Here is a 72,089-nt window from a genome sequence, read left to right on the forward strand (position 1 = left end):
CCTTTTATTGCAATTTCCTAAAAATGCTAATAGAAAATCCTAAAATACAACTAAACTTACCTAAGTACAGGAAATTAACCATGTCTAAAGACATAAAATATAACTCTTTTCAAGAGTTATCAATATACTATCCTGAGTATATATATGTTTGTGCCTCCCCACATAAACTACGATTTTGATAAGGGAAGGAGGCGGATGAACGCGAAAGAGGATCGTAAAGTTTGTTATGTCGTGGAATTGACTTAAGGATCTAGACGTTTTGACAAAAACTTGGACTTTAAAACAACCTGAAATGTAAAAGAATCCAAGTTAGATAAAAAAAATAAAGAGAACAATTACAAATAAATAATCAATATGAATAAAATAAAATAATGATATCAAATATTAGAATAATAAAGAATAAAATAAAAAAGATAGATGGAAAAGATCGAACGTGACGTATAAAAGTCTTAATAAGCCTTGGAAACAAGAAGAATCTACAATTGCCTTCAAGTGGCTCTAATTTCCGCTCCAAGAAAGAAAACTTGTAAAGAAAAAGTTTGAAGATGAATAATAGTCAATTGTTTGAATTGATTAACTCTTTTAAAAGAAAACTCAAGAAAAATTCTTGAAAGAAAAACTCAAAGAGAATTGATTAACTCGAAAGAGAAGTTGAATAATACTTAATTGTCTGAATTGTGTACAATGCAAAGGCCTATATATAGGCTAGCGAAATAAATCTAAATAATACTCTTAAGCATACAAGAACTCTAATTAATCTAAACAAGAAGTAGTTTTAAACTAAACTTTCTTGTTGACATAGAACTCCTAAATAACTTAAACTACTTAATAATTATAAAAAAACTGAAATAATAAAATAACAAGAGCTGATAAATACAATATTGGGCTCATATATAATAAAAATTAAGCCCAAAACTAGAACCCAATATAATTTAAACTCGAATTAAAAGCTCGAAACTCATAATTTCCGTCATAATTATGTCTAGAAATTTTGCTAGCGTAATTTTTATTAAAACGGTCATAAATTGAACTTCCAAACTCGAAATTAAGTTATTCAAAGTGCACTTTCGAAACTAAGAGATAGATCTTCGAATGCCATGAAGATATATCAACCCAAAAATGTCTGGATCCCATCCAAAAAGTTGTCGCAGGTCTGTTGATTTCTCAAACTTGAAAATTGGCAGCTTCAATGAATGGAATTTAATAAATTTCACCCCACCCATGCATGTATCAGGTTTCATTGAAGCCTTATAATGGGAGTGAATCTCTCGTCAACCGTTCAAGCTCTTCCTCTAATGTATAGATTTTCTTTAAGCGTTTCCTAGTGGTTCTTAACGGTAGATCCTTACTCGTGATCCACAAAAAATCCCCTTTCGTTTGCCTCTATACAGGATTGTATTGGCTCACCATTCCCTCAACTGATTTTGGTTGGGTTACCACCCTACGCCCTACCATCCTCATTTTTTACCACTTTGGTAGACTTTTCCCATTTCTATTACTATTGCCTTTTTCGATGGATTCTTCAATCCCACTAGCTAGCTTATACTTTCCAACTCCTGCATTTTCTTCAAATATTTTCCCCTCACTGCATGATTTTCCATGCTTGCCATCTTGGTGGCCACCCTTTGTTTAATGTCTTGGCAGACTACCCTATTTTTATTGTCCTAGCGGACTACCTCGCTTTTAATGTGTCGACGGATTCTCAATATTGCCATGGTTGAGCTATGGTTTTACACATCATTGTCTCATGTTTAATATCCTGCGAACTCTCTATATTGCCATAGTCGAGCTATGGTCTTACGCAATATACCCATTGCTTAACGTCCTGGTGGACTTCCCCATCTTACTATCCCGATAGACTCCATTGGTTGCGATAGTCGAGCTATGTTCTTACACCCTAAACTTGTTTGAGGTGTCTCCCTGAAAGACCTTACCGTCATCGCGATGTTTCTCTATGGAACCTATAAACCGTTGTCACGGTGTTGCACAAGATAGTCGATATTATTTCGGTTCACATTTAACCTTCATACTCGAACACCGTAGCGTCCCCTTTACAACGCTCGAAGCTTCACACATCATGGTTTGATCCTAGCAATACTGAATTGTGAAATCTAACTGAAATTTAATTTCCCTATCTATCCACCTATTCCTCCATTTTGTCATTTCTAACATTGATGCTCAAACACCGTAATGTCCCTCTACAAGGCCTGGAGCCTCGTACATCAGGGTTTGCACCCAAAAATTTTGGATAGTGGTATACAGAAACTCTTTTTCCCTAAACTATTCATCCCTTAAATAATTTTCCTCCATACTCCACAATTCATAAACACACAAGCACAAGCATTTTATCACAATTCAATAATTTTATCTCATTTCATCCTTATGAAGACATATCATTCAAAGCACATCCATATATGGAGTATAAAAGCTCACCTAATTCTTCTTTGCCTCATCAGTTTAGCCTTTTTGAAGTCGGAGCCTCCATTCTCCTAGCAGCTAAGCATGTCAACCAAAGTCATAAATTAAACTTAGCAATTTCAGCTTAAAAACTCAGTTTCCAGAAACATGCATAACCTCTCAAAAGTTCTAAAATTTTTTAGCTTCATTTCTTAAATCTACAAACATCGAATGACTTAGAACCCCTACTTTTCTGACTCAAACCCCATGATCACCGATCTATGTAGAGCTTCTCATACTTATCTCTTCTTCAAATCACACAAGAAAAAGATGGACAAAAAATAAAATAGAATTAAAAAGAAACCTCCCCCGGGCATTCCCTTCTCAGCTATTTATAGCCCTTTACACAAGGTTTTCAATCTTATAAAAATCATTCATTGATAATCATTTTGTCTCCCACTAAGGAACCAATTGGTTCTAGTCCAACCAAACCAGAATTGAAATTCAACTATGTCCAAATTAGCATCTAAATTTTCCTATTTTTTAGTATAAGCCGTCAACTTACAGTTTCTTTCAATTTCATCCCTAATTATTCCTATTTTTTGGACATGAAGAAAATTGAGTGTGACAATAGAAATAAGGTTTTTCTTGATTTGCTCAAAAGTATCAATACATTCCTTGCTAAACATGAAGGGTACGTCTTTCTACAAGAGTTGATTTAGTGGTTTTATAATTTGTACAAAATCTTTTATGAATCATCTATAATAACCAGCATGTCCTAAAACATTTCTTACTCTACAAATTGTAAAGGGAATTGGTAGATTTTTTATGACTTCGATCTTAGTTTTGTGTACCTTCAAGCCTTTCTTAAAGATTTGATGCCCTAGAACCATTCCTTCCTTAACCATGAAGTGACACTTTTCTCAATTAAGGATCAAGTTTGTTTCTTCACATCTCCTTAATACCTTTTCCGAATTCTCTAAAAATTTCGTAAATGAGTCTCCATATACTGAGAAATCATCCATGAACACATTGAAATCATCTTCTAGCATGTCTGCAAAGATGGCAATCATGCATCTCATAAAAGTTTTCGGAGCGTTGTATAACCTGAATGACGTGTGTTTGAAGGCATATGTACCAAAGTGGCATATAAATGTAGTTTTCTCTTAATCATCGAGGTGTATGGAGATCTGGTGGTATCCAGAATATCCATCAAAAAAGAATAGTATTCTCTTGGCTAACTGATAACTCTTGAAAAGAGTTATATCTCATGCCTTTAGATCTAGCTAATTGCCTGTACTTAGGTACATTTAGTTGAATTTTAATTACCTAAAAAAGAGGGACGAAAATCATGGGTTGTTGGATTTACCCTAGGGAAAATGATTATAAAAGCCAAAGGAAGAAACCCTAAAAGGGCAAAAAAAACAAACCAAAAAAAATAGAGGGTAGTAGCTGAGTAGAGACAGGAAGAGGAAGACGAATGTTGTCCCTCTCAGCCACTATAAGACACTTCACCGCTGGAGTGTGGGCTGGATAAGCGGAAGCTATCTTCCTGAAGTTCTTTCATTATTTTTTATTACTTTTTATGAATTGGTTTGATGGAAAGGATGTTGAATTATACTTTGGATTTGAATTTTACTTGCCAACCCATGAGCTAAATCTCATAGGGTTCGGATTACTTGATGGAACTCTTATTTTCTTTAATGACTGAAGCTTAGATCTGCTTTAATATATTGTTTTCATTCAATGTTTTTCTTAAATTGCATTTTTGCAAACTCTAAACATTGATGGATGTACAATATGTTCATTAAATTAATCTAATTCTGACAAGTTTAGGTTAATGAGATTGAAATTGAATGATATGAGAAAGTGTTTGACCAAATACTTGTAGCAGCCTCTAGACATAGAGCAACGTTTATACGAAAAGAAAATAAAATAGTGCAAGGTACCATGCTAAAGGCCTATAGACATATATCGCTTAAGGAAAGGTAACTTGAGGTCTTGTTCTCAAAAAAAGCAGACTATTTTAAGACTCTTCTGAGCAGTAGATTGAGTATGAGTTTGCCAAGACATTACTATCAGTAAAAGTAGATTCTTAGTAATCCCGACCTTCCAGATCAACATCGTAAACCCTCTATCATTTTCCGCAGTATCTTTGTCATAGCATTTTTATTTGTTCACTTGTTCGTTTACATATTATTCACGTAATTATTCTCGAATTTTCCATTGCATTATTATTCTTGTCTTGTCACAACATTTTTCATTATTTATCAGTTACACATATTGCACACATCATTATTCCTTCAAATTACCACTGCATTCTTAGCATTATTTTTGTCATAACATTAATCATACTTCATTATAATAACTTGACCAATTTATATCATTCTAATCCCTGTGGAGACACGACAAGTTTTTGGCGTCGTTGTCAGGGATTGGAAACTGGTGAAATTTGGTTTTGTTATTTTCTTTTGGTTTCTTAGTTTTAGCTAACTTGATTATATTTATTTACTGTAGGGTTACCATCAATGCATGAGTAGAAACATTCTTGTTAACGAAGAGTATTCTTTGAGATTGAGAAGGGAATTACGTAATATGAATAGGGAAGGGAATGTTCCTGATCTGAATGATCTATTGAATCCAAATGGTCGGTATTTTCATCTTCCTATTCATCGTGTGATAGATGATCGAGATAGACCAATTTGGGAACATGTTGTTCCAATTTTGGATGATTTGAATCTGGGGATAGTTAGACCACACATACAAGCTCAGCAATTTGAGCTGAAACCGGTAATGTTTCAAATGTTGCAAACAGTAGGAAAGTTTGTTGGATTACCCACTGAAGATCCAAGATTGCATTTAAGACTTTTTCAAGAAGTCTGTGACTCATTTAGACAATAGAGTGTTCCTAAATACGCTTTGTGCCTTAAACTATTTCCATATTCTTTGAGAGATCGCATAAGAGTGTGGCTTAATGCTTTATGTTGGTAACAGTGCCATCATGGAATGATCTTTGCTAGAGATTTTTCTTATGATATAATCCACCAAATATGAATGCCAAATTTAGAAATGATATCATATCTTTTCTGTTATCGGAGGATGAAACGCTATATGAAGCTTAGGAACGGTTTAAAGAATTACTTCAAAAACGTCTGATGCATGGATTCCAGCACTGGACGCAGATGGAGATGTTCTATAATGGGTTCAATGCACATATGAGGATGGTTGTTGATGCTTCTGCCAATGGTACCTTGTTGGATAAATCTTACAATGAAGCATATGAGATTTTGGAAAAAAATTACCAACAATGATTATTAATATCCTACCACGAGAGTTACGACGAGTAAGAAAGCTGATGGTACCATAGAGCTTGATGTAATCACTTCGCTGACAGCCCAAGTATATTCTTTAGCTAACATGATCAAAACCATGAAGAGGCCCACTACAGTCTAGGAGATGAAGTCAGTTGAACTATCATGTGTTTATTGCAGTGAAGACCATGAATTTGATAAATTCCCATCAAACCCATCATCTGTATATTACACGAGTAATTTTAACCGAAATAATAACCCTTATTCTAACACCTACAATCTAAGGTGGAAACAGCATCCGAACTTTAGTCGGAATAATCAAAGTGTGGGGAATTTAAACAATGTTGTGAGACAAAATGCTACTGGTGCACCGCCTAGTTATAATCATCCTATACCAAGGTAAAATGTTTAATAGGGTCAAGCATCATTTTCTATCTTCATTAAAGCCTTGTTGAAGGAATATATGGCTAAGAATGATGCTGTAATTCAGGCCTAGGTTGCGTCCCTTAGAGCTCTTGAGAATCAAATGGGACAAATAGCGAATGCTTTAAATTCGAAGCCACAAGGAGCATTGCCAAGGGATACCCAGAATTTGAGAACACAAGGGAAGGAACAGTGCAATGCCATCACTCTCAGAAGTGGGATACCATTGGATGATGTTGTTCAAGACACCATTGTAGAAGACGACAACTTTAGACTCAACCATAGAAATAATTTAGAACAATATAAAAAGCATACTGCACCTGAAAAGGGTAAACAGAATAATGTTGCAGCAGAATCAGATCATGTTGCCAACAAAACTGCCACAACAAAATAATATCAGCAACCTAAAGGACAACCACCTCTACCTTTTCCTTAGCGATTCCATAATTCTAAATAAGATGTTCAGTTCAAAAGATTTTTGGATGTTTTGAAGCAACTTCATATCAACATACCGCTAGTAGAAGCTTTGGAGTAAATGCCCAGTTATGTGAAATTCATGAAAGGTGCACAGCAATGTTGATAAATAAATTACCTCTAAAGTTGAAGGACCTAGGGAGTTTCACTATCCGTTCAATTGGAAATCATTATGCTGGTAAGGCATTATGTGATTTAGGAGCAAGCATAAATCTAATGCTTATGTCTATTTTCAGGAAGCTAGGAATTAGGAAAGTAATACCTACTACAGTTACATTGCAACTGGCTGATCGATCCTACGTACATCTGGAAGGTAAAATTGAAGACGTGCTGGTAAGAGTAGATAAATTTATTTTTCGTGCTGATTTTCTTATTTTAAAATGTGAAGCTGACCAGGATGTGTCAATTATTCTTGGAATACCTTTTCTTGCTACTTGCAGGACTCTAATTGATGTGCAAAAAGGTGAACTGATCGTGAGGGTAAATAATTAGTAGATTATTTTCAATGTATTTGATGCCTTAAATGTGCTGCCGAGAATGAACAATGTCATGCCATTGGGTTTATAGAAACAACATTAGAGGAACAGTTTGTAAAATTTTGCCACAACAATTCTGATAGTGATGAAGACTCATTTGAGCGGAGTGACGCAGTAATTTTTGAGGACATTGATGAACTTGTGAAAGCCAAACAGTTTATGGATAGACTAGAGAAGAAGTTTAAATCCTTGAATTTATCATATTGCTATTTTAATCCTCCTAAACCTTCTATAGAGGAATCTCCCACATTAGAGTTGAAGCCTTTGTCATAGCATTTAAAATATGCATATTTGGGAGACAACAACATTTTACCAGTAGTCATTCTATCGAAGTTGACACCCTAGCAAGAGGTCAAGTTGTTAGAAGTCATTTAGCAATCTAAGAAGGCATTAGGATGGACTCTTGTTGATGTAAAGGGAATTAACCATGCCCTCTACAAGCATAAAATTTAATTGGAGGATTGCCATAAAAATTCTATTGAATAGAAGAGAATACTGAATTAGATTATGAAAGAAGTTGTCAAGAAAGATAATATCAAGTAACTTGATGCTGGCATTATTTACCCGATTCCACAGCTCATTGGTGAGTCATGTATAATGTGTACCTAATAAAGGAGGTGTCACATTAGTGAGTAATGATAATAATGAGCTTATTCTCACTCGTACTATCACAGGATAGAGACTATGCATGTACTATCGCAAGCTTAACAAGGCAACTAGGAACAATCATTTTCCCCTACCATTTATTGATCAGATGTTAGACAGATTAGCTGGGAAAGCTTTCTACTATTTTTTGGATGGTTATTCAGGGTATAATCATATTTCCATAGCTCCTAATGACCAAGAGAAGACCACCTTCATGTGTCCACGTGGAACTTTTGATTTAAACGGATGTCATTCGGGTTATGTAATGCCCTGGCAACTTTTCAGTGTTATGTGATGGTCATATTCTCAGACATGGTGGAAATCTTCCTTAAAGTCTTCATGAATGATTTTCCTGTATTTGGCAATGGTTTTAAAGATTGTTTAAAAAATCTGGAATTGTTTTTCTGCCATTGTGAAGAAATAAATTTTGTTTTGTTCTGGGGCATAGGATATCACAACGAAGGATTGAAGTGGACAGAGCAAAAATATAAGTAATAGAAAAATTGCCACCTCCCACCAGTGTTAAGGGTATTAGAAGTTTTTTAGGTCATACGGGATTTTATAGAAAATTCATTAAGGATTTCTCAAAGATATCTAAACCCTTGTGCACCTTGCTGGAGCAGAATAGATCTTTCAATTTTGATAAATATTCTTGGTAGCTTTCGAGGAATTAAAGAAACAGTTGGTAGCAGCACCAATTATAATAGCTCCAGAATGGACATTGCCTTTTGAACTTAAGTGGGACACCAGCGATTATGTTGTGGGAGCAGTGTTAGGGCAAAGGAAAGACAGTACTATTTGCAATATATTATGCGAGTAGAACCCTGACGGATGCGCAGCTTCACTATACTACCACAGAAATGAAGTTATTAGTTATGGTGTTCGCATTCGATAAATTCCACTCTTATCTAGTAGGTACCAAGGTCACAGTCTACACGAATCACTCTGCTATTAAGTATTTGGTGAGCAAGAAAGATGCCAAGCCAAGATTGATTAGGTGGATACTCATGTTGCAGGAGTTCAACTTGGGAATTAGAGATCAAAAGGGGACTAAAAATCAAGTGGTTGATCACTTGTCAATGTTAGAATCTAGAAATGAATATGGCAATGACAAATTTATTAAAGACGACTTTCCAAATGAGCAACTATTAGTTGCCATGACATTACCTTGGTACGTCGATATAGTGAACTTTTTAGTAAGTGGGTTAATGCCACCTGATCTCAACAGCCAAAAACGACAAAAATTCCTTCATGATGCCAAGCAATATTATTGGGATGAACCCTTCCTATTTAAGCATTATGCTGATCAAATAATTAGGAAGTGTGTCCCTAATGACAAAATACATAACATTCTGCAGTATTGTCATTCAGCTCCTTACGGGGAACACTTTGGAGGAATGAGAACTATTGCCAAAGTACTTCAGCCAAGATTTTATTGGCAAAATCTGTTCAAGGATGATCATGAATTTTATCAATCGTGTGACCGATGTTAGAGGATAAGAAACCTATCTAGGAGACACAAAATGTCGATGCAAAATATTCTAGAGATTGAGTTATTTGATGTATAGGGAATAAACTTTATGGGTCTATTTCCACCGTTAGTAGGCAACCTGTACATACTATTGGAAATGGACTCTGTTTCTAAGTGGGTCAAAGACGTTGTGCTTCCTACTAATAATGCAAATTTAGTAATGAATTTATTGCCCAAGAACATTTTCACAAGATTCGGTAAGCCTAGAGCCATTATTAGTGATGAAGGATCTCGGTTTAACTGAAAGCTAGTGGATAATGCCTTGTATTGATATAGGGTGAAACATAAGATTGTCACGACATATTATCCCCAAACAAATGGACAAACTAAGATTTCTAATACAGAAATTAAAAAGATTCTAGAAAAAGTGGTGAACTAACTCATAAGGATTGGTCCTCCACACTGGATGAAGCTTTATGGGCCTATCGTACTACATTTAAAATACCGTTAGGGTTGTCACCTTTTAAGCTTGTTTATGGAAAGCCATGTCACCTACCTGTTAAGCTCGAGCACAAAGAATTTTGGGCTATTAAAAAGCTGAACATGGATTGGGTCACTGCTGGGCATAAAAGGTTGTTAGAACTGAATGAAATGGAAGAATTCAAGGCACAGGTATATGAAAATGCTAAACTGTACAAGGAGAAGACCAAACGTTGGCATGATAATAGAATTATGCCATGGAAATTTGAACTAGGGTGACAAATGTTGTTCAACTCTAGGCTCAAATTGTACATTGGTGAATTAGAATCTCGCTAGTCAAGTCCCTTTGAAGTAGCTCAAGTATACTCGCATGGAGTTGTTAGTATCAAATACCTGAAAACGGGAGTCACATTTAAAGTTAATGGACAATTCTTGAAGCACTTCTGGGGTGCTCATTTGGATCGTGACAAGCAATTCATTGACCTCTGAGTTAGCAGTTTTATTTTTATTTTTCCTTTCTTTAATTTCTTTACTTTCATTTCATTTTTATTATTTTTTATCACTAAATATTTAATGTTGTTTCATTTCTATTTTTATCTTTGATTAATTAGCAATTTTTCTATATTCTGGAGACAGAAAAAGAGTATGGGATTATCAGTTGTGATAATAAGAGGACTTTGTCGTGGTATCTTAAAAGGAAATTATGCTACGACAAACTGTGTGAATGAATGTCGAGGTACGAGGTAACATGGGTTGACCGGACAAAAAAGTCCAAGGGAGAGATTTTTGGATAGCTAGGCCCATTCTGTTACTTGGGTAGCCCAAGAAGGAGAAGCCAAAACTTTTATTTTAGGGTTAGGTCACCTCACATTTTCCCCAAAAAAATCCTCTTATTTTTTCGTCCTCCACCTCACCAACTTCCACGACTGCACAAAACCGTGAAATCGATCATCTTATTAATGAGCCCACGAAAACTGATAAGGAGGAGGATGAAATGAACCCCACGAAGAGGAAGCTGCGGTATAAAGTCAGTTCCCATAAATCCACTCGCAGGGCCGAATAAAGTAACTACACTTTAGTCCAAGCCAGGGAATTTTTTTTCTCTACCTCATGCATTTTATTTCTTTTGCCATGACATTCTATACATATCTATATTTTTATATTTTTGTTAAATATCTGTATGTGCATTGAGGATAATGCATCCCTTAAGTTTGGGGGTGTATTGTGCATTTAGGCTGCATTATATATCTAGTATGTATGCTCATTCTAGTCTCGTTAAATTTGCTTTTTCCATTGCCACGTAACTACTAAGTATTGTTTTGCCTATGCAGATTACAATCTTTACTTATGATATTCGATTATGAGCTTAAATTCTTCAATACACTTAGAACATGTGACGGGGGATTAGGCGAATTTAACTTAGCTTAGGTTGCTTGAAGATTACCTCCTAAAAATGAGATGTCCTAACCTAAATTATTTTTGGACTATAACAAGTATCTTTTAATGAACTTAAAGACTTTTGAAGCCAAACTCAGTCACATTGCCACATTATTACTTAAATAAAGGACATTAGACACTTCAATGCTTAGCATTGCCAAGTAAGTCAACACCACTTTGGTTGCTCCATCATGCTGTTGACTACAAAGGTGAGTCCAAGTAAGAGTGTGTAATAAAGAAAAGAAAATTAGGGGCACTCCATTGTAGTAACAGACTGGGTAACTAATGAGGTAGTTGTTTGCTCTATCCATCTTCTAAGTTAAAAGCCTTAGCTTCAAATGTGATTCTTATTAAAATTGTAACATGATTGAGTACTAGGTAATTTAGTGTATCCTCCATTGTGATTATCAAGTCAAAGAATTCTGTGACATGCTAAATCCCCTAATATACTTAAAAATGGGGGAAAGAAAAAAAAGAAAAAAAGAACAAAGAACAAATAATAAATAATAAATACAAACAAATATTTTGAGTAGGCTTAGAGCAAGGGTTACAAAGTAACTTGAGTTTAGGTAACAAATGAACTGAGTAAATTAGGAGATGTTTGCTATGGCCAGAAATCACACATAAGTACTTAGAATGTAACATCCCGATTTTGGGCCTAGTCAGAATAGTAGTTTCGGGACCACAAATTTGATTAGGAAAATTTTATTTTTACTATATTTTTATGGTCTACAATTTCACGAAATGATTTCGTGAAAATTTCGTGTAAAAATTTCGACGTTTGGGCACTCAATTTAGTCAAAAGGACTAAATTGTAAAAAGTGCAAAAGTTGAGTTCTACATGTTAGAGGTGTCCAATTGTTATAAAATTTTAAATTGGAGGTCTTTATATGGTAATTAGACCATTGGTTAAGTTATGGACAAAAATGGACATGAGATAAGTGAAATAGGAAATTTTTAAGTTAAGGGCATTTTGGTAATTCAGTAATTAAAATGAATTAAAAGGGAAAAAGATGGCAAGTTGTGCTCATCTTCTTCATTTGGAAGAAATTAACAAGGGGGGAAGTCATAGTTAGGGTTTTCAAACTTCCAAGCTCCATAATAAGTGATCTCAAGCCCCGTTCTTAATGTTCTTTACGTTTTTAGAGTCATAGTAACTTGATTTAGCTTATTCTAGCAATAATTTAACCTAGGGTTTATATTTGGAAAAATACTCATAGGTGAAATATGTTTATTTTGATGTCTTGTGATAGAATATGAAGCTAGAAATTATGTTAAACAACTTTTGCTAGTCGATTTTAAGGGAAAACAAGTAAATTGACATAATCGGTAAAATACCCAATGTTCATAAGTGTTAGAGTAAGAATTTGATGTTGTCATAGAAGGGAAAAATGTTTAGCATGTTATAAAACATAAGAATAAAAGATGAAATTTAATTTCCGAGCTTTGGGGAAAAAGTGTAATTATGTAAAAGTTTAGAGGTAAAATTGTAATTTTGCAAAAGTTAGAGTCGAGGGCTGTTTTGGTAAATGTGAGTATTAAATAAACTAAATTTGCTATTATAGATCAAGAAGAACGGAATCTGAGGTTAGACAAAGGAAAGAATAAGGTTGAAAACTAAGTGGGTGGATTTGGCTATATTTTTTATCGAGGTAAGTTTACAGTAAATAAATGCAATATTTCAATAATTATTATTAATGTTGTTATTTTCCAGCAATTATATATTTATTTCATAAATTTATTTGATGTTGACTCAAGTATTAGACGATAGAGAATTAGTATTAAAAAGTCCCGTTGAAACTTTTGGAATGTATCAAATACAAATGTCATGACATTTGGGTGATGAGATCCCATGTAAGACTATGTTTGGAACATGGCATTGGCATCATTGAGATTATGAGAGGTCTCATGTAAGACCATGTCTGGGACATGGCGTTGGCACCGAGATAAGAGGTCCCCTGTAAGACCATGTCTAGGACATGGCATGGGCACCGATATGAGAACTCCCATGTAAGACCATATCTGGGATATGACATTGGCAGTACAAGAAACATCCCATGTAATACCATGTCTGGGACATGGATTTGGCATGTTATTATCAGAAAGGAAACCCAATTATCCTTATTATTCTAATGTGGCTCAACGGGCTAGCAAACAAATTATGTTCCATGAAAGTTCAAGTAAAAGCATAAATAGCAAATTTAGGTGAGTTATAAGAGTTAAGAACATATTATGTTATCAATTGAGAATCAAAATTTCAACAAGAGAAGAGTAAGTTATAATCATGAGTTAGCTAAGTAAACAAGCAAGAGAACGAGTAAGAGATTAAGTAAAGAGGAAATTAGGGATCATGTTACTTGAGTATAATTATTTGTGTTAAGTGTCGTTATTTATTTACTTGTAACCTTACTAAGATTTATGCTTACTTCTTTTATTTTTCTTTCTTTTATAGTATTGCAAAGCTACTTCAGGGATCTTAAAGATGTCGGAGAGCGTCCACACTATCAACCACAACAACTCGGTATTTTATGATGATCAATGTTAAACTATGGCATGTATAGGGACTTAGTCATTTTGAATGTATGTCCTTATGATAATGCTAAAGGATGATGTGTAAATATGTAATAATGTTTAGCTATTAAAATGGCTAAGTAAGAATATGTTTGGTATTATGTATGCCTAGGTGATAGTTTATACCTAGAAATTGTGAAAAAGTAAAAATTTGCAATGAAACAGATTTCAGACAGCAGCAGTGACGTGACTTTGAAAAATCACCAAGGATAGTATAAAATAAATTATAGGGTGAATGATATATAGAATTAAATCTTATTGAGTATATTTTCATAGAAAAATAACGGTGTAGAAAAAGGAATTTTATATTCTGAGATATGTGGATTTTAATTAGATATGGTCAGAACTGTTTTGGAGTCCCCTGTTCTAACTTTAGAAAATCATTAAAAATTGTAAAAAAAATATTTATGAGTTGTAATTTATATTTCTAGATTATTTAATGAGTCTATTTTCTGTAGAAATAAGTGAAAACACCATATTAAAATCATACAATGAGAAAATTGAATTTTAGTGACGAGAGGTCAGGACAGTCGAATAGTGAAACAGGGAAGACTTTAACTAATAAACTGTACTAATTGGCTGAACTAAAAATTCTGAAAAATTTATGGTAAGAATATATATGAGTCTCATTTCAGGGAAAATTTACGGATCTAAATTTTGAGTTTCTTATCTCGAGTTATAATTAATTTAGTAACTGCTACGCGATTGGACAGCTTTGTTGTAAATAGTGAAATTAATTTTAAAAGAAAATTTTTATGCCCCAAACTAGTAAGTTAAGTCAAGTAACGCCTCGTGCTCAACTCCGGCAACGGTCTCGGGTAAGGGGTGTTACATAGGAAATTTTGCTTTTAGGGAGCAATTTTCGGCACTACCTTTGTTGAGCAAACATTTGAAACTCGAACAAGTTTTGAGAGATAAAAGATTGCTGATAACTAAAGTATATATTGTTCTTTGAATGGACTGGCAGTACAAGCTGGTTATGTGCGTAGGTAAAAATTGTTGCATTCATGCATTCATGTATATTTTGCTTGAGGACAAGCATTAACTCAAGTTTGGGGGTGTGATAACTTTTGAAAAGAGTTATATTTCATGCCTTTAGATCTAGCTAATTGTCTATACTTAGGTACATACTTAGGTACATTTAATTGCATTTTAGGACATTCCATTAGTAATTTTCTTGTTTTAACATTACATTAGAAGCTTGGACTGTACTTAAATGATGGTTATTTTTAATTGCTTGTGGAAGGATTGTGTGTAGTGGTAGATTGACAGGTGCAAGATGAGGAACAAAAAGTAAATGAGTGAAGGTTTGTCGGGGCAAAGGGTTGGACAATTTGGCAACACGAATGTCGTGGCAATGCTGGGAAGATGTTTAGCCAACACTTAAAGCGTACTGGTCTTAGGCCCAGTTGAACTTGTACCAGATATATCTAATGAAAAAAAGGGAAGAAAATTATGGGCGGTTGGATTTACCCTAGGGAAAATTATTATAAAAGCCAAAGGAGGAAACCCTAAAGGGGGTGAAAAAATAAACGAGAAAAAATAAAGGGTAGCGACTAAGCAGAGATGGGAAGAGAAAGAAAAAGGTAATCCCTCTCAGCCACCACAAGACACTGCATCGCTAGAGTGTGGGCTGGATAAGTGGAAGTTATCTTCTCAAAGTTCTTCCATTATTTCTTGATTACTCTTTGTGAATTGATTTGATGGAAACGATGTTGAATGATACTTTGGATTTGAATTTTAATTGCCAACCCATAAGCTAAATCTCATAGGGTTGGGATTACTTAATGTAACTCTTATTTTCTTTAATAACTGAAGCGTAAATCTGCTTTAATACATTTTTTTCATTCAATGGTTTTTTACAAAATTGCATGTTTGCAAACTCTAGACATAGATGGATGTATAGCATATTCATTAATTTAATCTGAAAATGTTAGGTTAATGAGATTGAAATTGAATGATATAAGCAAGTGTTCGACCAAATATTTGTAGCAGCCTCTAGACATAGAGCAGCATTCATACGGAAAGAAAATAAAACGGTGCAAGGTACAATGCTAAAGGCCTATAGACATATATCGCTTAAGGCAAGGTAACTTAAGGTCTTGTTCTCGAAAGAAGTAGACCATTTTAGAACTCTTCCGAGCAGTAGATTGAGTATGGTTTTCCCGAGGCATTACTGTCAGTAAAGGCAGATTCTTAATAATCCCGACATTCCAAATCAACATCGTAGACCCTCTATCCTTTGTTGTAGTATCTTCGCCATAGCATTTTTAGTTGTTCACTTGTTCGTTTGCATATTATTCACGTAATTATTCTCGAATGTTACATTCTTACTCTTGTCTTGTCACATCATTTTCCATTATTTATCGGTTACACATATTGCACACACCATTATTCCTTCAAATTACCACTGTATTCTTAGCATTATTTTATCGTAACATTAATCATACTTCATTATAATAACTCAACCAATTTATACCGTTCTAATCCTTATGGAGACGATCTCATTTATCAGTTTATTACTTGATTCGACGTGTATACTTGCACAATTTGCATATCACTTCACACCCGACACTAACCTATCGAGCATTTGATCAATAAATGGAAGAGGAAAATGATACTTCTTTGTCACATCATTCAATTTCTAATAGTCAATACATAGCCACCATCTAGTTACGATCCGAGTTGGGATTAATTCAATCATCTCATTTTTTACTATTGTCAATCCTCCTTTCTTTGATACACACTGCGTGGGGCTCACCCATTCACTATCGAAAATAGCATAAGCTATTCTTACATCTAACCATTTGATCATTTCTTTTTTACTACCTACGTGGTTGGATTTAATCATCTATGTGCATCCACGACTGGTTTTTTTCCTTCTTCCAACCTAATTTTATGTTGGCATAATATTGGATTGATTCCCTTGATATTTGCAATTGTCCATCCGGTTGTTTTCTTATGTATTTTTAGGACGCCCAATAATGTCTCTTCTTGCTCAGTAGACAAATGAGTTGTGATTATGACAGGCAATGTGTTCTGTTCTCCCAAGTACTCATATTTAAGATGGTTGGTGAGGGGTTTTAATTCCAGAACAGGTGGTTCAACAATGAAATGTATCATTTTCTTTGAGGATGAGCTCACCGGTTCTAAATGTTCCTTACAATGGTTCCACCAATCTAGTTGGAATACCATTTTGTCATTTTTTTAAGTCTGTGTCGATTCCCTTTTCTTCCTCATTTTCCTTTCCTAATTCTGCAATATTCTGATCAAGTTCATCCGACACCCCCTTTGACTTTTCTTGTTTGTTCGTCAAGTCCTCATGAGGTACTCTTTCCACTGTGTTCACAGTCTCCAATTGTCTACTTATTCCCCATGTATAATTATTGATGCTTACCTCTTCTAACAATATGACTATTTTTGGACCAATTTTAGACCAAATATTTCCTCTGTCTATGATATCAAATTATTTTTTGTTATCCTTATCAAGACTGTCATAAAAATGTTGTAATTATATGACTAAATAAATGCCTCCTTTTAATACCTTTCTGATAATTGTCTTGAATCTTTCCCATGCTTACCTCAACGTCTCTATAGCACCTTACTTGAATCCAAATAATTCTTCATATGTACTGAACACTGTGGTCATTGGTACCACTCTGCGTAAGAATAATTGTACAAATTTTGCCCAGGTAATGATAGTTTCTAGGGTTAGAGCATTCGGCCAGGCTTTCACTTGACCTTCTAAGGTAAACAGAATAAGCAGCAGTTTAATGGCTTTTGTTGGGATGCCTACATACACAATTGTGCTACATAACTGTTCAAATTGTCATAGGAATAATATTGGATCTCCATTTTCATGACTATTGAACTTGAGATTTAAAGATAACCATGTCAATAGTGCAAGATTAAGTTCAAACTGTGAATTCTCAATTACATGTCGAACAATGTTGGGTTTTAACCAACTCATATCAAAAGGTACTACTCCTAATACTTGCGTCATCCTACCAGTTTTCAGCAACAGTAAAATTATCAAAAGAAAATTGTAAGGGTATGATTAGAATGGAAATTAATTGTCACAATTAGCTTTGTAGACTTTTTTCGGGGCTTGTAAATGGCCTAACGAGAATATCCATACATCTACTCATATGCTAAAATCCACAAAAGAACAGGAATAAGTTAGAAAATTAGATAAGTTAAAAATTAGCAATCGTATCTATAATTCACAAAATTTTCTAGTTATCCTATTATGCGTAAAAATTAAAATTAAATTAATGGCAAAGCCTCCCCCAACAACGTCACCAACAACTTGATCGCCTCCCAGCGTATTACCGTCGGGAGTGAGAATGTTGCAACTAAAGATATGAAATAAGGCGGTGTCCACAAGTATACGGGTTAGGTTGTAATAGAGTTTGTACGACAAAGTACAGGAAGTACTCTAAGGATCGTACCCAAAGAAGTCTTGATTACACTAATATTAATTTATATGCTAACAAGTCTAGCTAGTACTCTAACCAAATTATATTACGATAATTCACAAAATTATGATAAAAAAGAAATTTAGAGAAAGAATAAAGACAGAAACAAATTGTAAATACTATCAGATCTAAAGGCAGAAGACTAGCTCGTTTTAGTGTTCATAGTTAACTCATATTGCAGGTTATCCAATCAGCTAGTCATTAACCTAGCAAGGTCTCTCGGCCTTCCACTAACCTATTGAGTCGACAAACACTACTTATCTCTCAATTTCACAAGTCAGACTAGGTCATGGTAAAGTTTTCATGGTAGACCATATTGATTTCGGATTCATATCTACCTATATGACTTCCTAGGGTTGTCGATCCCAGGGTTTAAGTTCTTCATTTGCCAATCAATTAATCCGCTAAGAAATCCTACATAGTCGTCAACTAATCCCACATCCACACATTAATATTCCTAAGGGATTAGTTACTCATGGATCTAACAAACATCATAGATTTGAATTGGAACTAAAACATTTGCAAAATCAAATAAAGAATTAGAAAGACCCTAAATATATATTGAAACTTGAAGCGTAATTCTTGACAAATTTTAATGAATCCACAACCCGGATCTCTCGAAGAACAAAACAAGAATAGAAATAAAAACAAAAAGTAAAAAACCTAAAAACTAAGAATGAAAATGAAACTAAAAGGGAGGCAAAAACCCCTTAAATAGTTCTGAACAATAATATTTATAGGCCTAGGTTAACAGCCTCTTCTTGACTTAAAATGATTGACTAATCTTCATTAAAGTATGTTGTACAAATGAAAACACCCTTGCTTCATTAAGTGGCCACGTCGCACCGGTGTCGCAACACCCTCAAGCCTATGTCATGACACTAATGGTAGATTGCTTCTTTGGGCGTGTCTTCAGGGTTGTGACACGACACCCTATGGTTTGTGTCACAACATCCTCAACAAATTTCTCTTTATGTATTCTGCTTGTTATGTTGCAACATCCCAGCTCCATGTTGCAACATCGGGAGTAGTCTACTATCTTTTTGCCCTAAAACGATGTCCTGCACGCTCACCTATCATATTAGTCTACCTTTAGGCCTACTTCAACCCACAATGTCATATAAAATGCCTAAATTGCTCATTTTATTACCTAAGTGCTAAAGATGAAAATTAAGTAAAAACATACTAAATTGCTTTCTAACGAGCTCATTAAGTACAAAAAGGGGTTTAATATGCTACAATGAATTGCAACAGATTAATAGGTCTCATTGAATTGGGTGTAATTGAAGCACCCTAATTACACTTTCCAATTCTTATGGGGTTGAAAATTGGAGTAATTATGTGGGTAATTACACCCAAATCCAATTACCCTGTGACTTTCTAAACACTCATAAGTGATTTAGCTTTTAGAAAGATTTTTTATACAATTTAAGTTATAAAATTTTATATTATAAGGATGAACACATATGAGCGTTTGGGATGGTTATGGAAAAAACTTTTAAAGTTATATTATAAATCCTAAAAGAATACATTATGAAAATAATTTATGTGTATTTTATAAAGTTATAACAAAAAATTATATTATTTAGATCCTAAAAAAATTCTAAAATTATGGTCAAAAAGTATATTATAAAAAACAATTTACATATTATAAAAGTGTTATAATATACTCATTTATAAAAAAATTATTGTCAAAAAATATAAATATAACTTATTTTTGTGCAAATGCTATGTATTATAAAAAATAATATCCTTATTTATAAAAAAATATTATATATTTTTTGTCATAACTTATTTATAAAAGAATAACTTTCTAAAATTATGAAAAATATATATTATTTATAAGGAGAGTAATGAAAGTTATTAGACACTTTATAAAACTTTTTTTTATGAAGGTTATATATTATAAAATTTTATATTATTTTAAACCTAATTTATGTGTTATAAAAAGGGTTATAACTTAGCATAAGTCTTTTTTTCCAAAATGAGTTTATATAAGTTTTTAATCAAGGTTATAGACTTTTTAAACCGTGAACCCAAATATTATGTAGTAGATGCTAATTATTCAAATGCAAAAAGTTTCTTGCACCATAAAATGCGGTATTATACCATTTAAGAGAATGAAGTCAAACACAATCACTATAGATAGCTCGCAAGCTCTTTAATTTGAGACATTCAATGTTTTGAAACGTAATTAAGAGAACATTTGTTGTTCTAAAAAAAAGATTTATCATATTAACAATATCACTTTGGTATAATAAATAAATAAGGTTAGATTGTATTAGCATGTTGCTTACTTTATAACTTTACTCGTAGGTAGGATTGCATGATCCATGCTTTGTGAAAGAATGAGATTTTGATAATCTTTACGATACAAATTCAAATGATGAACTTGGTTAAAAACCAATAAATAACGGTAAAGAGTATATGTTAAATGTTAAAGAGGAAATAACCTAACAAATATAAAATGGAATATGATGAAATCATATTATCTATTACTTTCTTAGACTAATATATTGTATATGATGGTTTGATTTTAATTTTTGTTACTTGTTTAGAAATTCTTTTATCGTATTAATAATTTTTTATAATAATCAATATTTTTTAAAATATAAATTATGTAACTATGTAGTACAATTTATACTACTAAATATGACATAGGAAATTACTATATAATTACATTTTATCAACCAAATACATCTAGAGAATTACAATTCTTTATAATTACTACTTTAGTAATTATATTTTCATCCAATTACTTTGTGCTATCCAAACAAACTCTCATAAGCTACTCTATTAAACGAAAAATGATATTTTTTAAACAACAAATGTTAACTCCGTCGAAAATTAACCTCATTTGATTCTATTTTTATTAATACAAGAATTAAATTGACAAATATAATATTAGAAAGATTAGTTTGATCTGACCCATATAATAAAACAACATTTCAAGTATATTCACCCTTAAATTATATAAAAAAATTTAATCTACCTTAATTTTCAAGAAATAAAGGTGATGAAAAAAAACACTTTTTGAAAAATAAAATTAAAAATCAATAAAAAAACTTTCTGCTGAAAATATTTTGTAAAACTGTAAAGGTAATTTTTTAAAAAATAATTTTTAAATATCAAATTTATAACCCTAATTAAAAAATATATAAATATTAGACTTCTTTTTTTTAACTTTATTTTAATTTTAACTAAACAAAAAACAATCATGTATTGCAATAAAAATACAGTTTAATCACAGCAAAAGTTGAAAACATATGTTACGTAGAGTTCGAAGAGTTGAAAACATATGAATGATTTGAACCTGACAAACGAGCTGATTTATGACAGGTGACAATTGATTCAGTGTTTACCAGACTTAGCTCCCAAGAAATGTCGAGTCGTATTCAAGAACGATACACTGTTAACGACTGAAACTCCTGCCATTAGACACCAAAGAACTAGGCTTACTTTTAAAAATGACCCAAAATATTTGATTAATTACGAAAATGATTTATTTACTAAATCCGTTTTGAACAATGAACTTCAATATCGTCATTGTCATTGATGGCACTATTCTTTATAATTGGCCGATCATTGGTTAGTCTAATAAAAACCTTTTTTTTTGGTGTTGATGTTGCTATTGGCGGCATCAGTATGTATATTTATACAGTCACTTAAAAATAGTGAAAAAAATAATATTTTAGTAGGTTTCGTTGTTGTCATTGCCGGCACTTATATTTTTTCTTTTATAAATTTGTGTTAGAAAATGCGACAGGGTAAGTAAAAAAATTTGGTGTTGCCTACACCCGTCTAAATTTTATTTTAAATAAAAAGGTGAAATTGAAATGAAAAAAGAGAGGGAATCTGAGCCTCAAAAGAAATAGGTTTTGCACCGGATGCAACGGCGACAAGACGAATCGTTGGTCGAGTAATAATTAATTAATATAAAAAATGGAAGTTGCTATCAGTTGACAATTAATTAAGGTGCATCCCTTGTTTTTACTTCTTTCCTCTTTACCTTTCCATTTTACTCCTTTCCCTATTGCATTCATCCTCGCTTTCTTCTCCCTTATTCAACAGTTTTCCCTTTTATTTTTTTTGGTTCCACGCTTTTTTCTTCACTTTTTTTTAATTGTTTAATGGATCCAGAGAAGTTGCAATATTCAACGTGCCTTTCACTCTAGGAACCTCCATTCTTCGTTCATTATTTCTGTTTCCTTTTACTCTTCTCTTCAACTTTGCTCTTTTCTTTTTAATTGAAGCTATATTGAATTTTTAAAGTTTTAAACAACTGTAAACGGTGTAGTTTTAAGTTTTAGATCTAAATTTTTTATTAAATTAACTGGTACCGCTAATGACAACTATAGTAACAAAAATCAAATTCTTTTAAATATATATATATATTTTTTTTGACTGGTGCCATGGCACCAAAAACACTATTTAAAAAAACAAACACTCGTCATTGGCAGCAGCACCTACTAAAAAAATTTTTTTTTCTTTTTTCCCCAAGGAAGACAGATATTTTAAACGGGTGGGTACATGTATTTATACTGATGCTGCCAATGTCAACAGTGGTCCTAGATTTACGGTTCAAAATAAGTCATTTACGTATATGATTTTCAAGGTAGGTTATTTTTGTAAATAATTAAAAATTTTAGGTCATTTTTATAAATAAAAAAAATCAAAGAACTAACCTATGGAATCGACAAACTCAACATGGCATTGTAACAAATAATCATATTTTCTTTAAATTAAGAATTATTTTTTTAATTTCATGTATTATTTATTTATTTTATTATTTTTCATATATGTCTTATTGAGTTAATTAAGTAATAAATTACATTTCATTAAAAATATTCCACAATTTCACATTATCCCTGTCATTTTTTAACGGTACTTTCATCAAATTTGTTAAAAAAGACTGTTTGAAAAAAGAAAACAGATGTTGACAGCCAAGAAAGATTCAAAAATACAACTAAAACTATTTTGACAAAAAAAATACAAACTCTAATGGCTAAACTTGTCATTAAGCCTTAATTATTTTTAAAAAATTATTTAAAAAACTTACAAATAATGTTAAAGCCATACAATAAAACTTTTTTTTCTCTAAATAAATCTAAAAATTCAAAACCCAAAATTATTATAAAAAAAAAACATAAATCCAATTAGTCAAAAAAAAACCCTAAAAGACTAACCCACATGTCTAAAAAAACTATTTTGTTTTTTTGTATCAAAACCACAACCATACACAAGTTCGAAAGACAAAAGTCAAATAAGTTCCAGGACAGATTCCACAACAATAGACGGTGGTGACTGTAATGTGATAAAATCTTTTATTTCATAGTTATAATAATTAATTTTACCGTCACCGTTATTTTTAACCTTACTGAAAGTAAACGCACCTTAATCCAAAGAAACCTTTTCCGTTTTAACTGTTTTTCAGCTATATTTTTAATCCTTGGTTCTTTGTCCCCAGTCAAGTAATTTGAATTTTCAGCTCTCAATTCCTCCACCACATTCCAACTGTTACCTTTTGATGCTTTCTTTCAAAGACATTGGAACCGCACACCCATGCTGCAACCAAAATAATTAAATAAAGAATTTCAATTTCAGCACTCATAAAAAGAAAAAAATTTTAATTCAATAAATAAATTTACAATCACATACCTCTTTGTAAAATTAGTTTATCACTGAGGTTTAAAAGTGTTTTTGAAAAGTTTGATAGTGTTTACCATTGTTGTCAGAAAGTACTTTTGAGAAGATAAAATATCAATTTTAAATATGATGTTGTAAAGTAAAAATTTAATGGAGAGATAAAAAGATAACTTCATTGAAAAATACTCCTCCAAAAGTTTCAAAAGCCAAAATTTTTAACTTTTGGCTTGGGTTAAAACCTTAGTTTAAAATCAAAGTTTGGTTTGAAAAACTGCTTGTTTACCAAATTCTTTTGTTTGAAATCAAGGTTTAGGCCTCAATGGTAAACATAATTGTATGATCACCGATAATTTTTTTCCGCTACTTGAAGAAGTATCGGAAATGCAAATTAGTACCCCCAATCCACAATAACCATGGATAACTCGAAGTATCGAGTGAATAACCTGAAAGTAAGAAGAGAACAAAATTTAACAACTAGGTTAAGGTTGAATGAGTAAGAACAAGAAGATTATATCAAAACAATACTATCCTAGATGAATTGGGGATCAACAGAGCACTCGATGAATTGTTCATGTATAGTTTGGTTTTTGTTTGTTTATTAAATTAAATAAATGAACATGAACAAGATTTTGAATAAACAGACCGAACACAAACAAAGCTTGTTTAGTTCATTTATGTTCATAAACAAGCTCGTTTAATAAATCATTTAAAGGTTATTGATTGTTCCATTAGAATATATTAATAAAATTATTAATATTTATATTTAACTATTTTATATTTAAAAAATAATATATATATGCATTATTTATTTGTTAGTTATTAATGAACATGATTCGTAAACATGCTTATTTAAAGTAAACAAATAAATTTAAACACATATAATTTTAAATAAATGAAAACAAACCGAATAAGGATAAACTTAAAAAATAAATAAACGAACATGAACAAGGTAGATTCTTTCAAACTAGATTGATTTACATCCCCATAAATCATTAAAATACCACATAGGTTCTGACATGAAAAAGAATGCCATGTGTTAGAGTCATAATTTGCCCCTGCTGCCATGTTAGTTTTTTTTTGTTTTTACCTAAACTGCTTTAGCTTTTGGAATCAAGTGTTTGAGGGAGCAAAAGAAAAAGTAATTCTTTTAATATATATATAAAACTACAGGACTAATTTTATATAAAAGTCATGTTTATTATTATGAAAATAGTAATTTGGGTAAGCCCAAATTATGTAAGACAAACTTTAGGTGGAATTTTAAACAGGTGTATTAAGAACATATTATTTTGAGAAATCTTTTCTATGATTTCAATCGAAGAAAGACCCCCAAAAACTCACTCAACTATAAGAACTACTTCAGTAGCTATTGCACAGATTAGTGCTAATATCTTTATTATACTTGAATCCAAATATCCCAAGGGATAAAGTCAATTTGGTCATAATTCATCTTCTATCATCTTAGCACACACTTAGCCAACGGTCAAACTATCCCTCCAATTGAGTTGGAACTCACACAAAAGCTCTGAAATTTTGAGCCGCTCTCCTGGCCCCAATTCCTATCTTATTATAAATATATTTTTTATTTTTATTTACTTATACAATAATTTTGTAAATAAATAATACTTGAATCAGGTAAGAAATTTAAGAAGGCCCAACTCATGGACAGCCAGACAGCAAAATCTGTCTTGATTCATATATTCCATTTTATTTTATTTACTCATTAATATATGTTCTGAAGAATTTATTTACTGATGAAACATTAATATACTGAGAATGCATCAAATAATGAAATATGAATAGAAAATGCAAGTAATTATTGTTAATTAGAGTTTTGACTGAAATAAATGACAAGTTTTACAGTGTTCAACAATAATATATGTTTTTAAATTGTCTATTAATAGTTGCTCTTTCCATGTTATGCTCATCTATTTAATGAGATTTATGGATATGTAAGCTTCAATTAGCTATGGTTTAATTTCACATTTGTCAACAATTAAAACAATATTGAGTAGATTGTTAGGTGTTTCTCTTCAAAAATAGCATCTAACTTTATATAATATTTATAAAAATTTAAAGAAAAAACTGACTATTGGATATTTCCAATGCATTTCAAATGGTTCATTTCTCTTAGTTTACTATCTCTTGAATCTATTTCAAATGCCCATATTTAAGTTAGCACTATAATTGAGAAAATTTTATAAAAAAAATGCAAGTAAATTATAGATTTATGGTTAAAACATGTTTGCCCAAATATTTGAAAAATGACTACTCAAATTTAAAAAAATAAAATAAAACTATGAGATAAATTAACTAGACCTATAGTAAAATAACTTTTATTGATAAAATAATACAAAATTAAATAATTGTGTTAATCAATTTTGACTATATTGGTGGGACCTTCTCTTTAAAAGAGAACAATTTTTTATTTTATTTTTGATTTAAATTTAATCCTTATAATATGAGTCTGGCTCATTAAATGAAAATTAAAATAATCAAAATAATCTTTTAATTAAATATAAAAAACGTGTTAGATCAATTATTGATTTTATTAATTTTTAAAAAATATAATTTAATCTAAATTATACGTGTAAAATAAAAATAATTTAATATTATCTTAAATATAATTTTAAAGAAAAACAAATATAAACAAAACCTATAAAGAGACCATCTTACATTACAGCAACATGAAATGAGAGAATATAGTACGTAACGTCATGCAGGCAAGCATTTAAAATAACTTTTATTATTATTATGGTTTTATTTTAATGTGGGCACCCCTTCTCTTTTTGTTTGTGGCAGTCCAGACTCCAGTAAGTAAAAAAAAAAAGACCGGCCGGTTCAGTTCAAAGCTAAATCACGTGTTTAGGTCATGTGGACCAAAACCACCACGTGTTCCTCTTAAAACAGTTGTCTTTTTGGCAAGTGACATATAAAGTAACTAAAACTACAATTTTTTTTTTAAATAAAAAATAGAGTTTTATTATTATAACTATCAACAAATATAAATCTATCAAGTCAGGCCTAAAATCCATGAAATTTCACTACCTGCCGTTTTCATATAGATTTGCTTCTAAAATCTATAATTCTAATTTAAACGTTTATAACCAATTTCTTTATTTTTAACACAAAAATAAAATAAAATTATATTTACATATTTGAATGAAAATTGTACGGGACCAACAAAACTACTGTTTTAGACCTGTCTAATTTACATAGATTATTATTATTTCCACAAGTAACATGTGTTTTTATTTATTTATAACGGTAACTTCTTTTACCTCCATTAAAATGGGTTAAATAATTTCCCAATTTTAACATTCAAAACAATTTTATTACAAAAACATGAAAACAGATCCATCATTTCCAATGCTATTTGTCTCATTCTAACTACATTCAAATCAAACATATTTTTCTCTTTTTCCTTATGGAACACAAAAAAGTAAAAAACTCAACACGGACCAGAGTTGCCTTGGATCAAGGAAAGCAAAGGTTTAGAATTTCATTGAAGTTAAAAATAAATAAATAAATCACCACAAAATTTTAGAAATCATTTACCTCATCAATAATTCTTATTTTTTGAAAATGCGAAATTAAAAATTCACCACTTAATTTTCAAGGAAAAAAAAAGTTAAAAGAACAACTAATATTCCTTTCTTCATTGCCAATATTTTTTTAAAAAGTAAGAAAAGCAAGAATACATGCTTTCAAAATATATTAAAATCATAAAAAAAAACATACACACACATGAAAACATGAGGTTGTTTTAATCTAACATCATATCAATTGAATCGGGGTTAAATTGGCTATCCTATGAACTACTTGGAACCAACCAATTGAATCGGACAAAAAAAAAGAACGAACCAAATTTTTCTTTATTTTATGAACTTTAAATAATTTATTTAATTAAACCGGACCAACGGAAATAAAGTAAGCATTAATACACTAATAAATAATTTAGGGGTGCCCAGTTTTGTAAAACACTGCGTGTAGTGCCCAAAGTGGTAGTTTTATATTTGATGAATTAAAGTTTTTCATTTTTTTCTCTCTCTTATTTTTTTCTCCTGGTTTTACCATAGAAACTGACTGGTTTTTTTCCGGCATTGACTATGCTCTGAAACCAAAGCTGACCCAGAACAACATAACGGTGAGATTACGCTAAGCATTATTATGTATTTTTTTTATATAAAATTTTGGACATTGATTTATGGTTTTAGCTTGGTTCATGTACATTGGCATAAACTCAATTCAGCTGTTATTTCTTTAATATCATCAACAAGAATCTTCGAAGATATTAGCAAATTCTATTAGTTAACAAATCCTGATTTAATTATGTGAGTAATACAATTTATTTTTGTTCACAGAAATTGAATTACATGACTTTTTTGCTTTTATCTAGTTTCCCATTTCGTTCATGCTTTCCATATTTTTCCAGGACAGAACTGGTATGTTAACTTTTTATTAGTTGTTGGGAATTAATTTGGAAATGGCTTTCTAAATCATTTATTTATATCTTAGATGCTGATTTGTTTTGCTAGTTTTCTACCTGAGACATTTCTTTTATAAATTATTTTCAGGTGTTTCTGGGTTTTTTTTATGTTGAGGATGTTAGGTGGAGATTGGGTGATTTGGGAGGAAAGGATAAAGCAATGGGGTGGGAATTTTTTCTTGAGAATATTGGAATTTTGGTGATTTTCCTGGAAATTTTTCAGGAATTGGACCTTTAGAATTTAAAGTATTTTTTTCCAAGAATAAAAAGTGGAAGAAAGAGCTGGTTCAAGGATTTTTGCATTACAATCCAAGATGAATTTTGGTGAAGATTTTTCAATTCCACAGGGAAAAGAATTCGAGTTTACGGGTTCTTGGATACCAGTAACCCCACAAAAGCCTATCCCAACAGGATCGAATCCGATCCAGGTGAGTGACCAAGGGAACCAGTTTGGAAAGGAAAATTGGCAGGAATTTGGTGGATTTCCTACGGGATATGTTCAAGATATCCTAAATAACAATGGAGTTGCTCACAGTTTCAACCAGGATCAATATTTTGGCAGCATAAATTTAGCAAAGAATAACAGGATGATCAATAACATTGCAGGTTCTTATAGACTTGTTCTTCAAAATGAAAGCTCGAGTTGGAATGATCATACCTGGGCAAATCTTCTGGCAACCAGAAATGCCGCAGATGGTTTTGCCTCTGCAAACAGAATCGCCAGCTTAGGCAGCGGTAATACACTGCCAATTCCGAATTTGCATTCTCAAGAAGATAACTGGAGACGTTGCAGCTCACACCAATCGTCAAGTTCACACTTCATGAGAAATACCGACGGCTTCCTCCAGATGCCGCAATGTAAGTGGTTAAACCTATTTAAAACAGAAAATTGTGCAAATTTTCATTTTACTTCCAAATACAAGTATATGGCAATTGATTTTTATGTTTCTTTTACTATAGTAGTTTAGAGTTCACATGTAACGGACTGTTTGCGCTTATCCTGCAGAACTTTGTAATTTTTCATTATTGCAGATTCTCTTTATTAAGCTAATAGAATTCAATAAACTTTATATGAAATTGTGCAAGTCCGTTACAATGCCATGGAAAACGCGTCACGACAACATTGGTTCAACCAAATGTGCTTGATTCTCATCATTAGTAAATCTGTTTATTGAATGTTACTTTTACAGATGGATTTCCAATACCTTCTATGCCAGTCTGCAATTTAAACTCACCGGCAAGGACAGAAGTCGGTGCACCCTCTCATTTCAACACCTCATTTCAATCCTTGCTAGCAACACCAGATCAAACAGAGAAGACAAGGAATCAAAATCCTGCAGCAGACGAAAACTCAGTTTCTGAAAAGGAGCAGGAAAGTTTAATTGTATGCAATAAAAAGCAATTTTCTCAACAGAACCGTGATCTCTTACAGAATATTGTCGATTCATCATCTGTGATCATTTCAGCACCAATGGAGGAAAAGGACTCTGAAAGGGGAAGTGTCCAAGGTATAGATCTGAATAAGACTCCCCAGCAAAAACCACCTAAACGAAGAAAACACAGGCCCAAGGTTATTGTGGAAGGCAAACCCAAAAGAACTCCAAAGCCGACCACTACAGCAAACGTCAACTCCAAGGACAACCCAAGTGGGAAGAGGAAGTATGTACGCAGGAAAGGTCTGACAGAACCAGCAACTCAACATGCAGATCCAACAAAGGCGTCTGACTCAACTGCTGGAACTCCAGTGAAGAGGAAGTATGTACACAAGAAAAGCCTGAAAGAACCAGCCGATGAACTGATAGATTCTGCAAACAAATCTGCTTGTGATGCTGGGATAACTATTAGGGTGAAATGCATGCACGAGACCAACCAGAAAGAACCAGCAACTCCGCAAGGAGATTGCATAAGGGACTCTGATCCTAGTCCCGTGTGTGCTCCAAGATCCTGCAGAAGAGCATTGAATTTTGACTTGGAAAACACTGGAAATGGAAGTCTGGCTGGTACACTTAATCACCAAGAGATGCTCAGTAGTAAGTCGTCTGAATCTCACTCCATGGGATTTTCCAGTGTAGGAAATGGTGGGTTTAAAACAAGATTCACTACACAGTCTAATCAACAGAGTGGATTGGCTGTGGAAAACCTACAACTACAAGCTGAATGTAGTCACTCCCCCTTCTTGAAGAAAATGATGCCAATTGATTACATGTCCCTGCCAGGTATCACAGCCGCTACAGCCTCCCGACTTCAAGCAAAGGAGCTGATGGAAAATGTAAATGTCATGGCAAGGAATGCAAACATGTACGACGTTGATTTGAACCAAAATAGCTACAGAAATGGGTACACTTCCGCACAGCAAGCTATCCAATTTGTTTCACAAAGAAGAAACTGGGAAAATATTGATGGAACCAAGGAATTCATGTTTGAAGGACACCCTCAGTCAGTAGCAACAGTTTTGACCAACTCTAATGAAGGTAGGGGATCCAAGAGAGATCACTATCATGCCATTGAGCAGGGACAATTCAGCACAGCAGGTACAATGAGTTCCTTGCTATCCCAAGCGATATTCCAAGCGGATGAAGGTTATAGAAATGGCTACAGTAATGAGGCAGCTTTTCCCCAGGCTTTGAAAAGAAGGGTAATTGAGGATGAATTCCATGCATATAAGTATGGAATGAAGTGTTCAGTGTCACGTGCTGCAGGACTACTTCAAACAAAAGGCACAAATGATGTTAATGCGGGACAATTTACATCACTGAGAGATTGTGGAACATCTGATCCCCAAGTTCGAAGTGATAACATAGACAGGAGAAAAGGTGGCGTGTTTAGCCAACTCACAGGGAACAGGTATGTAAACTCTACAGCTGGTGATCTGACTTCTTCAAAGCAAAATATTTTGTCCCAACTGCATTCAGGCATCGAAAAAGTAGGAAACATAAATGGGTTAGCTCTAGTCCATAACTTAGCCACAATTGAGAACCGCAATCTTCTTCTACCAACTACCCTGAGAAGGTCTCTACACCTCGAACTGGATTGGTTGGCCAAACATTCCATACCAATGTTTCAGAAAACAAGAAAAGAGAACCTGGTCTGCCCAGAAATGTTCCATCCAGAGTTGGAAAGATGGTGCAAGAAAAGAAACAAGTGTCTGAGAACCAGCAGTCCACCAAAGCAAGAGGTACTAACAACCTTTATCTTTCATCAACTGTAGTACCTTGAAACTCTTGTCTACAAATTTTTCCCAAAATGTTCTACTGACCACCACTTCATCAACTGTTCTTGGTAAAATATGCAGGGCCATCAGCAAAACATGTATCTCTCAATCCAGTCGAGGAGATGATTAATAGATTCAAGGGTCTCACTCTTGAAGAAAAGAACAACAAACCCAAGGCAGAACTGCAGAATGCACTTGTTCTATACAATGGAGCTGGAACAGTTGTCCCTTATGAGGGGTTTGAGTCTATCAAGAAAAAAGTACGACCTAGAGTAGACCTTGATCCAGAGACAAATAGGGTATGGAATTTGTTGATGGGAAAGGAGGGAGAAGACACTGAAGGAACAGATAAGGAAAAATGGTGGGAAGAAGAAAGGAGAGTTTTTCATGGCAGAGTTGATTCATTTATAGCAAGAATGCATCTTGTACAAGGTACAGCCTATTACATGTTTGGTCCCAATATTCTGTAGTACAAAGACTTCTGCATCTGCTCCCTAGATTAATGTCGTCCTGGACCTTTTGATACATGATAAAAACCATTAGGAGTGTGTTTTTTGTGCATTGGGGTATAAGAAACACCGGTATGCCTGCATAAACAACAAGATATTACAGCATGATAAAGAAATATTTCCAGCCATATTCATCACAAAATTGCCAAGCTAGCATAATATTCACAGCTCTAAAACTACTGGAACTTTTTTTTGGTAAAATAGCTTTATGGCATCTGAAAATTGAAGTTCACTCAAACAAGATAAGAACTTCAAATAATTGAACGACCATTATAGAAATTATATATTTATACAACAGCTTCCCACTAAATTTTTCTGGCCTATTTACCTAAGTTCCTGCATGAGAGAATTTGGAATTTTAGTGCCTTTTGTGTAGCCCACATGCAACAAATTGTATCGATCAAAATTACCTTAATATTCAGCATAAACACTTCCCTTGAGTCTTATAGATTGTAGCATGTATGCTGACCAGTGTCATAAAACCTTGCAGGAGATAGGCGCTTCTCAAAATGGAAGGGATCTGTGGTGGATTCTGTAATAGGAGTCTTCCTAACCCAAAATGTTTCCGACCACCTGTCAAGGTAAGTTATTGTTCATACTGGAAGTACATATAAACATGAAAAATTGGAAGCAAAAAAACATTTTCCCACTTTCCTACCGTGCAGCTCTGCCTTCATGTCTCTAGCAGCAAAGTTTCCTTTGAAGTCATCATGCAAAGGAGACTGCAATGCGGAGAGAACAACAATACTAATTGAAGAACCAGAAGTTTGTGAACTGAATTCAGTAGAAACCATCAAATGGCATGAAAAGCCATTCAGGCATCAACTTGACAGCCAAAGCTCCATGACTCCCAACAGGTCAACAGATTACCTGAGGAACAGTGAGTATTCAGGTATAGAGAGAACAAGCTTTATGGGAACATATAGTCAAAGCTTGGAGGAAGAAGTGCTATCATCGCAAGGTTCTTTTGATTCCTCAGTTATTCAAGCAAATGGAGGAATTAGAACCTACTCAGGCTCCTACTCAGAAACAGAAGATCCTACTATGAGCTGCAAATTCCTCAGCATTCATGGTTCAACTCTTGACCAGATAGAGAACAGTGCCTCAGTTGAGGAATTTTACCATTGTGCAAGTGGGAGCTCACAACTTCATGAAGGAATAAAATATAAACAGTCAGAAGTTACAGAAGAGGGGCAGACATCAAGGCTGGAAAGAACAGAGAATCTCAAATGGTCTTCCTCATTCAATCAAGGTAACAATTTTAGAAATCAACAATTTCGGGTACAAGCGTTTGGAGCGAGCAGCCATCCCCTACACATGACTTTGGAGTCTGAACCATGGGAAGGAGAAGGCCTTGAACCTTTCAGAGAAGAGTGCATGTCTTCCTGGGCTTCAACTGCTTCTGGACTCAACAAGCCAAAACAACCAGGTCAAAATGGAGGTAAAATCATGGTCCAACACAATGGACAATCAATAAGTCAAGATATGGCCACAACAACCTTGAATACCTTATCAGGTGAGCACATAATGCACCAAAAAGAAGTCCATACTAGAAGTAATCAACTTTGTAACAATCATCAAGAAAAGAGGAAGGATTTCCAATCAGAAAGCGCATCAGTCACAATGCCTCCAAGCACTGATGCAGTCACTAAGATGCAGAAAAGTACCTCATTATCTGCTGCAAATACCCACAAGCTCACAGAAAGACCTTCTGATATTGAAAGGATGACTGCATCAGCTAAGGACAAAGCTACAGAAAACAGAGAGGTTCAATCCAATGCAAAGGAACCAATGCATTCCTCTGAAAACCAGCTTGGAGAAAATAGCAGCTTAAAGCCCAAAAGAAGAAAGGCTCAGGAAGGGAAAAAAAATGCAACTGACTGGGACCAGTTGAGGAAACAGGTGCAGGCCAATGGTTTAAAAAAGGAAAGAAGCAAAGATACCATGGATTCCCTGGATTATGAAGCAATGAGAAATGCTAATGTTAATGAGATTTCTAACACCATCAAAGAGAGAGGGATGAACAACATGTTAGCAGAACGAATCAAGGCATGTGAAATGAATTCAATTTCTAAGTAACTAATATTAGCTAGGAGTAGCTCGAAGTATTTATTAAGCAACATTTACAACATATTTAAAAGTTCTTGAAAGTTTTTGCAGGATTTCTTGAACCGACTGGTTAGAGACCATGAAAGCATTGATCTGGAATGGTTAAGAGATGTCCCCCTGATAAAGCAAAGTAAGCCATCTCAAGTTTCACAGTTAATTCTTCAGTGTTACAGTTATTACCTTCATAAATAACAAAAGCCTTCATGGCTTCAACTAAATCAGAGTGAATAACAACTGATCTCCTGTATCTATGAAGTTTATGTTAATGGCATCATAAAATTGTTTATGTTGTAGGGATTATCTTTTAAGCATACGGGGATTGGGGCTGAAAAGCGTGGAGTGTGTACGGCTTTTAACTCTTCACCATCTTGCTTTTCCAGTAAGACTCAGAATAAAAATTTACTTACAATTCTAGTTTTGACAAGATCAACAACACTGCTCATCCAGTTTGTAACATTTACATTTTCTGAAGGTTGACACAAATGTTGGACGAATAGCAGTTAGGCTGGGATGGGTTCCTCTCCAACCACTGCCTGAGTCACTACAGTTGCACCTCCTAGAATTGTAAGTAATAGACATTTAACCACTTAACATCATTTTGTTCTCATTGTCTCATTGCTCACAGATGCTAATAAGTTCCTCTTAGGTACCCAATACTGGAGTCAATTCAAAAATATCTCTGGCCAAGATTATGCAAACTTGATCAATATACATTGTAACCTCATAACCCCTCTTTTAGATAATATGTGTATTCATAAAAGACTTTTACTTATCTATGCACTACTGGTACAGGTATGAACTACATTATCAAATGATTACATTCGGAAAGGTATTTCACTAGGTTCACTTTTACATCAATGCTTCATAAATTAGAATCATGTTTTGAAGTCAGGCCTTTAAAGAGCAGCAATATGCTCATGCACTAACATGTTATGTAGGTGTTCTGCACAAAGAGTAAACCAAATTGCAATGCATGTCCAATGAGAGGGGAATGCAGGCACTTTGCAAGTGCTTTTGCAAGGTTAGTGTCCAGCCTATTTCCAGCTTGCATTTATAATGTCACAATAATTCAGGCAGATAGAAATAAGCATTGCTCAATCAGCATACATCTAAATTTCAGGCATGAGCATCAATATCAGAATCTAAGTCTTTAAAGTGTTCTTTGCTCAGTTACTGATTAGTAATCATTTATTGATGTTTTACTTTTGTTATCTGCGTAATCATATCTAAGAAACATATATGAGAAACACAACAACCTTAAAACATGCCAAGCCACTAGCTTCAACTTCTATTGGCGTCCAACATTTCCCTAAGGCAGTAAAGGTCTTGAAGCATCCAAGAATAACTAGTATTCAATTTGGTATTCAGTCATTTCAATTGACAATTACCTGGATCTAAAATCACATAGATACTTAACATAGCTATGAATTAGTTGTGTGGTAGGCATCCTCATTGATGCGGAAACATTAATTGTGTCGTGTACGTAAAGGGGAGTCCAAGATATTCCACTATAAAACAAAAAGGACCTGTCTAAAACCTTTCAAATTCCCAATAGTGTAGATGATTCTTTCCACTATGTGAAGTTGGCACACACATCAGCCAAGGAATCCAAGTCTCCGAAAAACAAAAACAAACTAATATCCCAACAAACTTTAAAGTAATAAGATAAAAAAATAAATGCATATAGTGATAAAAATGCAATACATCCACCTTCAAGACCCAAAGAAGACAACTTAGGAGGATTAAATCAATGGTAAAAGTAAAAACAGAAAGGTCAGGAACTCTTAAAACCACCTACCTTTGCTTCCAAAAGTCTAAACTTTATGTTTCACATTTGTGCCGACTTTCCTTCATGCAGTGCCAGGTTCGCACTACCAGGACCTGAAGAGAGGAGTATAACAAGTTCAACTGCTCCAATGATCTCTGAGACAAACCCTACCAGGGCTGTGAATCAAATTCCATTACCTCCGCCAGTGCATAACTTGCTTAAAGTAGGGCCTAATGTTGGCAACAACGAACCTATCATTGAGGAGCCGGCAACACCAGAACCAGAGCATGCAGAAGGATCAGAGAGTGATATTGAAGATGCATGCTATGATGATCCTGATGAAATTCCCACAATAAAACTCAACATTGAAGAGTTCACAGCAAACCTACAGCATTACATGCAGGGCAATATGGAACCCCAAGAAGGGGACTTGTCAAAGGCTTTAGTAGCTTTGAATCCCAATGCTGCTTCTATCCCTACTCCAAAATTGAAGAATGTGAGCAGGCTACGAACAGAGCACTGTGTGTAAGTGGATATTTTCCCCATCATGTGACCAAAGTACCAAACACCAACCTATGATCATGGAAAACCCTGTTAATATAGTGGTCAGAAGGGGCTAAATTATAGAATTAAAATGGCTCATTAAAGTTCTATTAGCCCAGCAAATGTATCAGTAGAATACACTTGAGATAAAAATGTGCTCAACATACTTAACTTCCTGCTCCCAAATTTGGACTACAGTTATACTTGGAAATTGCTTTAAAAAGTAGACTTGCTGGTATAGAGGGAAAAAAAGTCTAGGTCAGAGAACTTTGATGTCAACTAATCAGTAGTTTATAATTGTGACCGTGTGCAATAAACTACATTATATTCTGATACTAGCTGCAATGATGCAGATATGAGCTTCCAGATAAACATCCTCTCTTGAAACAGGTAAGTTATTCTTGAGTTCTCCAAAATTCTGCAATTTCAATGCATAACATACTATTCTAACTTCTATCTTTCAATATTTATAGATGGAAAAGCGGGAACCTGATGATCCTAGCCCCTATCTTCTTGCAATATGGACACCAGGTAAAAGGAATACCTTTGAATGTCAAGCTATATAAAGCAGGCTAAGAGATAGGCACAACACAGCTCATGCCGTTTATGATATACTTCTGTAAATAGGATACAATGTTAAGATCACACCATAGATTGCCGTTGCGTTAATAGGATATGTCATGATAGTTAGAATTCAAACTACACATTGACAAGTGCTAGTCAAAAAGATGTTGTCTGCTTTACTACAAATTAATTAGATGAGCTTCTGTAAACATGTATTTAATAGGTGAAACTGCAAACTCAATTCAACCACCAGAACAAAGTTGTGGGTCCCAGGAACCAGGAAGACTGTGCAATGAGAAGACCTGCTTTGCTTGCAACAGTGTAAGAGAAGCTAACACTGAGACAGTCCGAGGAACCATCTTGGTGAGCAAGATTTACACATATATAAATGTTATGGAAGCACAATTCGCAAATACCTCCAAGATTCACTGACATTGGCATCACAATGTGTACAGATACCTTGTAGAACTGCAATGAGAGGAAGCTTTCCCCTAAATGGGACTTATTTTCAAGTTAATGAGGTAATCTTGTTCAGGCTATTGCCAACTCTAATTCTTAGAAGCCTCAGAAGTCAGAAGAAAGGGGTCAAGTGGGATCTGGGAAACCAGAAGGCAAAACCTTACAAATTATCTTTCAGTATTCAAGAACTAACATTTTGTTGATTCCTACACTCCCTAGCACGTATAATTTATTTCATTATTAGATGTTTATAAAATTAATTTGCTATTACCACACAGGTCTTTGCAGATCATGATTCAAGCCTCAATCCAGTCGACGTTCCAAGGGAATGGATTTGGAATTTACCAAGACGAACTGTATACTTTGGAACATCTGTATCATCAATATTCAAAGGTAAGAAATTACCCACCAAGCTTTTGAACATTAAAATTGTTGTCCTGGTTCAGTAGTAAAGGAGAATGGTTACTTACAAAACTAATCTTTGTCTACTAGGACTTTCAACCGAGGGAATTCAATACTGCTTTTGGAAAGGTATGAAATTATACGTCTAAGTACTTGAATATCATATCTGCATGCAACAAACACAAGCTTCTCATTAGGCACACAAAAGAATGGTTATTTAATACAATAAGTTCATACACTTACGAATAATTTCCTACTAGAAAACCAGGTTTTATCATTTTTTTCTTCTCTAACATTTTGAACACTCTAAAAAGGTTTTAAAAAGCGACCATGCATTTATTGAAGAATAACAGCTATTATAAGACATCCCTAGTTCAAAATCCTTCCAGAAGCATTGCAATTAATATGGAATGAAGTTCAGTCAAGCCAATTTCACTCTTTTGAGAACTAGCGATGAATGATGATCTTGCATGGATTGAAGCTTTAGCATGCTTTCACCCATGCACCTTTAACTGACTCAAATTATTTGCAGGATTTGTTTGCGTAAGGGGATTTGACCAAAAAACTCGAGCACCCCGGCCACTAATGGCCAGATTGCACTTTCCTGCCAGTAAGCTGGCCAAGATGAAGACTGAAAACAACAAATGAACCAGCTATAATACAAAGATGATTGTTACTGCAAGGTACCAACTAGTGTTGATCCGTAAAGGTAACTAAAATAGCAAACCAGTATCTGCCCTTACAGAGAACAAAAATTTGCAGCCGTAGCAGAGAAGAAATTTTTTTACTGACATTGTTGTACACAATTGTTCTTTGTCTAACATGAGATGCATTTACCCATGTTAGCACATCAGAACGAACTGTTTGTTAGTGAAATTTTGAACCCCATGGTAAGTGGACTAATGTAGTCTGTCAATTTAACAAAACTGTGATGTTATTTAAATTCATGCTCTAAAGAGAGCCATTTTTTCAATAATAGCCAGAAATATTTTTCCCTACTCATGCTCCAATCTGTAATACAGTCTAGACTTGGCAATTCGTGTATCTATGCCGTGTGTTGTGTTGGTATTATTTTTCATGTCATATCATGCTTAAGGTGTTATATGCTTTCAAAAGAGTTGACATGTTAGAATTATATAATTACATACATTTTGACAATCGTTTATTCATATCATGTTACTTTTTCATGTCATGTTTGCGTCAATACATACGCATTACATATGCAGATAGAAATAAAACAGTCACGATAATTGTTACACCCTGCAGTGGACTTCATCTCTGCAATGATCACAACTAAGGTGTAGTTGAGCTCCATTACCATCTGTACTCAGACCTTTTAGTGCTTCAACAACTATTGAACTTCAACATCTCATTGCTAATTTCAGGTTCATTTAGAGGACAGAGAGACATTTCTCACAAACCTTATTTACCTAACTCTTTCTACTAAAATAGAGAATGCTTTAACCTTTCAAATGGTAAAATATTTCAACAAGCTGTGAAAAGCCTTATGCTTATAACATGGTAAAAATAACATGAGGTGTAAAAAGCTTTCTTACCACTTAATTGCTTCATTGGCAAGAAGTCACCCTTCATTATATTAGACTAGGACCTGGTCCATTACTTTGTAACAAGCCCATGGTTAACATTCATAATTGTAGGACTGACATACTTCTAAACAACCACAGATAGACCTTCCCAATCTCAGCAAGCCTACATACATTCATGCAAAAACTCATTAACCGAATTTCAAAGCCAATAATGTAGTATTGAAAAATAAATTGCTCTTATTGAAATTGGGTTCTCAAACTTGGCCCAGATTTGGCATTTAGACTAAGATACTGCAGCAATTCATGGTGGCACATAAAGCAAAATATGCATAGTATATAATATAATTCCAAAAACAGTCAGGGGCTTGTACATATACATGATGAAGGGATAAATAGCTTTTTCCTTGGGTACGAATACACCGACAATAATAGAAAGTTGATAAAATGCGTCTCGAGTACACGTGTGCTTAAAACCTTTCGTAGTACGTGTATGCTTAAAGTCTTTCCCACTAAAGGGGAAATCTTTTATATGTATATTTCATAGCAATCATCCAATTATCGTGCAAGAAAACTATATATATCAAAATATGTATTTATTACAAAAATAAGTTAAAATTGTATGGAAGATTCATCATAAATAGCGATCCAAACAATTGTTTAACAAACAATTTACAAGCACTTCTAGAATATCATAAAAGTAGAAGAAATATTAGATTTAGCACTTTTACTTCATCTTCAAATTCTCACTATTTATCAAAAAAAATTGATTTAATTCATTGCAATATATTATACAGCAATATATAAATAAATAAATAAATAAATAAATAAAAGAAATCTTAGATATCAAACTCACAGAGCTACATTCTTCTCTCTTTTTAAAACTTTCTGAATATCAAAACATGTATTAAACTTATACATTTGAATTATCATAAATTTTTATTGAAAATAATAAAAATGAAGTAAAAATTAATCTTAGAATTTATATTCTTCGATTCACTTACTTCTATTTTCTTGTAAACCAAATAACAATTTTATTATATACAGTTTAAAAGATTATAGGAACAAAATGAACCATAGATTCTTCACTTTCTTCCATTTTCTCAACAAACAAACAAGGATGAACAATTTAAAAAAAAACAATATTTGATCGAGAACAAAACATATACCAAAAAGAATTTAAATCATTACAATAAAACATTAAAAGGAAAATGAATCTTAGATATTAAACTCATGGGATTTAACTTTCTTTTCTTTTCTTTGGGTTTTTTTTTCTTTTTAATTTTCTCAAAACCAAAACATGAATTAAACTTAAAGCAAAAGGAATACATTTGAAAGATCAAAAAATTTCATTGAGAAAAAAACAAAGAAAAAGAACAATGGAATCTTAGAATATATACTCTTCAATTTGCTTTCCATTTTTCAAAAAAGCAAACAACAATTTTATCATCATACACAATTTAAAAAGATCACAAATAAATCATAGATTTTTTACCTTCATTATCTCAACAAAACAAACAAACAAGGATGAACAAAGGGAAAAAGAAAAGATCTAAAACAAAATTTTAAAAGAACATAAATTAAACAATACCTTCGTTGAAATCATAAAAGAGATTATAAGAGTGAAAGAAACAAATGAAAGGGGAATCCAGCTAGGTATAGATGTGAGATAATAATAACACTTATCATCATTATTATTTATTTGTTATTAATATGGCATTTTTTGGGTTTTGATTTGTTTTAATTGATTTGCTGCCATTCGTTCTTCCCTCCTCTACTTGGTTTACTGTGATAATCCGAAGTAACGCATGAATTTTGTTAAAGCTTTATACAACTTTCCTATGTCATGGATACGTGTAACATCACTTGGCTCTAGTTTCAATAATTAGGCTTATGGAAAGTGGTTCATTCCCTCGTAATTATCGCGAATACGTTACATTACCTTATTTATTTTATTTAAGATTTTGTTGTTTGATTCGCAATACATAATATTATCTTAAAAAAGCAACATAATGCTACCAAAAAAGAAATAAACCTTATGTGGCACACTAATCTGATGACAATTATAATTAATAATTAATAAATTTCATTAAATAAATCTAACAAACATTTCTATATTAAAATAATCAAAGATTATAGTATTTTATTAAAACAAAAGGCTATGGGTTTATAAAACCTGTATAGTGTATTATTCAAAATTAAATACATATTATAATTACATTGTTTAAAGTAGAGTAACCATAAATATAATATTATAAAAAATTAAATTTAACAATTTTAACATTAAAATAAATTAATTTCATAATATATATAATAAATAACCTATTCAAAATTTATTAATAACATTATTTAAATTATAATAAATTAATATTAATATTCAAACCATGGTTTTTTAATATTAATATAAGTAATTCTAAATTCATTATATTTTTTAAAAAATTGAATTATTTTAACTTTTTTTATGAAATTCATTTACAATATTAAACAAAACTAATTCGTGCATCACACGTTGATACAAACTAATATGCTACTAATAATGGTTGAATCTGAAGTTGTGTACGATTATCGCTTTTGATACACTACTATATTACTAACAATGGTAGAAACTGAAGTTATGTCTAGTTATCGCTTTTATACTGAATTTATTTTATCAATTTAGTACTTAAAGTTTCAAATCGTTATACTTGTTATTCCAAAGCTCAATTCCACTAAAAAATTGATATGGTGCACTCCCACTAAGCCGTATTTGCTTTTTTGAATTGAACTAAAAATTTTTTTAAACAATCAAAATTATAAAAAAGTTTTATGAAAATTTATTTAAAAATTATAAAGTATACCTTTTTTTAGAATACATAAAAAAATATAAAATTCAGAAAATATAAAAAAATTCCAAAAAAAATTAAATTATTTTTAAAGGTTAACATGTTGTACAGTGCATTTTTTTATCTCACAACCAATCTTAAAAAAATTTCATGTGTCCTTTTTTTAAATAATTATTTTTAAATATTTTATTATACCTATATAAGACACTTGTCATCCCTTTGGCATTATTTGTGGAGTCTAAAAACTCCAATTAAATTACCAAAAAAAATGCTGAATTTTTTAAATTACCGGAATAGACTGATTTAGGGAAAACGCTTTAAAGGGAAATCCAAAAAAACACTTCCAGCTAGACATGTTCCCCCCCTCCAATGTATACTTTTCCAACGACTATTTTAAATAGCCGTTGCCCCCCCCCCCTTACTCACTCAAAATTCTCAAACCACTCTCAAAATTCTCTCTTAAATTTGTTACTTAAATTCTATTTCTATCTATAATATATTTTCTAGTATATTTTTTATTAACATTTTAAAAAAAAATTAATTCGTGTCTTCTTAGCAATGGCCGATTCTCAAAACCATCATGATGACAAGCACATTTCTGTCATTCAATTACAAATGGTAAGAATAATTTTTAATAAATTTCAATTTTGTTTAATTTTTTATTTCATTGTTATATATTAACTTAATATTTTGTATATTTTTTTACATAAATAGACGAAAGATCAAAATTTACAATGCCATATTTGTAATCTACCCAATCCTCCATCACCGTTGATTGAACCATACCTGAGGAAAGCCAATTTTTGGCATGTACCCGGTTGACATCTTTATTGTCTCCAAATAAGGCTCGAGACATGCTGGACGATCAATCCAAAAGATATAAGCCATCACACAATCTACCACTGCCAATCGTCTTTCCTGTCTAGAGGTCTTGAAAGACACAATGATTGAGAAAAAAATTCAAGTTTACAATTTAAGGCTTTAGTGATAGTACTAACAGATAAAAGGTTAACTAGGAATTTAGGAACATGAAGGACAAAGGATAAAGTGAGATTGGGAATACAAACAACAAAACTTGTTTCAGAGATGGAGGTAAGGGAGTCATTGGCTATTCACACACTATCTTTAGATGGACAAATAGTATAGTTAAATAAGTTTTTGTTTGACCCTATCATATGTCTATTCGCACCAGAATAAAAAATCCAAGATTCAGAAGTAGATGGAGCATTTAAAACAATACTTAATTTCACATTATTAAACTTAGCAATCGAGGTAGAGTCCAATTGAGACAAAAAGCATCAAAGATGTTGAATCTCGTCCGAGGTAAAACTCCCAGCAGAAGTAGACTTGTCCTCTGTTGTCATAGAGTCTGAAAAATTTGCTTGAGGCCGAGAATTGCCCCCTCGTTTTCCACCACGATCTCGAGTGGGGTGACAATGCAACTTCTAACACGAATCTTTAGTGTGCCAAGGCTTACCACAATAGTCACACGTCAAGTGATCATTGGCAAACTTACCATTCGATGGACCATTCTGGTTAGCAATGAGACCAGCTTTCTCAATAGGTGGATTATAAAGCATAACAACATGGTGACTCTTCTCCTATTGTACATAGGAGTATTCCTCATGGAGAGAAGGGAACGGAGTTTTGCCAAGAACTTGAACCTGAATCTGATCATACTCAATATTCAACCCAGCCAAGAAATAGAAACACGCTCCTTTCCACCATCTTTTGAAATTTTAATTATTGAGAAATTGTTAGCTCTCCCTGTTTTGTACCATGGACCTTACTACAAGTCTCAAAAATTTGTACATCATCCCCAACACGAGAGTAGGTGAGAGCAGCAACATTCCAAATTTTTTTGACAATATCAAGCAACAAATAAGTTTTGGAAATATTGGGTTGCGTAGAGTTGATAAGCCATGTCATAACAAGAGAGTTCGTTGATTCCGACTGACTAAAAGTTGAACCCGTGAGTTCAAGTTTCGACATTGTATCGGTGATGTATCCCTACAAGCCACGAGCCTTGATAAACAACAAGCATGACCTTGACCAAGCAAGGTAATTATGTCTATCAAGCTTCACAGGACTAATTTGCAACAAGGGATTATCGATTGAAATCACGAGCTTCTCATCCTTAGACATAATGCTAGAAAGAAACAACTAATACCCAAAAAAGCTACTTGGAAAATTAGGGAAAAAAAACACCCAAAAAGAACACAAAAGAGATCCTAAAAAAAAGATCCCAAAAAAACTTAGCAAAAAAAACACCACTTAGAAGAGAATGACCGGAAGGGAAGAGAGAGCACAGTGACGGTGTCGGAAAAAACATGGGGACAATAAGTGAAGGCCACGCGCGACGCGTGAAACAAAGATGCAGAAGCTTGCGACGGCGCATGAGGCCCACGCGCTGGTCTTTTGGTCACTGGATTATGGGGTTTTGTCAGTGAGTGGATGTCAACTCCAATGGTAGGGGTGGTGAGAGAAAAAAATAAAGCTAGGGTGGAAAGTAAAAATTTTGTATTTCTAAGGTTTTTTGGCATAAATTTTAAAATTATAAAAAAATCCCATAGAATCGGATAAAAACTGATACCATGATGAAATCAGAGATGAATACGGTAATATATTGAGAAAAAACTCTCTTAAAAGTATGTATTTCCTATAAATATGTACAACTATATATACATGAAGCATTGAATCAATTAAGGAAAGAATATCTCTAAATAAAATCCCTAAAAATCAACTATAATCCCTAAAGTTAATCAGTGTTATCAAATAATTAAAGATTCTCAACACAAATATATCATACATGTAACAAATAGATGATGTACATAAAAAAAAATGAAGGAAAAGGTTATGCTAGAGGGTGTGTAACTAGAATTGCTCAAACATAAAAAGGCAAAAACACCTCAATTCCTTATTTTCACAAGAGTCACTATCAACAATTATTGTCGCTTCCTTAGTGAAGTTTTGTCACACTATACAATCATATATTCAAACTTGTTTTAAATAGTTTATATGAACATCAGATAAAGAGAAAGGTATAAACATCGATTCACTTCAGTTGACATGTGTGAATATATCGATTGAAAAATAAAATCAAAACCAGCATGTAATCGCCAAGTGTAAATCCTACAATGATTGCAAATCACCCTACCAAACTTCAGCAGAACATTATCATCGAATACACCGACGATAACATAAAGTTGTTACAATGCATCTTGCATGTATGTTATTTCATAGCAATTATCCAGTAATCGTGCAAGAAAACTGTATAGCGAAACACACATTTATTACAAAAATAAGTTGAAGTCGTAAATGGATCCAAACACACAATTTACAATCACTTTGAGAATATCATAAAAGTACAAGGAATGCCATATTTAGCACTTTTACTTCATCTTCAAATTCCCACTATTTTATCAACCAACAATATAAAAGCAAAAGGAATCTTAGAACAAGAACTACTTTCTTCTCTTCTTCTTCTTCTTCTTTTTTTTTAAAAGAATTTCTTGAGCATCAAAATATGTAAAAGGAATACATTTAAAATATCATAAATTTTTATTGAAAATAATAATAAAAGTAAAAATGAATCTTAGAATTTATCTTCTACTTCTTTTCCTTCCATTTCCTTGTAAACCAAATAACAATTTTGTTAAATACTGTTTAAAAGATCATAGGAGCAAAATGAACCGTAGATTTTTTACTTCCCTCCATTTCTCAACAAATAAACAAGGATGAGTAATTTTTTAAAAAAAAAACAATATTGATCGAGACATATATAAAAAAGAATTTAATTCATTACAATAAATATTAAAAGAAAAAGGATTCTCACATATCAAACTTAAGATTTATACTATTCAATTCACTTTCTTCTAAAATTTTTTGTTCCATTTTTCTTATAAAAAGAAAACAATAATTTTCTCATCGTACACAGCACAAGAATCAAATTGAACCATAAATTTTTTGACCTTCCTCTATTATCTTTACAAACAAACAAGGATAAAGAAAACTCATCAATAACATAAATTACAGAATACCTTCATTGAAATCATCAAAGAGATTATAAAGGTGAATCCACTAATAATAACACTTATCATCATTCTTTATTGTTGTTAATATGGCATTTTGGGGTTTTGATTTTATTTAGTTCCATATTTTTCGGATGGTTTTCTTTTGTCATACTTTGTTCTTCCCTCTTTTCTCTGAAATTTAGGAATAAGCGTTCGATCGAATCGAATAATTTTTTTTTGAGTTAATCGAATTGATGAATCATATTTTTTCATCCTAATTCGAGTTGAAATTTTCTTGAATCGATTCGAGTGAGATGAAATTCGAATCGAATATATATGTTTGATTTAAATTAAAAAAAATAACATTGGATCCTTATAGTCACTACCACCCACCATAATCAAATTTGTTATTAATTTTCATCCCCTCATAATTTGTTTATTAATCTTTTATATACGGGTTAACTTCTTTGCTTGCTTAGTTGTTTCAATTATCGTTTGATTCTTGTCACCATGTATTTTGAAATTAAAAATTATATTAAATATAAAAATTGTGATTTTTTTAATAAAAGTTATTTTAAAGATAAAATGTGAAATTGATGCTAACAAAAAAATTTTAACATAAATATTTTATGTCATCATCAATAATTCAATTTTAACAGAAATTAATAAAGATTTAGCATGAAAAAACAATGCAATAATTTATTTATTAAAGATAAAAGGGTTTGATATTTGATTTTTTCGAATTCAAAAATTTAACTCAATTTAAAATCGAAATTCAAAAAAAATTGAGTTGATTCAATTAATTCGATTAATTCGATTCGAATAATTCGAAATTCAATTTTTTTTTATTTTTCGAGTCAAATCGAGTTTTGCCCACCCCTAATGAAAACCATCTTTTTTGTAGTAATGCATGAATTTTGTTAATACTTTATACAATTTTCTTATGTCATGGACACGTGTATTATCACTTGGCTCTAATTTTAAGTCTAATTAGGTTTATGGATGGTACGTAACATTACCTCGTGATTATCAAAATGTAAATTTACTTATATAGCATCTTATTGAAAATGTTATATTACCTTATTTATTTTATTTAGTTGGAATTTAAGATTTTATGGTTTGGTTGATAGTATATAAGATTTATATCTATAATCTATACATGGAAGATGCAATGACAAGGAAGATGGAAAATTTTTTGTTTTGGTTTGACACAATATCTATGTACAGGGATGTTGCCACCGTGAATGACTTTGAGTATAGGGTGATACATACACGGATGTGGTGAAATTTATTAAATTCCATTCACCAAAGGTGCCAATTTTTAAGTTCGGAAAATTAGTTGACTTGCGATGAGTTTTTGGATGGGATCCAGATTTTTTTGTTGAGATGTCTTATAGCGTTTGAAGATCTATATCTTATCTTCGAAACACACTTTGAATCACTTGATTTAAAGTTTAGGAGCTCAAGTTATGACCATTTTAGTGAAGACTGTGTAAACAAAATTTATGGACGGGATTATTACGGAAATTATAAGTTTCAGATTTTTAATTCGAGTTTAAATCATATTGGTTTATATTTTTAGGCTTAATTTTTATTATATATGATATTGATATTGTGCTTATTAGATTGTATTATTTTATAACTTATCTATTCCGAATTTTGGATTTTTTTTAAGTATTTTGAGTTATTTAAGAGTTTTATATTTTTTAGTCAAAAAGAAATTTTAGTTTAAAACTACTTCTTGTTTAGATTAATTAGAGTTTAAGTATACTTGAGAGTTTTATTTGGATGTACTTAGCTAGCCTATATAAAGGCATCTTCATTGCTCATTCAATATACAATTGTTTTCATGAATAAAGTTTTCAACTCTAGGAGTTAGTGCTTTTGTGCAAGATTTTTTTTTTGTGATTTTTAAAAGTAGTTTTTTTCTCGATTTTCTTGAAAGAATCGTGAGAATTTATTCTTCATCCTTCAATTTGTCAAGAAATTATTTCTTGAAGAGTTGATTAGAGTTATTAATTGAATTCATTGGGATTTATGTTTCAATTAGACACTTATCCATCTATCCATCATATCCAACGATTTACTTGTTCCATCTTCCACTTTGGTTTTTTTTAATTTTTGTTTCTTTATTTCTTTATATTTCAAATTTTTTTCTTTTAGTGTTTTTGTTTTCTTTATTTCTAAATTAGTTTATTTATTCTCTACGGGTCAAATTTAAATCCTTCTTTCTCGAGACAAACAATTTGAATGTGATCTTCTTCTTTTGCTCCCTCCTATCATTGGGTGTCTTGCAATCTTAATAAAGACATTTTTGTAAGGAATTTAGGTAGGAGGGTTGAAGGTTGAGGGTATTTAAGGGAGGAGAGAATTTAGGGTTTAGGGTTTTGTATGAAAAAAAAAAGTACATAGGGTGTGGAGGTGTAACCACTTTAATCAAATTCAGGTAGTTGGGCGTGTCGGAAAAAAGGGGAACTCGATTTCATAAACCAAAACCACCTTGATTGGTTAAGAATAATAAATTAACAATAATCTAGTAGTTTATATATTTTTATTGGAATTGGTTAGTTGAAGATGAGGATTTGAGATTTACTTCACACTGCCGCATTACTTCCATAAAACAACTATGAACCACTTATCTTAGATTTGGCTGGAAGGCCTTCAAAAGTGTCGCAACAAGTTCCCAATCTTCGCTTTCAACCATTCTATTTTTTCCACTCATACACTGCACAATATGTAGACAACAACACATGCAAACATTGAACAAAACTCTCTCTCCTCCTTATTTTCAGTCAACAGTAACTTAAGGACAGCTCATCGGAGAGGATTACTTCACTTGGAAGAATTATGAACAATGTCCATCCTTACTTGATCGACCACCCTGATCCTTGAGGGACTCTTTAATAGCCTCTTGCAAGCCCTAATGGATAACATGCTTATTTTGGGTCAACAGTAGAATTAATTTTAGTTTCTCCAATTCAAATTAATGTCTAACCCTATAATTAAAATCATAACAGCTTTAATGTATTAGAATTAATGTGTATCATTGTTTAATATATAATCATTTCATCCCAAATAACTGATGTCTTAATTTAGCTCCACTCTAAACTCATTATTTAACAAAAAATAAATTCACCTTATATCAAACTGATCATCAACTTGTGGAAACATATATACTATGATAAATAAATTGAGTGGTCTACTTCTCTTTGTCCAGTAATTTATGGTTTCAATTAAGTGAAATATAACTTGTCAACCGAATGGATATACATAAGTTGAGTTATAGTAACTTATGTAATTGAGTTCTAACTCTACATCTATCATTTACTCGAGTAGTGTAAAAGAGTGTTTGACATGAGATTCTTGAATCATTTGTGATTCAATCAAGATATACAAAAACAATGATGGTGATATGCAATTTTCAACTTGCAAATGCATTCGCAAAGAATCCCAAACACTATCCAAAAATCAAATATACCAAATATAATTATCTGAGAGATATGATTATACAAATCAATTTTCAGAGACCGCATAATAAGCATGTCAGATTTATAGAATTGTATAATATCTTATGGGCTTGCTAAAGTTGTTGTGACTCTCTGTTGTTGTGAGTGCAAGGTTTTTTGTCCAGCCGCTTTCTGTGTTTGGATTTTGTCTTGCCGTTAGTGCTTGGTGTTCATTTGTTTGTTTTGCATGATTGTTGTCTCGGCGTTACTGCTGAGTTTGTAATGGAGTCTGATTTTCAGGCATTGTCAATCCGTGAGAAAGAGGAAGAGGAGTTGGGAGATCAATCATTATCTTTATTTGGTAGGGAGATTCTTGGGTGATCGGAATATAAATTTCAATGCGATGGAAAGAACTCTCCTTAGTTTGTGGAAACCAATCCAATGGGAAAATAATAGGGTTTTGGGTGATTATCTATATCTTATTCAATTTTACCATAGGGCAGATCTGAAAAAGATTATGAATGGAGGGCCCTGGTCTTTCAACAACTGCATTCTCCTAGTTCATCAATTGGCTAAGGTATAGAATCTCGAGGACATTGATTTTCATTTAGCTGATTTTTGGGTTGAAGTGCACCATCTTCCGTCGAGTTTTTCTTCCGAGTCTCTAGCGAAAATTTTGGGAAATGTTTTGGGTTCTTTTCTTGATTATGATACTGAGGTGAACAGGAATCGATTGAGTAGTTATATGCGCATACGGGTCAGATTGGATATCCGTCAACCATTATTGCGCTGGAAAAAGATAAGGAAACAAGGCAAAGGTTGTTTGGATGCAAGTTTCAATAATGAACGTATCCCTACAATCTGTTATTTATGTGGCTTGATTTGTTATAGCGAATCAAATTGTAGAAAACTCATTGATATTGGTGAGGGGGAAGTGGTGCGTGCTTGGCTGGAAACTATCCGTGCGGAGGTTCGACAGGCGTAGAAACAACGTGCATTGCCATGGCGGAGGGAGGGTCAACTGTTTTCAAGGGCTAATCGAATCGCTACTTCTTAGGGTTCTTCGAGTTTTAATAAGCAGGAAAGGCGGACCTCTTGAATAGATAAGAGATATGCGTTCTATCCTAAGCAATTTTAGTTCAAAAGTTGGTATAGGGGTTGCTAATAAGGAGAATATTGTTGGTGATGATCTTGGGGATAATTCTGTAGGACCCGTTGATGAACTAGATGTCAATATAAAACATACTGAAGCTTCTGTTATAGAGACTGATGATCTGAAGAAAAGGCCATGGTCTACTGTGGATGATATTGTCGATGGGAAGCCTTTTGGTGGAGATGCTGTCTCTTCGATCAACACTTCTGTTTCCACTTCTTTTTTATCGGCTGGACTTGCAGACAACAATGATTTGCCTTAGTTGGAACTGCCAGGGACTGGGTAATCCCCGAGCAGTATGAGCTATTCAAGAGCTTACTTGTACTGAGGCAAGTGAAATAGAATTCTTAATTATTTTCATATTCTATTCTTGAGCTCTGGGTCTAATGATTTTTCGAAGTTTTCACATGTTCAATCTCGAGTTCTGATGAGGATAACAGGGCATTTTTAGCACCATTTAAAAAGATGGAGATAAAGACTGGTTCAGTATGCATCCAAATAAGGCTCCAGGCCCTGATGGTTTTAACCCGGCTTTCTTCCAAAAGTGTTGCCATTTGGTGGAGGTGGACGTAGTCCAGCATTGTCAACAATGGTTAAATTGTGGTGAGTTCCCTAATAATTTGAATGATACTATTTTGGTATTAATTCCCAAAACTAGCAATCCGATGGCTATGAAGTATTTGAGACCATAGCTCTTTACAACGTCATTTATAAGGTTGTCGTCAAGGTTCTTGCTAACAGATTGAAGGTGTTTCTGCCAAAAATCATCTCGCCTGTTCAGTCGGCATTCATTCCGAATCGCCTTATAATGGACAATGTTCTAGTTGCATTGGAGATAGTTCACTACATGAAAGGAAAACAGTGAGGTAAAGTGGGGGAGGCAACACTTAAAGTTGATATTAGTAAAGCATATGAAGGGGTGGATTGACATTTTCTTCATTTTATGCTTTCGAAACTGGGTTTTGCCAGTCATTGGATTGATTTGATTCTGTTAGGTGTGAGGACGGTCCAATACAATGTCTCGTTTAATGGTAGTTTGCTTGGTCCTTTTTGGCCCCAGTGTGGTTTAAGGGAAGACAATCCTCTTTTGCCTTGTTTGTTTATTATTTGTGCTGATGATCTTTCAAGTCTTCTTCGACAGGCGGAAGAGCATGGAGATTTCCATGTTATTGCTGTTTGTAAGGGTACTTCGCGAGTTTCTCATCTCTCTTTTGCTGACAATAGCTTTTTTGTTTTCAAGGCTACTGAGGAAGAAAGTTGTAAGATAGCCTAATATGAATAGTGTGACCACGGGTATTATTCAGTCTATTCTAGGTGTTGAGTCGCCTATTGACCATGAGTGCTATCGTGGCTTGCCTTCGCTTGTTGGTAAAAATAAAAAAGTGCTTTTGGTTTGTCAAAGAGAGACTTCAGCAGCGGCTTGACAGTTGGAAGAATAGATTTTTAAGCAAGGTGCTCATTATTAAAACTGTTGCACAAACATTGCCTACATATACTGTAAGTGGTTTTCTTCTTCCCAAGTATGTGTCACGAGTTGGAAATTATGATGAATTCTCATTGGTGGGGATCTAAGGGTAATGTTCGAAAAATCCATTGGGCGAGCTGGAATAAACTGTGTGCTTCTAAGAAGTTGGGAGGGATGGGTTTCTGCATCCTTCATTGTTTTAATCTTGCCATGGTTTGTAAGCAATGGTAGAGAATTATTTCTAATCCGGATTGGTTGCGAAGTAAATTGTTATGAGCTTGTTACAAATCCTAGGTTTTGTTTGTTGAGGCAAGCAAATTTGTTTTAAAGGGAGTGCGATGGCGAGTTGGTGATGATATAACCATTTGAATGTTTTATGACCCTTGGCTAAATGATGATTTGAATTGAAAGGACGACAATTAAAATAAATCATTAAGATAAAAAAGAATAAGGAGTCCAAATTAAATATTAGAAATAATTAAACAAGAACATAGTAGAATAACATAGAAATGAAACAAGATAGAAAGAGATAAAAGTGACCTGTAGAAATCCTAAGGAGTCTTAGATATTAGATGAATCCATAACCTCCTTCAAACAGTTCCGGTGAATAAAATTTAATAAATTTCACTTCATACGTCGTTGTTTGCTGCAATAGGTTGTTGTTGCTCCTCTACTATAGGCAGATGCGAGTAGTTAGGAAGCACCTGAGGACGGTTAGCTTAAATGTAATGTGGACACAACAACGTTTTCCACCAAGAACCAGACCAGTTTTGCTGGTGTTATTAGAGATGCTACAAGTAGGTTTATTCAGGCTTTGTCGAGGCATTTTCAAGGAGTCATGGACGCTCATGTGGCTGAAGCTATTATCATGCGCAAGGCTCTTTCATGGATCAAGGATTCAAACTGTGACCAAATCGTTATTGAACTCGATTGCATGGAAGTGTTCAATGCTTTGGGTCAAGCAAGTTCACGAGTGTCAGAGTTTGGTTTAGTTTTGAACGATTGCACTAAATTAAAAGATCGGTGTGGTAATATATCCTTTCAATGAATTTGACGAAATGCCAATAAAACCGCTTATTCTTTAGTGAGGGTAGCTTTATTATATGCAAGTCGTATTGTTTGGGATCTTATCCCCTCTTGTTTGAATTCTATTCTCTTTTTTGAGTTTCTTATTGCTAATGCTAGGATTAGGATGGACATTAGGAACGGGAGTAAGCCTATTGGCTTGGGATTAAGTTGGTCATCTTACTTAGTTTTTGTTTAAGTTTTGATTTTATTAAAGCTTTTTTATTTTGAAAAAAAAATATTTCTAAAAGATTTATGTTTAAATATTTACTTGCATTTAAAAAGATGAAAAATTCTAAAGATAAATAGCAAAAAATAGATTAATGCGGAGCAGAGTGAGACGGAGATGGATGATCCAATATATTTAGAGGTGATACTGGTTCTCAAAACTATACATCCATAGTAGAAGGGATGGGTGGTGAAGCTGAGTGTGTCTGTGGAGCAATTCATTTACTTAAATTTATACTTGAATAAATTGTTTTACTGAATTGGTGCTACGAGTCAAACTCGACACCAATTCGACTAGAAAATTATTTAAAAGCTCTCTTCAAATAAAGAATTTAATATTAATATAACAATGTTTTTGTCTTTTACTATTTTATTACGAAATGTTTCACTAAAACAACTAAAAATACAATATTTAAGGATTCAACCTAAACTTAGAAATTATTTAATTATAAACGCTTACCTCAATTTTTTAAAAATATAATTTTAATATTTTATTCTCCCTCCATTCACATGTCAAAAAATCTAATAGTAATTAAAAAATTTCATATATTAATACATTAAATAACCAAATATGGTTTTCTATTTCTAACTTAAATAAAGGGTTGTTTGATAAATTTAAAAATTAATGATTAAAAAAATAAGTGTTAAAAATAGAATATTAAAAATTTACATGTTAAATTTTATTTGATATATTATTTAAAATTAATTACGAGAGATAATTAATTGTTTGATACATATAGATTTTATTACGAGAGATAATTAAATTTGTTCTAATTTTAGATTATGTAAAAAATTAAATTATTATTTTCCACACTTTTTCCTTGGGATGTTGCGTTGAAGCTGGTCCAGGCACCCTCACACCGCGCAAATCATTCCTTCTATAAATTCAACCTTCGCCGATTAACGCTCAATCTTCTCCTTTTTCCTTAATTTTCATTTTAATTTCCAAACCCAAAGCAATGTCTCAGGTAAATTTCCCTTCTTCTTCTTTGCTTTTTCGTTTCCCAACTCCATTTCTTCATTATCATATTTCTTTGATTGGCTGAATCGTCAAAGATTTCTGCTTAATTATTTACATACATTTCATGAAATTTATTGGTTTTTTTGTTCTCGTCTGGGTATTTTTTGGTAGAATGCATTACATAAACAATTGACATATATAGATTTCCTTTTCGTGTTTTTTTGCACTTTTAGCCTAATAAAGGGGGGAAATGCGAGCTTTTGGGCTTAAATACATCTGAATTTTTCCATATATGTAGTTGAAAATTTCAGGGTATTTGATAATTTAGCATAATAATCATGTAGGACAGCAAATATATATACGGTTTTAGTATGTTGGTCCATGTTCAGAAATCTCTAATTAATGGTGATAATCTTAGATTATATGTACCCTTCCTACTTTTTTAATTGAGTATATATGGATGCATAAAGTTATGCCATTGATACTGAGTTGGGTTTTTTGATGCTTTAAGGAAAGGATTGAAATTGACCAAATTTCTATTTTGTTGTTGTCTTTCATGATTGTTTAATGTAGTTTTCTAGGTTGGTTTCTTCTTTTTTTTCCATGATAAAGTTTTAGACCTTTTTATTCATTTTGATTTGCTTGCAGACTGTTGTTCTCAAGGTTGGCATGTCATGCGAGGGATGTGTCGGAGCTGTGAAGAGAGTTTTAGGAAAAATGGAAGGTCGGTATTGTATATCGAGCTATGTCTTCGATACAAGCATATTTTGTTTCTTTTAAAAGGTTTTTTTTTTTAAATATTGGGCGGTCCTTGGAGGGTTATTCTATACTCGTATCTGAATATGTGTCAGACATGCATACTTTAGAAAAATAAAATAGCGGAGGGTTGGTGTATGAAAATAAAGTTTGCATTCATCATCTTCGTTTTTTCCTTTAGAATGATAATTCTAGATATTTCCCCTTGCTTCGCTAGTAAATCGGCGAAGGATTTGCTTCTTTTTTACATTTAAGTGGGGATTTTGTCATGATCGGGTTTTAGGATTCCTCTCTTGCGTCTCTCTACTTACCGAGATTTGGATGTTGCCCCTGCGTAAGCTTATGGGCATCCATTGATCCCGTCCTTGAGTGAGAAGTCCGTAGTTTGAATCAAACGAAGCACATTTGCAGGTAACAAATCCTTAATACCTTCGATTTAAGCGTGATGCGAGGGAAACATTCAAAAACCCGGTTATTTCAGATTGTCTGAGAATCTCTGTCTTTGCATTTCACCATGAGACATGTCATCATCCAAGTTCGGTTACTGTTGTTATATATTTTGTCATAAAAGGAGTGTTATTTCAGGTGTGGAATCATATGAAGTAGATTTAAAAGAGCAGAAAGTGACTGTGAAGGGACAAGTCCAGCCTGATGCGGTACTTCAGACCGTGTCGAAGACAGGAAAAAAGACTACCTTCTGGGATGCTTAATGTTCACTACAATTATGAGATATGGAAAAATGGTATGCTCTCCTTTTAACATGTACTATTTGGTGCTCTCTCATTTTTCTTTATTTTGACGTGTTTGTATTGTGCTGTAATGGAAAAAGATGACATTCTGGTGATATTTCCCTATTCATTTGCTGATTTAGTGGTAAATTTTGGAGCTTGAGATGAACTCGAGATTTAAAGCTCAATGATGGAGTTTCTTTTCCAGAGCTCAAAATAAATATTTAACAATTGAGTTATCAAAACATGAATATGAAATGTAATGCTTAATTAATTACAATATATATGATTTTAAAAATTTACAATATCTTCCCCAGTTATACTATATCCAACGGTCTGATTTTTTAATCACTGTTGACAGCATACAGCACCTCAATGTTCCAACATCCAAAACATCAAAGTTTTAAAGAAATTCACTATATATGTATGCAACGGTTTTACAAATGAACAGTTCCTATCATTCGTAGGAGTATTACAATACAATCAAGTACTACCTATTAACCTAAGTCAGAGGAACAATCTTTACATAAGTATTACGATATGCAAATCCAGTAGTTGTACCTATTTGAATAAATAAAAGGTAAATGATATTCATTTCAAACTTTAATAGCCAATTCCAAATTATGGCCATTAGAGATGATAAAATGTAACCATAAATCAGTTATGCACACGATTTAGTTACCTTACACGATGTATGTCTGTTTCGATCTCTTGGGACCACGTTTTCTTCTCGGGTTGGCACTGATCATGCAGGAGAAGGCATTGACAAGCTCAGTATCCTCTTCGGTTGTCAAAATTTTCGCTGCATTTGGATCTGCAAGTAGAAGTTTTGCCACGAGAAATCCTGCAATAGACCAGGTTTGGAACAGTCGCGATTGTTTTCCAATGAACCTTGCCTTTTTAGTATCATAGTACTCGGGCCATTTGTCCTTGGATATGCGTTTCTCAGCAACTGAAACAGCTTTTGCAGCAAGTTCCGGTCTATTCATCTTCATGCATGCGACAGTGAGCTGTATGACGGGATTCAAGTATCAGAGTTTCATACTTCATTTGCCAAGCTTACACTCAAAAGCAATCTCTTTCGATACGCAAAACATGAATATTTGTTATATACGTGTGAAACATTGATAAGCTAAAAGTTGGCCAGACCGGTATCTATAAGCTTCAAGCCACAATGGACCAAAATGTCCTTAGCATCTACATTTTTCCTCAATATAAATATAAATACAGACATACACATAATTTGGATAGTCATCTACAATTACTTAGGAAAGGCAATCGGATTAATAGGACCTTGAAATCAACAGAGGAATATAGAGCAAAACCCTCGAAATTTATAGACTTCGAATGCAAACTTGAACATTGGCTTAACAATGAAATTTGGAGAAACTAAATGAAGAATGCCACAGTTACTAACCTGCCAGAGTAGAGTCGGCCAGGAACCAGCATTGTGGTAAGACCAAGGCCTGCATTAGATATATATATACATTGAGAATAAAATACAGATATCGACCAAAAATAAGAACACTATTACATTTAACGGAGATAGATTACGTGTTCTTCGGATCACAGCCAGTGATGATCTGCCACTCCTGACCTTCAAGAGCCGGGTAACATATCTTAAATGGCATTTCTGCCACCAAATCTGCCCACTTAGCTTCAATGAGATCCAATATAGCATGAGACTGATCAATCGTTGCAAGACCACTCACAACGGCCCACAAATTTCCTAGAGAAAAGAATCGAAAATCCATATGTGCTGGTTGTAAATTCCCAATCAGGTAGCCTCCTTTATTAGGCATCCATTCCACCAACCAAGGAGAGATTTGATCGGGATAAATGTTGAACTTATTAACTGCATCATATGAATACTCTTCAGTCTTGTAACGGTAAATTTCATTAAGTTTTCTCATATCAATCCAATAATATTCCCGAATATGAAACGACAGAGCAACCAGACGGTTATTCAATGCTCGAATAAGATCAGCTGATCCATCCCCCGGAGTAAGCATTTCACGTGCACATAACAATGCTGAATAGAAAAGTGCCTACAAGAATGCAAAAATTATCTCAATATCAGATTTGATTTTCACTCAATATAAATTCCTCATGTATGCAAAGCATATAAACCTTATTATTTTAGAAAATGTTGCCATGCAAATAAAACTAAACATTGTATCAGTAAACTCAACCAACTTGCAGCATAAATCAAACAGAAGCAAATTTTGAACGACTTTTTCTCAAAATAACAGAAATGTAATTTTCTAATTAACTATAGTTTTTCTATTTTATCTTATGGGAAATTTTTATAAAGCAAAAATCAAGTGTCAAAAGGAATTCCAAAATTGTTCTTGGGATTATTTTTATTTACCTGAATTTCCAGAGGGTGTCCATGAATTCCCATGCGGCGATCTATCATACAAGAACCATCAGTAACCAATAATGTAGGAAACATATCGAAACCATCAGCAAGACATAGCCGCAGGATCATCTTGATTCCAGTTTGGACGTCAACTCTCTCCTGAACTGAAAGGTCATCTGAACATTTACCATATGCCCGTAATAATATAATCCACCATAATCCTGCAATTGGAAGAGGTTGTTATGAAGTATTTCAATAAATAAAATAGAAAACCCTTTCTAGATTCTTTTTTTACCAGAATCAACAGGAGCAACACGGCCAATAGCTGCCTCTCCAAAGTCGGGATCCAATACCTCCTCCGTTGCTGAATCATCACCATCGAGAGGAACTGTGCGCACTTTAAAACTAGCAGGCATCAATCCCTGACCAGGGCTATGACAGTCCATTGTTTTCTCCCAACTCTACAGTACAAGAAAGTAAATAATATATTAAATAAGAAAAAAAAAGGGGGGGGGGAGCACGAAATTCTTATAAAAGTTGGCATACATTCAAAAGAACACAGATCCAGATGCAGGATGAACTGCATGTGCACATATGTGGAAAGAACAATTTGCAAAAGATCTCATTCACAACCACTAAAAAGGAATAGTTCATTTTGCTACATTATCAAATTTTGCCATATAATTCTATTTAAAGACCATATCTAAAACAAGATCATTAGAGCCGAGTCCTTTAAGTATATTGATGATGCTATCAGTTAAAAGATTACATGATCATAATGTTGGCATGTTTAAACCCAAGGTTATAATCTTATGCCCATTTTAGCTATTTGGATAGCCTCCATTGCTATCTAATACTAGCTAAATTTAGGTAGACAAGAGGCGAACTACCTTAACTGTAGAAGTAACAATTGAAATGTTTATGCAACCAGACATTTCTTTATCTATCAGAACACAAGAGTTCATCACTAAATCTATTTCACCAAGTAGTGCTGATTAGAAAAGTATATGCTTTCTACTATGCATGTAACCAGCAAGGTAATGAAGCATTAGGAATATGTAAACCACTTGTAGATATATACTAGCAATAACTAGGCAATTAGAAAGGAAAGTGAAATATCACTGAATTAATCATCACCAACTTTATTAGTGAAGTATACTTTAAGTTAACAAACAAAACATAAAATCACCATTGGTATTGGATATGATATTACCTGTAACTGAAGAGTATGAAGTATGAAGTTCCGGACAATGTCATACTCTCCTTTTAACAGGAAAGCAATGCCAGAAGGTATGAAATCACGAATAAAGACCTGATCGTAATTCAATACATTGGAACTTGTGGGATCATTGGCAGCAATTGTTCCAACAGGACTTCCACAATAGTAAACCATAGAAGCCCGGAGTAACTCCCATGCTTCATCCTCAACAGAATCTACACCACCCGTGAAAATGGTGTTTGTGCCTGTTCCCACTTTACCATTCGACATTGAGACTTCATTTTCCCTCTTCAATTGCTCAACAGTCTTGAACTCCAGAATGTCTTCCGAGTTCATCGAACCATTAAGATTCAATTTCTTTGCATTATCCACAAACCACGCCCCATTTCCTTCGCCTGTATCTACTCCACTTGCACTTTCAGCTTGCTGGCATTTGCATCTAAGAAGTGTCAATCTGTCAATTGCCGTATTCCCATGCAAACCACCACCTAGTCGCTTACACCTATAGCTTCCTATTTGACATCCCGACATACTAGAACACTTCAAGGACGGCAAACGCCTTGACCCTTTTTTCTTCACAGACTTAATGTGGCATTTAGAATAGAAAACTAAATCCGAATTGCTAGAACACATATCACTACTTAAAAACTGAGGGACAGCCCCCGATAAAACGTGCAGAACAGCCTCCGAAGTTCCCATTGACACGATGCTAATCAAATTAAAGGCACCTAATTAAAATTGAGCTCCTTCTAATCAAACAAATCCAAAAGCTTCACTTTACTTCAAGATACTGAAACCTTAAACCAAAAACAAAAGAATCAAAGGATACAATCAACATATTAATTCAAAAAGAGTTCACATAATACCAATAAGAAAAATAAATAGACTAACAGGAAAAAAATTGAAACTAATATAAACCATAGCAAAGTTGATTAATTGATCCAATAGAAATTAAAACCAAAAAAAGAAAATCAAACTTCTGTACAAAAGCGCAGGAGCAAAATTCAAATAAAATCATGAATAGTAAATATGCGAAAAAAAAGTACCATAAATTTAGATTCTTCAAATCATTTTTTAAAAAAAAATCCAAAAATGCTGGAATAACATATAAACTGACTGATCGGATAGAAATTAAAAGAAAAATCATATAATCAAATTACTTTGCATTCTATAAAAGCCCATGAGCAGGATTAAAGTAAATTATAAATATCCAGTGCAAAAAAAGTAAGAAAATTTTATATTCTTCGAAGCATTTTTAGTTAATCCAAATCAAATGCAAACCCCTTCATGGAAACAACAAAACCCCAATAGGATTATAAAGAATTACAGAGAAATAAGAAAGAAATTAGCTAACCTTAGTGGGTCTGTTACACTGTTTCATAAACGAGACGAAAGATATCCGAGACAGTTAGTTTTGAAATAAAACGAAAATAAGTAAACAATACAAATAAAATAAAAATGGGGAAATGTTTCTTTCTATTATTTTGTGTGGTACCAAAAGCAATCACATAATCATTTCATTTTTTTGGGTAAAAATGTCTCTCCAGTCACTCTCAATTTTAATATTGAGCAAATTGGTCCCTTCTAAAAAACTGAAGCAATTTAATTCTTGTCAATTTCGAAAGTGAGTCAATTTTGATTGATATAATAATAAATTCAACTCTCAAAACTTACATATTTTGTCAATTTGATTTTTATTTAACAAGTTTAACTCACAATATTTTTGTAAATGTTGAGCTAAATTCATCGACTATTTTTAGAATTAAGGTCAAATTAACAAAATATGTAAATGTCAACAGCTAAATTTATTATAATGCCAATTAAAATTATATATGATTAGTACAAAACATTAACATACTTTAAAAATTATTTCGATTTTTAAAGAGATTAACCGAAAGGGACTGCACAGGTCTTTTTACCTTTTCCTTTTCGAAGCAATCACGCAATCATTTCGACTGTGCAATGGATAGAAATTTGACATGGCCAAGCTTCCACGTCTCTTTTGCGTTTTCCTTCTTTCAACCAGTAAATATCAAAGAAAAACATGTTAAATTATTTATATTTTAAATTGGTTTAAATTAATATAAAAAAATTGGTGAATTAGTTAATTATAATGATAGGGCAAAGTTCGAACAACAAACACGATTAGTGCGACTCAGATTCAAGGCAATGAACATCATGGATCATCAGGCCATCTCATAGGGTTTATTATTAAATTGATTCTTAAGTATTAATATCATATCAGTTAAGTCTTTCAGTCGATTTTAGATATTACATGCCAAATGATAAATTTTGATATGATGTATTAAAAGAATATCCTTCTTAAATTTTAAGGATATTATCTTCTTTCTTTTAACACAATAAATTTAAGTTGTTGATATATAAATACATATGTGTGTATAAGTATATTTAAAAATGCCCCACATAATTTCAAACTAACATTTAATAATGGAGACATTAATCATTTAATTAAAATATTTTAAAACCAATTTAAACTTTAGGTGATAACTTGATAAATTAAATTTTGATAAAAATTAAGTAAAATTCCTTAGATAAAGTTTTGAGAGCTCATGCTCGTGACTAGTACCGTACACTCAATATATTTATGTATACGGTAAATTACGTTAGCAGTCCTTAAACTTTATTTAAAATTATATATCAATTGTTTTACTTTTAAAAGTTACGTAATAGTCATTAACATTATCGAATTAATACATTCTGATCACTTGTCCGTTAATTTTTTGTAAGAAATGATGTGGCACGTTAATTTAAATAATTAATAGCTAATTTGACCTCTGGAATATTGTTTTGATTCTTTTAAAAATATTTGAACAAAAATCTTAAAAATATATAAAATTTAATTTATAATAGAAAAATAGGAAAATTATAAACAATTTCCAAAAATAATAAAATCATTATCAAACAATCCACTTCACAGAAATAATAATTTCATCTTCACCTCAACGTCATTAAAAAAATTTATTATTTTGAATACCTTAATGTTAGAGTATATGAGAAAATGATTCCCCCACGTTGTTAAAGTGAGCCTTATACAACTCAAACCAAATGGGTTTTAGGTTTTCTTTTTTGGAGTTTGGTATATTTAACACAACTAATAGATATAATAATATTAATTTTGATATAACAAATTTAACTCTAAATTCTTTTAATCAAATTTGCATAAATTATAACCATCACATTCAAATATATTTTCAATTTTTACAAACTCAAAAATAAAATTTATAAATGACTTACACTTTCGACAAAAGTTTTTTAAGATCTCCAAATTTTTTTCATCTTTTTCAGTATTGTCTCGAGACAATTGGAGTCTTGTCTCGAGACATAGGCTATTTTGTCTTAAGACAAAAGCCCATTTATCTCGAGACATTACAAAATTGAAGCTAAATATTGCTTCAGGGGTGCCCTATCTGGAGACTTGTCTCGAGATAAAAGCTCATTTGCCTCAAGACAAGCTAACATCAAAAGCTAAGGTTTGCTTCAGGGGAGTCGTGTCTCAAGACGGTCGATTATTTGTCTCGAGACATATGCCAAATTGTCTAGAGATTGACCTATTGTGTATTGAGACCACAGGCTCAAGTAATTATATTTATGTTCTTCTTGTCTCGAGATAAGGGCATTATGTCTCAAGACGCACTGATGTAGGTTGCATTAAATGTGCGAAATAAATACTCTCAACGACTAGAAAAACTCTCTCAAACGTCAAAAACTCTCTCAAACATCTCCAAACATCCATAAATTAATGAAAAAAATATAAATATCATTCAAAGACACTCAAATGGAGACAAGAAACAAATTTACAAAGATCAAGACCTAAAACCCAATCAATTCTCGTTGTTGTCCTTATTTACAAAGACAACATCCCACTTTTTGTAAAATGATTTAAAACCAAGTGGGATATTCAATTTCTAGTATAAGAAGTGATCATGGAAAAGAATTTGAAATTTTGACTTTGACAATTTTTGTAATGAACATGATATTAACTACAACTTTTCAGCACCTAGAACTTTGTTGGAAAATTCCAATTTAGAAAACTGAGCCAGTTTGTGATATTTATAGCAATAAATTTTATCTGAAAAAGTACTTTTGCTTTGTGCGAGATTTATCCTAAACGTACCTAGCCTTCAATCGGATGGCCTTCTATACTATTATCGTACCAATAATTGCTTCGAGTATGGGCTTAAACAATCACGTGCCAAACACAAAATCAGAAATGGTTTTTTACTTTTAGTAGGAAAGTAATTATCTCTCAAAAAAAATCGGTAGAATTATAATTTCCAAAAAATAAAATTTATTCTTAGAAAACAAATTCTTACTATTTTCTGGCAGAAAAACAATATATCAAACTTATATAAAACTTATGTGTTAATAGCTCTACTAATGCCATCTATTTATATGGAGAGATAGGAGATTCTTGGTTGAATTAGTAAAACACAGATAATATTTATTTAATAGAAAAATATTCTACTATAAGTAGAATGGGGTGGGCGGCACACCCTAGTAAATAAAACTAGAGCTGTTGCCCTTCGCTCCTATGATGAAGGGATTTAGGCCTCTTCTATATTTGGTCAATTTATATGTGCTACCTAGACTTTTAACCCATCACTTTTAATTTGATCCAACCCAGTACATGTTTTCTATTCCCAGAATAAATATTAATTAATTTGATTTTTAGATAATTTAATTTTTCAATTAAATAATTTTCTCAATTCAATTCTAATTCTATTAAAGTCATGACAACTTTAACGTAATAGAATCTATGAGGAAATATATTTAATTTTCATATTCAACAGATTCACAATTACTAATTAATTTAAATCTATTTTTGAACTTCAAGTATTTAACTAAATAAAAAATAATTTAAAAATCTTAAATTAATTTTCAATTCATTTCTATACTCAATGAGAAACACAAATTTATTTGTGAACATGACTCATTTCTCTTACTTCATCATTTTCATCCATCTATGTTCATTTGGTTCCACAAGCAATTCATTTCTAGTTTCAACGAGCTAGCGGAGGGACCAATTTAATTAGGTCTCAAATAATTTATAATTAAGTTCTAGTTTTTCGCATATTAATTATAAACTTTGTAACATCTCGATTTTGGGCCTAGTCGGAACAGTGGTTTCGGGACCACAAATCTGATGAGAAAAATTTTATTTTTTATTATATTTTTATGGTCTACGATTTCACAAAATTATTTTGTGAAAATTTCGTTCGAAAATTTTGACGTTTGGGCACTCAATTTAGTCAAAAGGACTAAATTGTAAAAAGTGTAAAAGTTGATTTCTACATGTTAGATGTGTCCAATTGTTATGAAACTTTAAATTGGAGGTCCTTATATGGTAATTAGACCATTGGTTAAGTTGGTAGACAAAAATGGACATGAGATAAGTGAAATAGAAAATTTTTAAGTTTGGGACAATTTGGTAATTTAGTAATAAAAAGAATTAAAAAGGGAAAAAGATGGCAAAATGTGCTCATCTTCTCCATGGTGAACGAAAATAGCAAGGGGAAAGCCATAGTTAGGGTTTTCAAGCTTCCAAGCTCCATAGTAAGTGATTCCAAGCCCCGTTTTTAATATTCTTTACATTTTCGGAGTCCCGGTAACTTGATTTAGCTTATTTTAGCAATAATTTAACCTAGGGTTTATATTTGGAAAAATACCCATAGGTGAAATATGTTTATTTTGATATTTTATGATAGAATATGAAGCTAGAAATTATGTTAAACAACTTTTGTTAGTCAATTTTAAGTGAAAACGAGTAAATTGACATAATCGGTAAAATACCTAATGTTCATAAGTAAGTGTTAGAGTAAGAATTTAATATTCTCATAGAAGGGAAAAATGTTCAGCATATTATAAAACATAAGAATAAGATATGAAGTTTAATTTTCAAGCTTTGGGGAAAAAGTGTAATTATGTAAAAGTTTAGGGGCAAAATCATAATTTTTTCAAAGTTAGAGTCGAGGGCTATTTTGGTAAATGTGAGTATTAAATAAACTAAATTTGCTATTATAGATCAAGAAGAATGGAATCCGAGGTTAGACAAAGGAAAGAATAAGGTTGAAGACTAAGTGGGTGGATTTGGTCAAATTTTGTATCGAAGTAAGTTTACGGTAAATAAATGCAATATTTTAATAATTATTATTAATGTTTTTATTTTCCAGCAATTATATATTTATTTCATGAATTTATTTGATGTTGACTCAAGTATGAGACGATAGAGAATTAGTATTAAAAAGTCCCGTTGAAACTTTTGAAATGTATCGGATACAAATGTCATGACATTTGGGTGATGAGATCTCATGTAAGACCATGTTTGGAACATGGCTTTGGCATCATTGAAATTATGAGAGGCCCCATGTAAGACCATGTCTGGGACATGGCATTGGCACCTAGATGAGAGGTCCCCCGTAAGACCATGTCTGGGACATGGCATGGGCACCGATATGAGAACTCCCATGTAAGACCATATCTGGGATATAGCATTGGCAGTACAGGAAACATCCCATGTAAGACCATGTCTGGGACATGGCTTTGCCATGTTATTATCAGATATGAGACCCAAGTATCATTATTATTCCAATGTAGCTTAACGGGCTAGAAAACAGATTATGTTCTATGGAAGTTCAAGTAAAAGTATAATTAGCAACTTCAGGTGAGTTATAAGAGTTAAGAATATGTTATGATATTAGTGAGAACCAATATTTCAACAAGAGAAGAGTAAGTTGTAATCTTAAGTTATCTAAATAGGTAAGTAAATAAACAAGTAAATGAGAGTAAGTAAACAGGAAACTTAAGAACATGATACTTGCATATCATTATTTGTGTTAAATGTTGTTATTTATTTACTTGTAAACTTACTAAGCTTTATGCTTACTTCTTTTACTTCTTTTTCTTTCATATAGAATTATCAAGCATAGTAGGGATCTTGAAGACGTCGGAGAGCATTCACACTATCAACTACCACAACTCGGTATTTTAAGACGATAAATGTTTCGAGCTATGGCATGTATAGGGACTTAGTCATTTCGATTGTATATTCTTAAATTATGACCAAAAGATGATATGTAAATATTTGATGATGAATAGTTATTAAAATTGTAATGACCCAAAAATTCACAGGCATCGGAAAAGTACATTATCGGGCCTCCGTCTTAGTAAATTGAGTTTGAAAATAATTATTAGAAATATTTATTAAACTAGTTGTGTGTTTAATTAGGTTTTAGATAGGTGAATTTAGCTTAATTAAGAGTAATTAGTAAAAAGGATTAAATTACAATAGAAGTGAAAGTTTAATTATAGATTAAAATAAAATAAGAGGGACTAAATAGGTAAATAAGCCAATGGCTTAAGATTAGGCGGCAATACATGGAAAAATCTTATATTTTTTCTTGATTTATATTATAAAAATATTATTAAATTAAAATATTATAAATTATATTAATTAAAATTAAAATAATATATTATAGGAAACAAATAATATAAAGACAATTGTGTGGTGATAAATAATACATGTGTAAAATATATAAAAACACACTTGTAATAAAATAAAACATTTTCTTATAATTTAAGTAAAAGATATTTGTGAATAAAAAATTATTATATGATTATAATAATATATTATTATTATTGACACCATTTTTTGGATGAAAACAGGGTCGACTTGGATTTTGAAAATGAAAACGAAAACGGGAGTCTCCACCAATCCTTTTTGATAAGGTGTGATCGGGTCACCTTGAAAAGTGATTGTTTTTAATAAACGATTTGATTTTATTAAAACAACGGTTTGGTCCACGAAATTCAGAAAAACATGTTTGGGAGTTAGTTACGTACGAGGAAGGATTAGGACCCTCGTAACGCCCAAAATTGGTACCTAGTTGATTAGTTAATGTCTTAGTGTTGAAAATTGAAAACTTTGAAGAGATTTAAAGTACGATCCTTAAAAAAAATTCGAATGACATGGATTGAGATTTAAGAGGATATTTGGCTATTTGGTCAAACGAGAAATCGAAACCCAGCACATTAGGGCACGTTTCCTCGAATTTCCAAACGCAAAATATTGTCTTACTTCGAAATTTTAAAAGGATATTTGGCTATTTGGTCGAACGAGAAAAATCGACACCCAGCACATTAGGGCGCGTTTTCTCGAATTTCCAAACGCAAAACATTGCCTTTATTATTTTTTAGAAAAATCTTCATCTCGGAAAAACAACGTGTCATATCCAATGCGTTAAGACACAACATATTGAATTCCCGATAATGAGCCTTTTATCATTTTTTTAAAAAAAGGTAATGTCGATTATTTAGATTCAACGAAGAGAATCGGAACCCAATACGTTAGGGCTCGATTCTCTCAAAGATCCCAAACACCGAGTATTACTTATATATATTTTAATTTCTTTTTTGAAATCTAAGTAAAAATGGGTGTAATGGAATAACAATGATAATGATGTAAGTAAAAATAATACAAGCAAAAACAAAAGATAAATAAATAAGAAGTCACATGTATATAAATAAAATCAATCACATATGTACAATAACGAGCAATGAACAAATAAAAATTCTAAAGCATAATAAATAATAATAACGGACATACAAATAAATAAATAAATGAAGAAAATAAATAAAAGATATGTATATGGATTATAAAAAATAAAAGCATAAATATTTACATATATAGGTATGTAGATTATAAAATAAAAAAATTATATATAATATAAGTATATACGTTATAAAAAAAAGTGTGTATGTACATAAATTTATAAAAATATGAAAAATATAAGTATATATGTATTTCAAAATTATTAAATATAAAAGTTTATGTAAGTATGTATATACACGTATATGTATATAAAAATGTATATAAAAATTATAAAATATATATAAGTATGTATCTATATAAATAACTAAATTACAAAAATATGTACGTATAATATAAAAAAATGTACGCATGCACATGTATATATATAGCAAAATTGGAAATTGAAAATATATGTGTATATATATAAATGAGGAAATAATGATAATAATAATAATATAATATTAAGAAAATAAACAAAATAACAAAAGAACTAAGTTAAAAATTTAAAACGAAATTCGGGGTTAAATCACAAATAAATAAAAGGGGAGGGACTATTCTGAACACGCGCGAGACATGGAGGGACTAAAAAGGCAATTTGTCCTTCTCCTTTAAAACGTCGTAGTTTTAGAAGGGACCAAATTGAAAACACAATAAATTAACGGGGTAAATTTAAAAATATAAAAAAACCTGATTGCGAAAACTTTAAAAAACGGAAGGGTTAAAAGTGCAATTAGCCCGTCCATTGAAAACACGCGGATCCCCCTGGAGCGGGTCGGGTCACACGCGGGTCGGCCTTAAAACGACGCCGTTTTGGTGCCTGAGAAGGCTGCCCAAAACAACGTCATTTTGGAAGCCTATTTAAGTCAGTTTTTTTTCTAGATTTCATTCATTCTTTCTTTCTTCAAAAAAACACAACAAAAAAAAGGAAAACTCTCTCAAATCATCTCCCCTTCTCCGGGCACTGCCCAGAATCTGGCGAGGAGAGCCGCTGTCGACGCCGTCGCGCCGTCCACCGAAGATCTAAAGAGGTAATTTTTTTTTTGCATATGCATATATACATATATATTTTGCACAAAACAAAATAAAAAATGAATAAAATAAATAAAAATAAACAAAAAAGGATTTGGAAACTAAAACCTTTTCTCCGTTTTTATTTCTTTGTTTTTGCTTTTTCAAAAAGAAAAACCCCCCGTTACCATCGTTTGCAATCGGTTTTATCCCAATTTTAAAATAAAACTCCCCCTGTTATTAAATTTTCGAATGGGTTTTATAGCCAATTTTGTTACAATGTTTTTTTTACTTTTGTTGCTACTATTTGCTACTGTTCTTTGCGTGTTTTCTTCATTACAGGTGTCAGAAAAGTTGGTGGCAGAGAGCCGGTGGCGTCGGTGGCAGAGGGTTGGTGGCTGAAGACCCTAGGTGTGGCGCACCTAGGGTTGCTGCTACTTGTTCTTTTTTCTTTTTTGAACATGGGCTAGGGTAATTGGTGTATTAGGTTTGGGCTTTTAGATTTTGAGCTTATGGTATGGTTTGGGTATTGGGAGTTTGGGCTAGGGCAAAATGGGTTTGTACAACTGCCCCTCTTTACTCGTTGTCGTGTAACGAGAATAGAGTAAAGACTAAGAAAGACCAATTTTGCCCGGTCTCGCCGAGTCTTGACTTATTTTGGTGCTTCTCTTCTTCAAGTAGCTTTATTCCAGTCCACTGTGTCTTGTCGCTTCAATCCACTCCACTGCGCTTCAGGGAGATCTGACTTGTAGCTTCAATCTTCTTAGCAGCAACTTCAGGGGTATAGAATTCATCATTTTAATCCGCTCCACTACAACTTCAGGGAGACAGGATTAGCTTCTTCTATCCGCTCCACTGCAACTTCAGGGAGATAAGGCTGGATGCGATCTGCTCTACTGCAACTTCAGAGAGATAAGATCTGTGGTTTTAATCCGCTCCACTGCAACTTAGGGAGATAGGATTGGATTCTTTTGTCTGCTCCACTGTAACTTTAGGGAGATAGGACTGGATGCGATCTGCTCTACTGCAACTTCAGAGAGATAATATCTGTGGTTTTAATCCGCTCTATTGTAACTTCAGGGAGATAGGATTGGTTTCTTTTGTCTGTTTAACTGTAATGTCGGGGAAGTAAGATTTGCCGTCATAGCTTCAATCTATTCCATTACACCGCCTGGGAATAAGATTCTCTGTTGTGGCTTCAATCTTTTAATTGCAATGTCGGGGAAGCAAGATTCGCCGTTGTAGCTTCAATCTGTTCCACTGCACCGCCTGGGAAAGTAAGATCTGCCGTTGTGGATTCAATCTTTTAATTACAATATCGGGGAAAGAAGATTCGTTGTTGTAGCTTCAATCTATTCCACAGCACCGCCTGGGAGAGTAAGACCCGCCGTTGTGGTTTTAATCTTTTAATTGCAATGTCAGGGAAAGAAGATTCGCTGTTGTAGCTTCAATCTATTCCACTGCACCGCATGGGAAGTAAGATTCGCCGTTGTGGCCTCAATCTTTTTAATTGCAATGTCGTGGAAGCAAGATTCGCCGTTGTAGCTTCAATTTGTTCCGCTGCACCGCCAGGGAAGTAAGATTCACCGTTGTGGCCTCAATCTTTTTAATTGCAATGTCGGGGAAGCAAGATTCGTCGTTGTAGCTTCAATTTGTTCCACTGCACCGCCAGGGAAGTAAGATTCGCCGTTGTGGCCTCAATCTTTTTAATTGCAATGTCGGGGAAGCAAGATTCACCGTTGTAGCTTCAATTTGTTCCGCTGCATCGCCTGAGATGTAAGATTCACCATTGTAGCTTCAATCTTTTTAATTGTAATGTCGGGGAAGCAAGATTCGCCGTTGTAGCTTCAATCTATTTCACTGCACCGCCTGTAAAGTAAGATTCGCCGTTGTAGCTTCAATCTTTTCAATTGCAATGTTGGAGAAGCAAGATTCGCTGTTGTAGCTTCAATCTATTCCACTGCACCACCTGGAAAGTAAGATTCGCCGTTGTAGCTTCAATCTTTTTAATTACAATGTCGGGGAAGCAAGATTCGCCGTTGTAGCTTCAATCTGTTCCGCTGCACCGCCTGGGAAGTAAGATTCACCGTTGTGGCCTCAACCTTTTTAATTGCAATATCGGGGAAGCAAGATTCGCCGTTGTAGCTTCAATCTATTCCGTTGCACCGCCTGAGAAGTAAGATTCACCGTTGTGGCCTCAGTCTTTTAATTGCAAACTATGGTTTCTTCGATCTGCTTCACTGTCAGTTTAGAAAGACAAGATCTGCCATCTTTATTGATCTATTATTTGGGGAACATGACCTGTATAATCTATTTTATGAAGTAATTATGATAAAAATGAATCAAAATATCCTGGCTAAATGTGCGTGCATGAATGTAAAATGTCATGAAAAATGATCCCTCGATACTTGAGTTGTTATAGCCCATTGTTCAATAAAGCTTTATTGCCAACACGTCATAATGCTATCTTGTCCGGTTGGTAATGCTCATCTCTTACTTGGTCGGATTGCCCCCACTGTAATTTTCAAAGTTCAATCCATTGTGATTTTCAAATCTAATCCCACTGTAATTTTGGGACTCAAAACCATCTTCCTCCTACTGTAATTTAGGAGTATAAGATCTGGCTCCTTCCAAATCCTCTCCCATTACAATTCAGGGGTACAAAATCTGAATCTCCTTGGTCACCTACACCATTTCTAGGGTGTTACCAAAAGTTTATGCACAATTGCAAAATTTTCTCTTCCGAAAAACCTCTTCTTATCATTCGGTGATCATTGCTTTTTTGTTC

At 32.9% G+C, this 72,089-nt stretch overlaps 3 protein-coding genes and 2 long non-coding RNA genes across 8 annotated transcripts; 2 read left to right on the forward strand and 3 right to left on the reverse strand.

Moving 5' to 3' along the window:
• Window positions 1–23,414: 23,414 nt before the first annotated feature.
• Window positions 23,415–29,949, reverse strand: LOC107922078 (uncharacterized). 2 transcript variants are annotated; one of them, XR_001691186.2, is made up of 5 exons: window positions 29,789–29,949; window positions 29,594–29,692; window positions 29,017–29,230; window positions 23,882–24,312; window positions 23,415–23,788 (listed from the first exon to the last, which is right to left on the reverse strand). It is a non-coding gene; the product is annotated as an uncharacterized lncRNA (long non-coding RNA). The 2 variants fall into 2 exon arrangements; XR_005909002.1 differs by having other exon boundaries at window positions 29,564–29,692.
• LOC107922077 (transcriptional activator DEMETER) lies at window positions 28,673–38,921 on the forward strand. The gene is given in 26 exon segments (XM_041086483.1): window positions 28,673–29,323; window positions 29,325–29,549; window positions 29,551–30,158; window positions 30,160–30,191; window positions 30,194–30,692; window positions 30,694–30,797; window positions 30,800–31,354; window positions 31,357–31,533; window positions 31,651–32,001; window positions 32,569–32,659; window positions 32,744–34,127; window positions 34,239–34,296; window positions 34,299–34,317; window positions 34,482–34,566; window positions 34,660–34,751; window positions 34,834–34,902; window positions 34,980–35,016; window positions 35,126–35,208; window positions 36,046–36,480; window positions 36,852–36,888; window positions 36,972–37,029; window positions 37,286–37,425; window positions 37,518–37,583; window positions 37,800–37,914; window positions 38,014–38,052; window positions 38,456–38,921. Coding segments are annotated over 26 exon segments (6,126 nt in total). The 3' UTR covers window positions 38,572–38,921.
• Window positions 33,341–41,254, reverse strand: LOC121213636 (uncharacterized). The gene is made up of 7 exons (XR_005909001.1): window positions 41,059–41,254; window positions 39,480–39,633; window positions 37,992–38,089; window positions 37,793–37,893; window positions 35,986–36,528; window positions 33,587–34,031; window positions 33,341–33,480 (listed from the first exon to the last, which is right to left on the reverse strand). It is a non-coding gene; the product is annotated as an uncharacterized lncRNA (long non-coding RNA).
• An 11,950-nt stretch (window positions 41,255–53,204) lies between these two features.
• LOC107922309 (copper transport protein ATX1) lies at window positions 53,205–56,220 on the forward strand. Its single transcript, XM_016852288.2, has 4 exons — window positions 53,205–53,394; window positions 54,617–54,627; window positions 55,269–55,344; window positions 55,962–56,220. The coding sequence occupies exons 1-4, from the start codon at window positions 53,205–53,207 to the stop codon at window positions 56,084–56,086; spliced, it is 402 nt and encodes a 133-aa protein (XP_016707777.2). The 3' UTR covers window positions 56,087–56,220.
• Window positions 56,221–56,505: 285 nt separating this feature from the next.
• On the reverse strand, window positions 56,506–61,166 carry LOC107922308 (neutral/alkaline invertase 3, chloroplastic). 3 transcript variants are annotated; one of them, XM_016852287.2, is made up of 8 exons: window positions 61,040–61,134; window positions 59,680–60,482; window positions 58,762–58,927; window positions 58,476–58,687; window positions 57,659–58,152; window positions 57,522–57,570; window positions 56,787–57,114; window positions 56,506–56,665 (listed from the first exon to the last, which is right to left on the reverse strand). In XM_016852287.2, exons 2-7 carry the CDS (start codon window positions 60,382–60,384, stop codon window positions 56,788–56,790), a joined length of 1,953 nt encoding a protein of 650 aa, XP_016707776.2. In that variant the 5' UTR covers window positions 60,385–60,482; window positions 61,040–61,134; the 3' UTR covers window positions 56,506–56,665; window position 56,787. The 3 variants fall into 3 exon arrangements, with proteins under 3 accessions (XP_016707776.2, XP_016707773.2, XP_016707774.2); XM_016852284.2 differs by having other exon boundaries at window positions 56,506–57,114; window positions 61,040–61,166; XM_016852285.2 differs by having other exon boundaries at window positions 56,506–57,114; window positions 59,680–60,475; window positions 61,040–61,152.
• Window positions 61,167–72,089: the final 10,923 nt, after the last annotated feature.

This window comes from Gossypium hirsutum, chromosome D01 (genome assembly GCF_007990345.1).
Source record: "Gossypium hirsutum isolate 1008001.06 chromosome D01, Gossypium_hirsutum_v2.1, whole genome shotgun sequence".
NCBI lineage: Eukaryota > Viridiplantae > Streptophyta > Magnoliopsida > Malvales > Malvaceae > Gossypium > Gossypium hirsutum.

Excerpts from the sequence above, each read along its gene's own strand:
- LOC107922308 (XM_016852284.2), bottom strand. The coding sequence starts at position 60,384 with ATGGGAACTTCGGAGGCTGTTCTGCACGTTTTATCGGGGGCTGTCCCT. Across the intron at positions 58,928-59,679 it reads TTCATACTCTTCAGTTACAG|AGTTGGGAGAAAACAATGGA; the intron begins GTAATATCATAT and ends CTTGTACTGTAG. Across the intron at positions 57,571-57,658 it reads GGCTGTGATCCGAAGAACAC|GCCTTGGTCTTACCACAATG; the intron begins GTAATCTATCTC and ends TATCTAATGCAG.
- LOC107922309 (XM_016852288.2), top strand. The coding sequence starts at position 53,205 with ATGGACGCTCATGTGGCTGAAGCTATTATCATGCGCAAGGCTCTTTCA. Across the intron at positions 55,345-55,961 it reads AGTTTTAGGAAAAATGGAAG|GTGTGGAATCATATGAAGTA; the intron begins GTCGGTATTGTA and ends GTGTTATTTCAG.